Raw genomic sequence first — 50,768 nt, forward strand, 5'->3', positions numbered from 1 at the left:
CTACTCAGAAAGCATTAGGTAATCCACTCAAGGTCTTTTGGAATCTCTTGGGTTGTGGTCATGAACTGGTCTTGACTTGCCCAGAGAAAGATGTGGCTCATGGAAGTAGATTTTGTATACAGCCCTTTATGGGCAACCGAAACATAGGAATCCATTGAATGCTGGCACTCCCTCTCAGACTACCAGGGAGCATTTGCATGACTTCACATCACAGAAGGAAGTAAAATGACATTTTCATGCAAGCCTGCCTAGTGAAACCGGGCTATCTTCCTCCCCACAGATCATGCCCATCTTCCCACAACTCCTGTTGTACATAGGCTTAGGCCACGCCCATGCCATACATTTAAAGAACCCAACTTCTCCAGAAGAATCCTGGGAACTGTAGTTTGCTAAGGCTGCTGGGGATTGTAGCTCTGTGAGAGGCAAACTAAAGTTCCCAGGATTCTTTGCGGGGGACCCATGTACTTTAAAAGTACGGTGCAGATGTGAGCTTATTGCTGGAGCTGGGCGGTAGGCAGAGATAGAAAAGGAGAGATGGGTTCTGGGATCTGTGGATCTGTGGATGTGAACTTCCTTTCAAGGTGGGGTAGGTTTTGCTCAGCCAGGGAGGGTGGGTGCAGGAGGCATTGCTCTCCAGCTATGCCATGATTTTATTTCTTCAGAGACTGATTGTTCCCTCTGTACATTCTGTTGCTCATGTAATCAACACGGTGCTACGTTGAGCACAGTAAGGAGGTATTAGCAGGACAGGGCGAATGCCAAAGTTTGCAGAAGTACCAACAATCTTAAAGCTAAAACAGCGCATCAAGGAGTGAACCTGCCCAGCTGACTGGCCATGGGAGGAATGGACCAAAAGCAAGGAGAGGAAGGAGAGGGAATGGAATGGAGCGTCCGGAATCCTGAACAGCAGCATTCCACGCCACAACTTTTTGTTGCAGATCCCATCGGAGGCAACCTTATGCTGAGTCAGACTGTCGGCCCAAATAGCACAGTTGTATCTGTACTGATGGCGATGGCTCTCCAGAGTTTTCGCAAGGCCGTCTTCCCCCAGCCCTGCATGCAGATACCGGGGATTGAACCTGCGAACTTCACATTCGAAGCGGATGCTCTACCGCTGAGCCACGGCCCTTCTGCTGAGTTGTCTGATCTACAACTTAATGCAGTCTTGTGCTATGTGTACAGTTTTGGCAGGTCCAGTATCCTCCCCAGCGTGTCTCCCTGAGCATTCAGAGCATCAGGCAGAAAGAACCCTGGTATGAAGTTAGATCAGCCTCTCTGCCAGGGACAAGGCACCTCACCCGTGGAAAGCTCTCTCCCATAAAACATGCTGGGCCAGGTGCTTCACCTGGAAGGATGCCAAAAAGCCTTTATTTATTATTATTATTTTGATCGGCCTGGGCAGGGACCAGGTCAGTTCTCATGTTTATCTATGGTGTTCCCTTTGCTAGTTTAAACAGATTGGCTTTTCGTTGGCTTACATTTTCAACTTATTGTTGTTTTCCCTTTGGGAACGTCCCACATTGTTATATTGCTGCAAGGTGAAAGACCATTGGCTTGGGGAGGCGCTGTGTATATTTATGCAGTGCATGAACAAAGGACCCTTATGGTTAATGACTTCATTGCTTGCTTTTCGTTTCCTTCCGGCCCGGAGCCCACTAATTACGCGGATGAGTGACATGTAATTAAGCAAGGACAAGCAAGGAAGGGTGATCTTTCTGAACTTTTTCAAAGGACGGAACCTTTTCAAAAGGTTGAAAGCACCATTTCCTGTTCATCAGGCTGAGGGCCGCAAGAGTTTTAATTTATCTGTCCTCACCCGCACTCAGGGCACGGGGGCTATAATTAAAGTCTTGCCCAGACTGGTTCTCAACTAATCCAGTCCATTGTAAGGCACTTGAATACATCCTTCCTTTGCATTGGGTAGCATTTGGCTTTTGGCATGCCCCTGTAAACACTCAAAAGTGCTGAAAGCAACTTTGAAACCATGATGCCGAGTCCCTTAAAAAAAGCTTGGATGAGAAAAACCATTTTTAATGGGTGTTTCAATAGCGCTGAGTGAGATTTTACAGAAGGAAGTTCTCTCTTGAATTCTCCAATCTGCTAATTTCAGCAGATTTCAAGTAGAGCTGAAAATTATTTTCATTTGTATCAAAGGCAATCCTACACAACATGGTGCCTTCTATAGGCTGCTGATCGACTCCAGATCTCATCATCCCTGAGTACAATTGGCCATTCTGGCTGGAGCTGATGGGAGTTGGAGTCCTGCAACGTCTGGAGGGCCAAAGGTTTCTCACACACCCAGTGGCATACCATTGGAGGGGCCACAGGGGTGGTTGCCCCAGGTACAAAATTGTTAGGCGGCGCAAACATTCAACATCCAGTGCTGCCTCAATAGAGCTGCATGCTTCCGTTGCGCTGGGCTCCATGCAAACCAGGAAGTGACTTCTCCAGACAATGGAACGACTCTTCTTTTCTTACCTCTGTGGCTGTGATCTCCTGGGTGACACGGACACTGTTAGGCAGTTGAATGCGCGTGTGTACTTTGTCCATTTCCCTCCCTTCCACCCATCCCCTCTGCATGGCCTTGGGTGCTGGCAACCCACGCTAAGCCACTACACACACCTGATCTAGGACAATCTGCTAGTTTTCAGCAGCTACTTTGTATATAGTCCCCTTTTTATTGGCCATTGAGTTTGTTTGAAAACATTACTTTTGACAAGGCGCTTTCTTAGACAATTGCTAATAGCTGCTGGAGGACATCTTTCGTGCCCTGAAAAGCTGAGACACACTTTGCGCTGGAATGTTCCCTGCGTAAATTCAAAGATGTTCCTTTACTTGCGCAATAACTCTGTGCAAGTCCCACAATGTGGGACCAAGAAAATCTGCTACAGAATTTACATAGAAGAGCATTGTAGGAATGGCATGCCTATGACCCTCCAGATGTTTTTGGACTCCATCTCTCATCAGTTGTAGCATTGCCCAATGGTCAGAGATTATGGGAGTTGTAGTCGAACAACAGCTTGAGGGCTATAGCTTAACCCAGTGCTCCCCCCCTAAAAAAACCAAAAACATTTAGGGGTACTCTCATTTTCCTACTCATATTGAAATACCTCCCCTCAATGAGGCCGAGCTTAGATTCACAAAATGTTTAGGGGTATGTGTACCCCTGCGTCCCCCCAGAAAAAAAGCACTGGGTTAACCAGCCCTGTGCTAGTGTTTTGTGGGACAAAACTATTAGCTATTTTCCTCCTTGTGGTTCTTTGGATCCATCCCCTCATGGCTTTTAATGCAGATCCTATACTCCTGAATAGCTTGCATTGTGGTATTTCTCTAGACCAACCTGTTTAAAATACAGAATTGTGCAGCATTTAAGAACCTTTGGGATTTGAAAGCCTGTTCTCCAATTGGTTAAACCAACTGCTATGAACAAGAATAACTCCATGACATTTTAAATTTATTTGTATTCTTTAAAGAAGTAGGGGCCAAGAGAAGAGGACAAACTATTTGCATTCATATTAAATAAAATTAGAATTGGTTTGGGTGACAACATGTAAATGGCAAAAAGGGGGGAAATAGATTCAAGGCTCCCAAAGTATATCAGTGAATGAAGAACAGGGTTCTTTCTCTTAGAAAGCTGGACTTCTATGGGGTTTCTTTCCTACGTGTAAGTGCTTCTTTTCTTCAAAGTGCTGACCTCAAGCTTGCCGTTTGATTTCACCAGTATGTGTGGCAACCACTTGTCCATCCACACTCTCCTGAATGATTTTTGTTAGATGTTGGCTGGGAGATCCATATCCTGGAACAAATATGGGGATACATTATTATGCAAGAAGCGAGGCATGCTCTATTACATAGATAAAGATGTTTGGGACTGAGGGACTACCCAACTGAACTATCAGAATTGTTATAGTAAAGGTAAAGGGACCCCTGACCATTAGGTCCAGTCGTAGCCGACTCTGGGGTTGCGACGCTCATCTCGCTTTATTGGCCAAGGGAGCCGGCGTACAGCTTCCGGGTCATGTGGCCAGCAGGACTAAGCCGCTTCTGGTGAACCACAGCAGCGCACGGAAATGCTGTTTACCTTCCCACCGGACCGGTACCTATTTATCTACTTGCACTTTGACGTGCTTTTGAACTGCTAGGTTAGCAGCAGCAGGGAACGAGCAACGGGAGCTCACCCGTCATGGGGATTCAAACCGCCGACCTTCTGATCAGCAAGCCCTAGGCTCTGTGGTTTAACCCACAGCGCCACCTGCGTCCATTGCTGTAGCACCGTCCTATAAATTTGACCTTGGTGCACAGGCTCCTGAATGCTTTGCTTACTAGAAAAATATGAGAACAGGATGTAGAGTCATAGAATTGTAGAAATGGAGATATACGTAGGGTCATCTAATTCAACCTCCTGCAATACAGGAATCACAGCTCAAGAATCCCTGACAGATGGCCATCCACCCTCAAATGAAGGACAGCTCAACACCTTCTGAGGGAGTCTGTTCCATTCTCAAACAGCTCTTACAATAAGAAGCTGCCTTCTAATGTTTAGTCAGAATCTCCTTTCTCCATTGATTCAGGTCCTGGCTTGCTCTATCTTCCATGTGACAGCCCTTCTGATATAGAACGTAGGGGCGAGGAACCTCAAGCCCAGGGACAGAATGCGGCCCTCTGTGCCACTTTATCTGGCCCTCAGAAGTCTCCCCAGGTCATGCCTTTCAATGGCTTTGCTTATCTTCCCCCAGTGTTTTGGCCTGACTGGGAATGTGTCCTTGAACTCTGGCAATGTAGAGGCCCGAGAAGGGCCCATCAATGTGCTTAGAAACTAGCCTACCGTATGCAGGCAACATTTGGTTTGCCCACTTTTGCCTCTGTCATGTGGCCCCTGGAAGGATGTCCAGCAGGGAATGTGGCCCTTGTGATGGAAAAGTTTCCCTTAACTTGAGGTAAGCATGACGTTTACCTCATAAACATTTTGGCAATGACCAAGCCAAGACATACGCAGAGCAGAAGGCTGAATTTTGAGGAAATTATTCTTTCTTCACACTGTTGCTGTTGCAATCCCACTCTCTAGTTTTGTGAAAAACTTTCCTCCTCATGAAGGAGGTGTTTTTGTTTCTGCCTCTTTCGTGGAGTGTGGGCAAACTTTGTAAACCTCTTGAGGGGTGTGGGGTTCTGCTTATCTTATTAAATGTAAGAGATGGCCGGGGTGGGTGGTTGGCAATATATCTCCCTCCACTTCACTCCTTTTAAATCCCCACAGCGAAACATCTGTTGACAATGGACTTACATTTAATAATAATAATAATAATAATAATAATAATAATAATAATAATAGTTTTGTCTGCCCATCTGACTGGGTTGCCCCAGCCACTCTGGGCAGCTTCCAACAAAATATAAAAACACCAAACATTAAAAAAACTTCCCTATACAGGGCTGCCTTCAGATGTCTTCTAAAAGTCATAGAGTTGTTTATCTGTTTGACATCTGATGGACAGGTGCTCCACAGGGCTGGCGCCATTTTGAATCTTACTTCACATAGGGTATGGTGCTTAACAAGAAGCCTTTTGTGAATGCAACTCCTGTGAGCTGGAGCATCCACACACCTAGCTCATATTCACAGCCAGATGTTGCTCACCTCTGGATCCAGCAAGGATGTGGAACCCTTTTGACCCTCATAAGGAATCATTCAGTGGCTGCATGCCAGATGTAGGTGGAGCAATGGATGTGACCCTTACCTTTGTACAGGAGACAACTTCCCAGCCATGCACACCCCTCATCCACCACCCTTCATTTAGAGGACGAGGATGCTGCTCATGTTTTTGAGATAGAAATTCTCCACGGAAATTCACCCAGATGCAAACATAAACAAAACACATAAAGAATATTGGGAGCTTTCCAACAATTATCAAGACTTTTACCTCTAGAGCTTGAAGTAGAGCCCGTCATTCTGCGAAATGACCAAAAAAAGGCAGCATAAATTAATATGCACAATGCAAATTCTCATACATTTCTTAATTAGTATTAGGGGGTGGGCACTGTACACAGCCAGGTGTCCCCCCTCTTCTTACTGTGTCTGGGACTTTTAAGTTGTCATTTTGTTAGTCCTTCACAATAAAATCCCGTTTCTGGAAAAGTTCTGATTGTGTCTCTGTTGCTCCCCCAAGTTCCTTACAAGGGCACTCTGCTACCTGGAACAAGTGATTCAAAGTGACTCATGCTGTGCTTATTTGTCTTCAGAAAATATGCTAGTCCCTGAGCCATATAGACACCAGCCTGTCTTCCAGCAGAATAGGGCCAGGGGGGAAAGTTCCTCTTGCACATTTGGACTAAAATCTCCCATCATTTATGTTTCAGCTAGGCTTATCTTTTTGAATATGGAAATGTAGTCTGCAGGTGTGTATGGAGACAGGTGACCCAAGCAAATGTGGTCACATGTGCATTGGCTAGTGCAGTGGTTTTCAACCAGTGTGCCTGGGCACCCTGGGGTGCCTTGAATGATGGTTAGGGATGCCAGCGATAACATTGGCCTCTGTCCCTTTTTCCTTCCCTCTCTTCCTCTGATACCACCTCTTATTTTTGCTTCCCAAAGGCTTGCCCAGCTGTTTGTTGCAGCAGCCGTGGCTACAAGCTCCACAGGCGAATGGTGTCTCTGGGGCTGGCCATGAGGTGCTGGCTGCCAGGAGCTGAGGTGGCTCAGAGACCAGGGATGGCTGTGGCAGCTGCCCAGAGGACTCCCAAGGAGAGTCGTGGCCGACTCTAGGGTTGCGGCGCTCATCTCGCTTTATTGGCTGAGGGAGCCGACGTACAGCTTCCAGGTCATGTGGCCAGCATGTGGCGAACCAGAGCAGCACACAGAAATGCCGTTTACCTTCCCGCCGGAGCAGTACCTTTTTATCTACTTGCACTTTGACGTGCTTTCGAACTGCTAGGTGGGCAGGAACTGGGACCGAGCAACGGGAGCTCACCCCGTCGCGGGGATTTGAACCGCCAACCTTCTGATCAGCAAGACCTAGGCTCTGTGGTTTAACCCACAGTACCACCTGCGTCCCTGCCATCTAAAAGCAGCCCTAAGTGCCACATAAATGCCACATAAAAAATGTATTTTTATGCACTTTGTCTGCATAAAAACATACCAATTCTATGTAGATACTAGCCATAGATTTCTTCTTTCCTTTGCCTGACTCAATATTAACTTTCCCTCACCCATCAATCTTTCCATCCAGAAGCTCGCGGTAAGTCGCAATCTCCTTCTCCAGGCGGGTTTTGATTCCAAGGAGGACCTTGTATTGGTTATTTTGAGACCTGAGGTCGTTGCGGATCTGGCTGAGCTCTTCTTCACATCTGGAGATGACGTGTTGGATGCTCTGAAGCTGGAAGGCGTAGCGAGACTTGGTTTCATCCAAGGTGTTTTCGATGGCGAATTTCTGAAAAAGAGAGAAGGGTGGGGGATCCAATGATATCATCTTCTGTAAAATATTTGTGGTGATTTAAAGAGAAACCCCAGAAATTACAGTTATTTATTTGAGAATTTGTAAATGACAGGCTCAGCCTAGCAGCAGTTTCGGGATTCACATCTTTAACATGCCTATAGTCATATTAGATGGCTGTGAGGTTGAGCAATAACTACATTATCCATCATATGTTGTCTTCTTTCTGCCCCCACTTCCCTACTGCCTAACTACATTAATAATGTACCATATTTTTTGCTCTATAAGACTCACTTTTTCCCTCCTAAAAAGTAAGGGGAAATGTGTGTGTGTGTTATGGAGCGAATGCAGGCTGCACAGCTATCCCAGAAGCCAGAACAGCAAGAGGGATTGCTGCTTTCACTGCACAGCGATCCCTCTTGCTGTTCTGGCTTCTGAGATTCAGAATATTTTTTTTCTTGTTTCCCTCTTCCAAAAACTAGGTGCGTCTTGTGGTCTGGTGCGACTTATAGAGCGAAAAATACAGCAATTTAAGGCAGGAGTCTGTCCTTTACATACTTTCATGTACATCAGTAGTGCCATGGCTTAATTACGCTCCATTTGTACCAAATGTTTTTCCTTGTGTGGGGAATATTTGTTTGTTTATTGCGTTTTTAGCCTACCTTTCCCCATCCCAGAAACTCAACTGTGATATACATGGTTTTCCTCCTTCTCATTTCATCTTCACAACAACGTTGGCCCTCTAACTAGAACTTTGTTCTTGAGGGCTGCTGGAATGTAGAACCCAGGAAGCTGCCTTAAACTGACCCTCCTACCTCAGTATTTCCTAAACTGACAGGCAGCAGCTCTCCAGCATTCCAGGCGAGGGTCTCTTCTAGCCCGACATAGAGATGTCAGGAACTGAACCCGGGACCTTCTGCCGGCAAATCAGTCATTCTGCCACTGAGCTATGGACCGCTCACTGTGACGACCATCGGCTCTGAGGCTGCACGTCCTTGTGAGCCATGTCTGTTACATCCTCCTCTATCTTTGGCTACGTTACCTTGTTCAGCTGCGTCTGCAGGTCGATTTCCAGGTTTTGCAGAGTGCGGTTCAGGTCAGAGATCTCCTTCCGGTTCTTCTGTAGTTCTTCCTGGCTGGGTGCATCTTCCATAGACTCACTGGTGACCTGTGGAACAAAAAAAGTAGCAACACATTTTGTTTGTGCTGTTGGAGACTCCACTACTCTTGCACAGAAAGGGCCTGTCTACAACATGTATGTTTATGGATTGTCCGATGCTGACAAATTGTGGGAGGAAAGTATTAAGATCTATACAGTGGTACCTCGGGTTAAGTAATTAATTCGTTCCGGAGGTCCGTTCTTAACCTGAAACTGTTCTTAACCTGAAGCACCACTTTAGCTAATGGGGCCTCCTGCTGCCGCCGTGCCACCGGAGCACGATTTCTGTTCTCATCCTGAAGCAAAGTTCTTAACCCGAGGTACTATTTCTGGGTTAGCAGAGTCTGTAACCTGAAGCGTATGTAAGCTGAAGCGTATGTAACCTGAGGTACCACTGTAAATACTACTTTGGGGATTGGGGTTGGAATTAAAATTGTCAGACGATAATATTATCCTAAACCACATACCAATGTTATGTAGTTTGACGGGTCAGTGCAAATAGATTCTTTGTGTCCTTACTTCTCCTAAAAGTCTGATACTTTGTAAAGATAATACCATGGCTCCCTTTGAATGATGGATAGAAAGAAGATATGACTACTCTTGCAACATACAAACTGATTGCTTTTATAGGTAGATCGTGCATGGGAAAATATAATGATATTTGGAATGCATTTAGAAAAAAAAGCATAATGACTTGTTAATAAGTTTATGCCTGCGAGGATAACCGCACTGTTTATATACCTATATATTGTGTTGTATCACAGTTTCAAGTAGTTTTCTCTATTTTTGTTTTGTTTTGTGTTCACTTTTCCTCACTTCATCTCTCTACTGAAAATGTTCAATAAAATATAAATATTTTTAAAAGTCTTTTGTTTGTGCTGTTGCCATGAACAGACTCGCCTGAGCCTGCTTGGAGCAGCACACCCTTCCTACAGGTTCCTGTGAGCTCTCACTGAGAATCCTTCCTCTGATCTGCCTACATAAGGGGTGGGGAACCTCAGCCCTGGGGGCCAAATGCAGCCCTGTTTCCGGCCCTCAGGACCTTCCCTTGAGGGGTCAGCTCTCACTGTCCCTGCTTCGCAGCCTACTTTGCAGGGCAAAGTGTTTTGCCCTGGCTGGAATGTGTCCTTCAACTCTAACAATGCTTCTTGTTTGCTGGGATGGAAGGGTTTGTGAGTGGGTGTAGAAACTCACCTCATGCACAAAGGTAGAATGGAGATTTGTTGCCCCGCCCACTTCTGCCTCTGGCCCCGCCCACCATTTGCATGTGCCCCCCAGAAGGGATCAGGTCCTACTCTAGGGTTTCACCATCCTTCCCCTGGAAGATTGCTTTGTGACCTCCCTCATCCCAGGAAATGCTCTGTTTCCCCCCCAGAATAACTCTTCTGGAGATGGCATCAATTAGGCGCAGAGGCTGGCATGTCCTCACTTGCCAGGATGTGCCCAGGTAGGGAGGAAATCAGCTTTGTGGCTGGTCCTTCGAGGTTTGGGTGCTAGCAAAGCCGTCCATGCAGCAGTGAACGGCATTACCTCATATTGGGAGGTGGTGTTTCTTAACTATTCACACCTAAGCAGGCACTTTGCCTGCCTGGAAGTCAGCTTATTTGATAATCGCAGGGACAATGGGTATGGAAGAACTCCCTGGGGCACTGTCGATTCATGGAATAGGATTAAGCCAGCATGCCCTCATAGCACTCTGAAGCCAGTTCCTAATTTGTGGGTGGCCAAGGTATCAAATTGTAGCCCTAGTATCCCCAAAGGTGTGCCACCCCATCAGGCCGTGCCATGACATCCACCGGGCTCTTGCCACTTATGTAACTCTGTGGTGCGATGCCTCTATTGACTTGCATATAGAGAGGGAGCTGTCCCACTCCAAGAATGGCTGGTGGTGAGAAGTTCACCCTTTCCAAGGGCTCTGTTGTTTAAACAGCTTCCCCAGCCATTTTTACAGGTGCAGGTACTTCTGCCATTCAAGTCAATGCAGAAATTGTTCCACCACTGAGTTGGGGAGTTGTGTGTTGTCTCTCTTTGTGCTTCTCTCTCTCTCTCTCTCTCTCTCTCTCTCTCTCTCTCTCTCTCTCTCTCTCTATTGTTTTCATGTTCTCTCTGTACATTTTCCCTTGGTGTGAAGAAAACATGCACACACAAAATATACATATGTGTACAGAAAGGGACATTACATGCCCCCCACCAAATGGCAACCATTTTGTGGTCATGCCCAGCTCACACCACTTAAAAATACACATATGGGTCCAGGGTAGCCCAACAGGGCTTTCTCCATCTCCCTCATGTTAAAGATTACCTGCTGCTGGAACCAGGCATCAAGGCTTTGGCGGTTCTTTTCAATAATGGCTTCATAATCTGCTCTTATCCCTGCTAGGATCCTGGCCAGATCTTCTTGTGGAGCAGAATTCACCTTCACATTCACCTTGAAGTCCTTGGAAGCGCCGTGTGCTTGCATGTCCTGCACATGAAGGGTTAAAGATGGAGGTTAACGTAAAGGACATCATCAGAAGCGAGAGGAGCCCATGGGATGGCCACATTCCAATCTGTCCTCCCTCTTCTCTTTGGGTGAGAGGCGAAAATTATTTTAAGGATGATGTCCTTCCCTCTTGCTGTTTGCAAATCTCATATCTGAACTTTGTCTCTCTTACAATCAGTTTCACCTTCCCTGAAAGTCTCTAAAGAATGTGATTGCCGAATAAAATAGGGCATCTAACTCCTGTTAGATGAGACCAAAGCCTAATCAGATTCAGCATCCTATTTCTTACAGTGGCCAACCTGATGCCTTGAGGAAGCCCACCAGCTGTGCGTGAAGGCAACAGCCCTTTCTTGCTGCTCTCCCTTTGGAGACAGCAGCTGCTACAGGTGTGCCTCCAGTTCACTGAAATGAATACATGTCAGCCCTGAGCAGGCCTACCTGCAGCAAACTTGGAAAATTACAAGGTGATGAAATGAGATGCTGCCAGTTGCAAATCAGGTTCTTGGGGCAAAAATGCAAAACATACAAGGGAAGCCCCTTGGATTAGCAGAAGTTGTCAAAACAACTGGCAAGGAGGAAACACTGTATGTGGTCTGCTGGAGCTGGAAAGAGCAAAAGAAGGGGACATGGACAGAATCTAAGGCCAACAATAAATGGAATTGGCCCAAGCATGCCTTTCAAAGAGTCTGCACCCAAGCCCAGAGAATCATAAAATTGTAGAGCTGGATGGGACCACTACCATCATCTTGTCCAACTCCCTGCCCAATGATAGGGCTGGAACCCACAACCCTGAGATGAGCCTCATGCTCACTGGGGCCTCCCTGGGTCTCTTAGAGGGTTTTAGAGGAAGAGAGAGGGATGGGTCTTTATGGATCTATCAGGCATTTATGGGTTTTTCCATGTGCATCCAACCCAACATTATGAGGGAGGGCTTTGTAAACTCTAAAAGATATTCCAGTGGTCCACTGAGCAGAGTTGCTGCTCCAGCCCCTCTGCTTTCCATGATTTTGTACAATCTTCTACTTGTATCCACACTGAACATATTGGGGTGCAGTTCAAGGGAAGGAGGAAATAGTAACAAAGGCGAGCTCTCAAAATTGGAGTGATGGGCCTGTATTCTTCCTGGTGGTCCCATTGCCAACAATGCACTGTCCCCTGTACGTGGCCTAAGAGAGGTGCAGCAGCTTCCAGGATGGATGATCATGTACAGTTAATTGAGACTAAGTTTAGAGGAGTTGCCATTGTTGGTTGGCAAATAAACAGCTGAGATGACAAAGGAGAAGCAGGTGAGGTGGAGCTCAGGTGCTTCAGCACAGCTTACACCTGTATCTCTGGCTCCAATGCCCATCCATTAAAAAGTAATTAAGAAAACCCAGAATCTTAGCCTGGGGAGAGATCTCAGCAATTGTCTCTAGCCCAGGGAGACCAGTGCTGGTAGAACAGGATCCCTAAACCTTATTAGAAGCAGATGAGATTTCCCCATATTTGTCTTTTCAACAGGAGCTGACTTAGCTGTGCTCCAAGGGAAGAGAAAATTGGGTCAGGGCCTGAGTGTGAGAAAGCTCCCTTGTTATCTTGATTCTCCCCTCCTAGCTATCATTAAAAAAACAACACATCTCATTCCCACTTATTCCAGGGATGGTGAACTGGTGGTTCATCAGAGGTTCCTGAACTCCAATTCCCATCAGTCCCAGACAGCATGGCCAGTGCTCAGGAGAGCTGGGAATTGTAGTTCTAAAACATTTGGAGAGCCACAGCTTCCCTAGGCTTGCTTTATTTCTTCTGCATAAAATTTACACTGATGTAATTTAATTTGTTATAGGTGCGTGCATGTGCTTGTTCCTGGAGAATCTGTACAATTGGTGATTTTAGGTGTCTGCTTGCTGGTTATTGTTTCTTTTCAGAACTGACATCCCGCCCTTTAACAGAGGTCTCCCGGCAACTTCAGATCAAAATATCAAAACAATGGAAACACATGCCAACTTGTTGACTGTTTCTTTCTCTTAAAGCTAGCTCATCACAGACAATTGTTTCCCTGTCGGTCTTAATATTTAACCAGCAAAGAAGTGCAGAAGGAAGGCACAGAGGTTGTCCCGCAGATCAAAATTCCTGTGACTCGGCAGCCCACTTTTTTGCATAAGAACAAATTAAGCAATGTGGAGGACAGACTGCAGGACTTGGTTCCCAAGAGAGAGAAGTTAAATATTTTTGGCTAAGTATTGAAGGGAGGGGATGACATGGAGGTTTTGGGCTCAGCTGATGTCTGGACTGGGCAAGTCCCGGAGATCCTAGCTAAGTTTATGGTCAAGCACTAAGACCCTTTGTGTACATAAGGGAATCAACTATAGTGAAGTCTTTCATTAAGTATAGTTTCCTGTTTCACCCCAAACTGGAAACTGTGATTCACAACTTCAGAACCAGCCAAGATAATAAGACATCTTTCAACTCTGGCTTAATATCCAAAGCTACTGGTTGCTCCTATCTCGCCTTATTAATCCGATATATGACAATCGAATTTGCCTAGTAACTGGAGATGCCTGAGATGGTCCAAGGGTCTTGTATCAATCGTGTGCTCTGCAACTGGGAAAGTTTTTGTGCAAGAAAATCTAGAGGGCTTCTTTAAATAGGAGATAGAATATAGATAGCAAGTATATGAATATAGACAGCAAGTGTATGATCTTCTGATAGGTGGACTTCTGTTTTTAAAAGAAATCCAGGGCTGGGGCGTACTGTAGAAAAACTGAGTCCTGAAGAACAGTTAAATTGTCCTTTAAAAATCTTGGATCTTTACTTAAACTTACTGTACTTTTCCATGTATAAGACAAGGTTTTTTTCCTGATAAAATAATATCAAAAGGGGGGTAGCTTATACAGGGTTGTGCTGAGGTGTGACATGGGACTGGTTGCTGCCACGAGCAGGGCAATCTCGCCCCCCCCCCATTTTCTTAAATTTTAGTCCCCAAAAATAAGGGGCGTCTTATAAACGGGGATGTGTTATATACGGAAAAATACGGTAACTTGATTTTTTTGGGGGGAGGGGGATAGAATTCTTCTTCAAAACCTAAAACTGTTCTTTTTATCTAATATCAATAGTTTTACACACACAAAAATGTATCTGTACTTTGCCAAGTCTTGCTGCAAAAGCTATAAAGGTTCTGTGTAATTACCGCAGGAGCAGCTGAATGAAAACACATAATTACTCTGTAAACAACCTAATTATTAAACAAGCCAAACTGGTATGGTAAAGTTCCCTTCGTTGCAATATCGTTCTGTGGTTTACATAGTGACAGTGCCCTTGGGAAGCTAAGGGGAGGATGCTAAAACCAGCCAGTGTTCAGAGCACATGAAAACTGTGATGCTTTGTGCTGATTGCTTGGTTGCAGGGGACAACTGCAATACATTTTTGAAAAGGGGTTTCTGAACTAATGACACCAGCCAATGGAACACTAATGCATGTTGGTTAATCATGTTCTGCATTTATAGAACTGTATCCCCTTTGATAGTTAGCACTACAGAACTCTACCACTAGAAACGCTTTAAGGTTGCAATAGCTGTATTTTACCTATTGTAGCAAAAATTAGATATTACTACCTACAAGGAAATACAAATCTATTTTAGTTTCTCATCCCCCCACTGCCAATCTTTAGTTCAGTTTGTCCCGCTTTTGCAAACATTTTTATTTCAAAAATTCACATGAAAACATGTATGCATTTCTGTATTCTGTTCTCTTAGACCTTTTCACAAGCAATATCCCAGCATTCAAGGGACATTGAAGCTGGCTGGCAGGGATGGAACTATCTGTCGATTTTTTATCTCTTGTTTTCCTCATTTTTTTTTCAACCTTAAATTCAGTTCTCCATGTTTCTGCAGTAATTTGAAATTTATTTATTTATTTATTTAAAAAATACTAATGAAGATTCATCAGCATTTTATTTCAATTTTCTCCAAATAAAAACTTTTTTGGTCTGCAGCTTTGACTGAGGTACTTTTGTGGGGGAGGGGGGAAGCAATTTCTCTTAATGCATTTTTCTATGTTCACTTTCATCATTCATTTTTGCAAATGCTCATTTGGTTGGAGAACTACATTGCAAAATTCACGAAGGCTGCATTTCAGTTCTTAAGCTGTTCCAGAAAGTGTGACTGCAACAAATTCAGCTTTAAATGTAAACTGAAGTGAATTTCTCTCTGATCTGTACTGGTTAAGGGAATCTTTCTGAAATATGCAACATCCTTTGTGCTGTTGTAATCTCAGCAATGGACCATGGGATAGCTGTGCCAATCTATATATGTGTTCTACTGAAGAGAGTTAAGGTAGGTTAAAGTAGTTTGAGAGGGCTTCTGGACTTGGCCAAAGATGCTTTCGCCCAGTGTAGGCTGTTGTGCCCATGAAAGGACAGATCTGGCTGTGGTAAAATGTAGCTTGGTCACATAATGTCTGCACTACTGAAATGCGCTTTATGTGGGGCTGCCTTTGAAAGAGTGCTCGGAAACTTCAGCTTCTTCAAAGTACAGCGGCTAGGCTATAATCTGGAACTGGACATTGGAGTATGTTGCACTATTGCTGAAACAGCCTCCCTGGTTCTCAGTTGGCTTCCAGGCCCAATTGAAAGTATTGGTTATCGCCTTTAAACCTGTATACCGTTTTGGGACAGTTGACTGAGAGAACATATTTCTAATGGCTGCAGTCAAAGATTGGATTCCCTGCCCAGAGAAGACCGCCTCACTTCTTCCCTAATTATATTTTTGGAAGGAATTTGGTTGTTAGCGATGTTAGTGAATTTGGGTGGACAGGTATATTTCCTGTTGTTCTAGCCTTTTTATGGTGGAATGGCCCTTTGCTGTATTTTTACTGTATTTGGTGTGGAATATCAATATTTTAAAGAGAGAAATGCATGCTCGAAATTTAAAATGGAAATAAAGTATGTGAGTTTTGTGCAAAACAAGCTCCACTCACACTACCCAACAGATAGTGCTAATGTAGTCCACAATCTCCTGTTTGAATTCAATATGATTATGATATGGCTTATCAAAAACTCAGCTTTCAAGGGGAGAATGTGTCAAAGAAGATTCGATTCAGGGATTAGTTTTCTTCAAAAGCAATAAGAGTGCAATGCAATCCATGAAAGTCATCTTATGGCCTTATTTTAGCAGATCTGGAAATTTCCCCTACCTCCTCGTGTTCCTTCTTCTTGAGGATGTGATCTTCACGGAGAGCTTCGATCTCCATTTCCAGGTCTGTTATGATGATTGTCATGTTGTCAAGTTCCTTGCGAATGTTCTCAACGTCATCCTGCACACTTTGCCGCAGGGCCTTTTCTGCCTCATATCTTAGCCAAGGAGAGCAAAGGAAAGCAGTTGAGGGGACTGGAGACACATGAGGACTGAGCATACAGCTTTGAGGACTCCAGCTAGCCTACCTATTGGATGCCCTTTTCCGACTTCCATACTCGTACAATAAAAGTATTGATTTGGAAAGCCACAATGGACCTTTCCATCTAGTCTTCCACATTCACAAAGTTCAGTGAAGCTGGATGCCCCCATTACATAGATAACAGAGCAGCTCTTGAGTTTTCTATTGGTATTTGACAAAGATGGGCTCAAAGACTTGGTTCCTAAAACCAATTTTCGCTATGGGCCAAGTTATACGTGATGTTATTCAAGCCATGTGCCCTGAGGGCAGGGTTTATTATGCAGAAACAGTCTGCGCAGGAGCTCCAATTTGGCCTGGAACACTGGAACACATGGAAGTTGGACTAAATGACTATTTGGGCCCCTTCCAACTCTGCAGTTCTGTGATTCAGCCCTTTGCTGCCCATTACAGTTATGATCTAGACACACACACGTCACCAGGTCTGCACGGGAGGTGGGGAGGAAGCTTCCACTGGAGCAAATGGGATCTCCCCTCCCCCCACCGTACAAATTGCAGAATGGGACGGAGGGCATCTAGACCAGAACTGCAACAAAAGGTGAAGCCTACAGCTTCCTGTGTCTCATTCCAAACTGAGTGCACATGCTTTCTGGCACTGGCTATTTCTGCAAGAGAAAAAATTGCCATTGCCCTTCAGTTTCTCAAATTTGTTTTCCCCCACAGTCCCACTCAGATACTAGAAATGAGTGATTCTGGAAGGGTGGGGGAAACAGCTTAAAGGAGCAGAGGAAGGGGAAGTTGAAATAGGCAGCTTCCACTTCCCTTCCATGCACACTCACCAACCTTATCTTTTTAGGTAAATCAGCAAATACATACAAATACATACATGTCAGGTTTGATGCTGAATATACCCTCTTAAGAACATAAGATGAGCCTGCTGGATCAGGCCAAGGGTCCATACAGCCATAGGATCCCCTGAGGGATAGCTCAGTTGGTAGAGCACGAGACTCTTAATCTCGGGGTTGCTGGTTCCAGCCCCACGTTGGGCAAAATACGGCTGCACTGCAGGGAGTTGGACTAGATGATTCTCATGGTCCTTTCCAACTCTACCATTATATGATTCAATAATAATAATAATAATAATAATAATAAATTATTTATACCTCGCCCATCTGGCTGGGCTTCCCCAGCCACTCTGGGCGGCTTCCAACAAAATATTAAAATACATTCATCTGTTAAACATTAAAAGCTTCCCTAAACAGGGCTGCCTTCAGATGTCTTCTAAAAGTCTGGTAGTTGTTGTTCTTTTTGACAAATGGTAGGAGTGCGTTCCACAGGGCGGGCGCCACTACGGAGAAAATCAGGCCTGTTTTCACAGTGGCCAACCAGTTGCCCATAGGACGCCCACATGAAGGACCTGAGAGGAGGAGCAGCAGCATCTCCCCACCTTTGAATCCTAGCGACTGCCTCTGATAGTGGAGGCTGAAGATAGCCTTTGGAGTTAGTAGCCATTGATAGCACCAATCTTGTTTCAGGAGGCAGAGGAAATGGAAAGGAAACAAGCTGTGGTGCCTACATAATTCCTGAGGTTTCCTCTACTATCCAGAAAAGACAACACACCTGCCTTGAGCTTTCAGCCTCAGCCAGGTATGTTATGTGGTGGCAGCCACAAATGAGTAAGAAGCAGTGGGGGAAGATAAGACCCTTTTCAACCCTACGCTCCATTCGAGATTGGCCTGCTAGCCAGCCTAGTTGCTGGCCAAGGACCTAGTAAGTAAAGGTAAAGGTACCCCTGCCCGTACGGGCCAGTCTTGCCAGACTCTAGGGTTGTGCGCTCATCTCACTCTAGAGGCCGGGAGCCAGCGCTGTCCACAGACACTTCCGGGTCACGTGGCCAGCGTGACAAGCTGCATCTGGCGAGTCAGCGCAGCACACGGAATGCCGTTTACCTTCCCGCTGGTAAGCGGTCCCTATTTATCTACTTGCACCCGGGGGTGCTTTCAAACTGTTAGGTTGGCAGGCGCTGGGACCGAATGACGGGAGTGCACCCCGCCGCGGGGATCTTAATCGCTGACCATGCGATCGGCAAGTCCTAGGCGCTGAGGTTTTACCCACAGCGCCACCCGCATCCGTGACCTAGTAAGTAGGGCACCATAAATGGCATGACTCCAATGGTGATGATTTCAACCAGTCTTAACCTGCGATGCATCTAACATTACTGTTGTTATTTATTTTATTTATTACATTTATTAAATTACTTGGGGAACAGGTCAGCTTTATTGCACCCAAACGACCAGGTTGTGAAGAATCAAGGCCAAATTCTATGTCCTTTGCCCATCTCTGTTTCCATGAATAGGCGAGGAGTTGAAGGAATAACTTACTTGAGCCTGAAGTCCTCAGTGGCCATTTTAGCATTGTCAATCTGCAGCACGATGCTTGCATTGGCAACCCGTTTAGTCTCAATCTGTAAATGAGAAAGAAAGAATTCATCTCATGGCAAATGTGGAATGAAAAGCTCAATATCGGGGGGGGGGGGGTTGGCAGTTGTTGTGATTTGTTGGTAGGGATGAACAGATGGATGGATTTCTCAATTTGGGTTTCTCTCTCTGTCTCATTTTTCCAACCTAAAGTGCAGTTCATGACATTTATGCATCCGTTTCCTTTTTTAAAAAATGTCCTCACAAAAACTGGTCAGTATTTCAGTATATTTATTTAGTGTATAATGTGCAAATATTTTTTTTGCAAGCAATGTTCTCTAACGTAATGCCTTTTAATGAGCTGCACCTATCACTTGTAAACATCTGAAATGTTCTAACTTTGTTAAGCTTCATATTTTAAATGCAACTTTTCCAAAGCAAATTCACGTTCACATTGTTATTCTGAAATGTTTAAATCAAATGTCAAAAAGGGAAACATTTGCACCTGCCAGTATCTCTTGATCATTTTGGTTTTGGCCATCTTCAGTTCTGAATTCCCAGCTCCCAAATACTAATGGTTGTTACTTACCTACCAGATGCTATTGGACACTATATCTAATGCATGTGAGTTACCCAACGCAACCTGATGTTAACGACGATTGTTTGCCGACCATTAAATGCCATCAAATTGTCAGGTACAAGCTACTTTCAAAGAGTTTCCGGAGGATCCCAGAAGTCTTTGGTAGCTTATCAGATGCTCAACAACAACAGCAGCAGCAGCAGCAGCAGCTGAAAGGCAGTTTGCAAACCACAACTGATCTTCCTCTGTGATGCTCAAGCACTGATGAATGCTTTAGGCATGTTAAAGGACGCACACCACCTGTTCACAGGAGATGAGGAGGAGGGCCAACAGTGCCTTCTGTGAACTGAGTGTGTGCCCTGCAACAGGGTTCAGAGTCTTCTGTACAGCTGAGGGATTCTATGATAGTGTCAGGCATTAGAGGATCCAACCCCCATGATAGGTTGCCAGGAACGGATAAGACAAGGAAAGTTCTTACCTATGGCTTTTCATTCAATAGTCACAGAGAGAGAGGCTTAGAAAGGAAGCCTCTTGGAATAATGGCGTTGCCCCAAGTAAATCTCCCTTCCCCTTCTCTCCCACTTCCTCATTCACCATTCCTTCTATGGGTGGCTCTGATGGTCCCTTATTTCTGAGCCCTTTGCTCTCTTACTTTTAAGGCTCACCAGGTTCTGGGAGATGGTGGGTCTGGAATTTTTTTCTAGTGACAATGTGTCAGCCAGCTGCTCCAGCTCTGCCGCCTCCTCCTCTCCCATAATTTCCCAACTCTCCCCCTCGTCTTCCTCTGAGCTGTGATCTCCCTCAAACCCCTGTTGTAATTCTGAACTGTCTGCTTCTTCTCTGGAAGGGTCAGGCTGCGGAGGCGGTCTCCACCATTCCTCCTCTGCCCAGTCCCTGACAGATAGACTCGTGATACCTGGGTGTCATGACCTGTAACCCAGGTGGCTGTCATGGACCAGGAAGCATGTCAGAACCCACAGCACACAAACCTATGCTCGCCCCGTCTGCCACAGAACATGTTTCTGATGCACAATTGACTTCAGCCTGATAAGTGCTGAGTCTGCATAAACACGTTCTCAGACAATCCCAGCCACAACGTATCTGTGCCATTGTGCTGTACTGGAAATATAGGCATCTCTCTCTTTTTAATGCAATTGTTTTGCACACTTAATGCAATTGCATTTGTTCATTTAATCCCAGATTGAAGATTTCAGAAATAACTTTCCATTTTCTCACCTCCAAAGGGAAAATGATGTGAAGCAGTTTAAAAACTATTTTTCTTTTCTCTCTGCAGCCTCCCCTCCCTCACCCGTGAATAGAAGATTCATTTCTGTCTTTTTGCTAGCAAGCAGGGCCTCTCATTTTCTTATCAGCTCAGCAAAACATGCCAAGAGCTCACTGACCTTTGCAGGCTAGGAGCTTCAAAGCCCCAGAACAGTAACTCACACTAATTTGGACAACTTCATGTAAACAGATAGCAGAAAAGCAACATTTTGTATGAGAGAAAAGAATAGCAAATTTCTAAACTTTGCTCACTGTTGCCATGGTATCACTAGTGGACAGGAGTGTGCTTTTTGTAAACGAATTAGAAGTGAGCATGAGGGGTCCACAAGCGGTCCATGCGTTCTGGTATCCAATCATATTGCTGAAAGGGACCGTTCATGACCTAATCATGGTAAAGAGAATGTTATAAAAGTGTCTTGAATTTTGTGTCCTGAGCCCAGAATTTGGAGAATTCCTCTGGATCGTTTTATTCTTACTGCAGTCTGCAAGAAAATCTGAACTCTTTCCACAAATGCTGCTGCTATTTGGCTAAAAAGGACTGGCATATTTCTAGGACTGCCCCCCTTTGTAAGGTAACACTCTTATGGATCAAGGTTTAATGACCTGACTTGCCCCCCCCCCTCCATTGAGAGCGAGGAGCTCTAGCAAGTGACCACATGAACCTGAGGCTCCCTTGAAGCCTAGAGTTGAAGAGCAGAGGAAATGAACCCCCATTCCAGTGGAAGCCTTGGGTCCATTTAGGCTCTGTGCTTTCAGGACACATAAAACCCCTCCACCACTGCGTTGGCACTGAGAATATTCAGTGCTTTTCTTCTGTCCAACTCTTTAAACTAGGAGTGTCCTTCAGGCACAGAGACAGAGCAAGCCGTTGTGCTTCTGGATCTCCCAGCTCAGAGCCGGAAGAGGGAGGCCCCATCACTTTGTCTTGGAACCAAACTGGTACTCTAAGTTTCAGCTGCACTCGTAAGCCAGCAGCCTCTGTCTCCTCTTCATTTTTGAACTGTGAGCACCAGCAATTGTTTTCGGCCCCTGCACTTCATAGCTTCAAGCTCAGAGCTGGAGTGAGGAGCAAGATATTTCCCCATTACATCATGCTCTGTGTTTCAGAGTTGTAGCATAAAGTCAGAGAAAAGACCTCCATGCCTTCAGCCAGCAAGGCAAGCCAGGAATTGTTGACTGCTGTAACAGATATGACACAACACCCATCAGTGCTCAAAGTGTGTCAGGAAGTTTGGAAACCACTGAATATTCCTGTACATAAGGAATATCCTTACTCCCGGTTCATGTATTGTTTTGGGAAGTGCAAATTACATCAGTTCACATTGAAATGTGAACCAGACCAAATTTCTTCTGTGTCCCTAGCTGCTGTGTCATTCTCTGCAAAACACACCTTTTGGGGGGTGTAGTTTTACTGTTGGAACCTGAGATACCCTTAATCTGTCTCTAAAGCATCACTAAGACAACCTCTCTAGTCTTTTCTTGAAAGACCTGAGTTGTATCACAGAGCCAGGGGGATCCATGCCATGAATGTATTTGTTAAGCGATGACAGGGAACATTCCTGGGCAAATAGTCTACTCCTCTGGGGTTGCCAGAAGAAGGAATGCAGAAGGCCATAAAGTTAGTTCACAAATGCAATTAACACTTTTTCACTCCAAGTTCTGACGCTTGTTGTTGTTGAACTGTAGAACAGGAAAAAGGCGGTTGCGGAAATCTTGGAATCAATGACCTATATTTTCAGCATTCCTTGTTCTTCCTCTCCTTCCCAAAGTACATGCAAGAAAGAATGAATGCCGTAAGCACAGAGCCTACGCAGCAAACACCTCCAGATGATTTCAGCAAGAGGGCAAAGCCACATATTACAGGAGAACACACACATACATACAGGGATTTTAGCCAATCAGTTTGTACCTTGAGTGTAAACAAAACTCGTGCAGAGCCACACAAAAAGAAAACTTAGATGGTGGTGTGATAAGGTGCTGTTGAGACTACATCTTTCAAAACATCCCGGCTTTAGCTGAACTTATTCATGGTGCTTCAGAGAGAGCAGAGGGCATCCCTAAGAGCATATTGGGAGGAAAAGTCCTTAACAGCAGAGCAAAATGTATTGACAACATGGAAACCATCATCCTAGAACTGCGTCCTGAACCAGTGAGGTTCCTTGCTCCCCCATGTGCCTATGTTTTCAGAATGAACTGTTTCCCCTCTGCTTGCCCATTAATCCTAACACAGGAAGGATATGGAGCAAAGTGTAGAAGGGAGGCAGACTAATGCCAACCTTCTAGTTGGCTCACAGTTCTCTTGACTATGGAAGCAGACCCCAACACACTAGCAAAATCCACATTTACTGTATATGTGTGGGCGCCAAGATCTAATATGAACCTTTATCTTGGGCCAAGAAAATTATTTCTCCACTGGGTAGCAATCCCAGTTCAAGCAAATAGAAGCTAGGGGAGAGTTTACTGGCAGAGCAAGGTAGTTTGAATCTGAAGTGAGGAAAAACGAGGAGGGAGATTGCATTAGGAAGGCCCTAATTTGTTGGCTGTAGTCTTTGTTCTGCCCTCAGCATGCTTCGGTAACCTTCTAAACCAAGTCTGAGGAAAGCCATTCGGGGGCTGAGAAGATCGGTGGCTGAAGAGTGGTTGGTCAAGTTCAGGTTGGCTTCTTGCTTTAGATGGGGAAGTCAACTTTGCAGCCCTCCAGATAATACTGGGCCACAACTCCTATCAGCCTCAGCCAGCATGGCCAATAACAGTCAAGGATGATGGGAGTTGTAGTTCAACAACCTCTGAAGGCCACCACATTGGCTACCTCTAGCTATAAATCATGCCAGCTCTAATCCCACATGAGCCAGCACAGAGGCTGTCACCATGCAGGAAGCGTTACTTAGCATACAGCAGTACAGTTAGGCAGTTTTATTTTTAATTGTTATTTTTGTTTTATGAATAGTGATTCCCATGAACCATCTGGGCTATGATCCTATGAGGGTCTGTCTTTTAGTTGCTCGTGTGTTTTACTTCAAAATGTGGTAAAATAGGCCTTGCTGCTCATTCTGCTGAGAGGGGCCCTGCTGGGTGCCATTTTGCAGAGCTCTCTGTGGCAGCCTCTCCCAAAGATTATGGGAGGTACAAATTACCCTCATTCAGAACCGGAACGCTCTTCAAGAGCTAGAGCACACCGTTGTGAAAAGCCTGCCTTCTTGCCTTATATAGCAACATGGAGTTAAAAGTCATTAATAGGATTAGTCACAGGGATTATTGCCTAGTTAAATGGGTATTATTATGAGCCCCAATTAACATCCCACTTAGGCACGAAGACATGTGAGCACGAAGGCAGCTTCAGTTGACGCTTAATGTGGAAATCTTGGTGAGAACCAGAAATTCTCTTTAATTATCTGGAAATTACATATTTGCTGAGAGGGTGGGCTGTTTGTAAGATTAGAGTGCAAGTGTGTATTTTCCTGCACAGCTGGCCTCATGTGTACTCAGAGACACTATAGCAGCTCCGTCCTCTTAAGATTGACCCAAAACAATTTGCTGCCTTAGGTAAGGGGCAAAATGTTGGGCTCGCCTATTCCATGTATGGAACTGGACCAGACTGGCTGTTGCATCTTACTTCTGCGCAGGTGATGGGCCAGCATCTTTCACTAAAATTAAGGCTGGGAAAGGGGGTGCAGGGCAGTCCCTATGGCACACAGAACTGTGACCTCCAATACCCCATCCCCACTACCCAGTCTCCATATCTGCCACCTGAGGCAGCTGCCTTACTTTGCTTACTGGTAGGGCTGGCCCAGCATCCTCCTACATTACAGGAAGTCAGGGCAGTCAGACCTGCTGAAAGAACCTTCCAAAATGAGGTTGTTTATGGGGATGGGTATATCTCTTGCTACCCAGTTCGCTATGAGCTGCAAAGTACTTGCACCACTGTGTCTCTGTAAATGCGCTGAAAACAATGTGGCGGGCAATATAGAGCACCCAAAATCCCTGCCTGCCAAGTTTACAGTATATAGGTCAAACCAAAAGGGCCAGTAATGGTTTTACTTATTTTTAATAACATTTCAACTACAATAGTTGCAGAGCAGTGTACATAGGTACAATGTAAAATGACCAGTTAAAACTATAAAATCAAACTTCTGTTATAATGCCTACTGGAACAACAACAACAACTTCAACAGGCACCAGAAGTTCAGTAAGGAAGGGGCCTGCCTGACTTACACCGGATGGGAGCTCCCCCAAAAGCCTCCAGGATTGGGCAGGGATGTAAGGGATTAGGCAGTCCTTGAAGTATCCTGGACCAAAATAGTTAAGGAACTTGTAGCTTAATGCAAGAACCTTGAACGCAGCCTGGTAGCATATGGGAAACCAGGTCAAACTTCTGAGCACCAGAGTTGCATGAGAGACTGTCCCCATCAGCAATCTGGCTGCAGCATTTTGCATGAGCTGGAGGATCCCTACCAGGCTCAAAGGTAACCCCAAGGTGAGCACACTGCAGTAACTGGGACTTGAGCTTATTGCGGCTGATGATACGTTGCCCAACTGGCAGTATGAAATGGCACAGTCGGGATAGGGCTATAACCTTAACCCTGGAAAGGTCAGGTATACTATGGGAGACAACATATGCCTTGCAACCTTTCTGAGCTTTCGGCAGCAATTCACCCAGTTCACGCCTCCAGCTGTTTACTACTGACTTTTTCCTCCATACTTATCTTCAAAAGTCCAAGCAGTGAAACGAGAAGTGGCTCTGAAACAAATATAGGTGGCGAGAGGAGACACAGACAAAAAAGTTCTGCAGAGTTGCTATATCCCAGGTGCATTCCCTTTGTGTAATGACCTTCAGGCTGCAGATGGGAGCTCCACTGAGAGAATGTCACCCCCAGGCCACACCCACACCATATATTTAAAACACTCTGATACCACTTTAATTAGTCATGGCTTCCCCCCAAAGAATTCTGGGAGCTGTAGTTCACTAACGGTGCTGAGGGTTGCTATGAAGCCCCTATTCCCCTCACTGAGCTACAACGGCCAGAATGGTTTTGACGATCTACCCCTTTTCCCAGGGAACTCTGGGAATTCTTACTCTGTGAGGTGAATAGGGGGTCTCCGCACAACTCTGAGCACCCTTAACAAGCAACAGCTCCCAGAATTCTTTGGGGGAAGCCAAGACTATGGTGCTTTAAATGTATGGGGTCGCCCAAGATGCCTATGCAAAGAAAGCTTGCATGTCAAGGAGAGTTGGGTGGAAGTTCTCACTCGCACACCACCTCATTTGTTATGTTTCTTTTTATAAATGAAATTCAGTTTATGAGACCCCCTGCCTCCGGTTTGAAGCGGGATAGTCCAGACTCAGGGCTATCTCCAGCTACTGTTTCTGAGAGTTAGGCCAAGGTTACTGCAAGGGGATGAATGAGTAGAGAACTGTAAAGCAGCAAACATCTTTACAAACGGGAATAATGAGCAAATTAATTTTCTTCAGCAGTGCTCTTTACTTTGGCTTTTGACACTTGAGGGGTATATTTCTAGGGCCCACCTCATTTATGTGAATCTAAGTTGTTTTAAACTGTTTTTTAATACAGTGGTACCTCGGGTTACATATGCTTCAGATTACACACGCTTCAGGTTACAGACTCGGCTAACCCAGAAATAGTGCTTCAGGATGAAAACAGAAATCGTGCTCCGGCGGTGCGGCGGCAGCAGGAGGCCCCATTAGCTAAAGTGGTGCTCCAGGTTAAGAACAGTTTCAGGTTAAGTACGGACCTCCAGAACGACTTAAGTACTTCACCTGAGGTACCACTGTATTGTGTTTTAATGTTGTAACCTACCCTGGAATCTTAGGGTGAAGAATGGTTAACTAATCAATGACAACAACAACAACAACAACAACAACAACAACAACAACAACAACAACAACAACAACAACATTGCTTGCTAACAGTGGGGAATAGGCTGTAACTCTGCAGCAGAGCATCTGCTTTGCATGCAAAAGATCGCGGTTCTATCCCTGGTACAGCTGGAAAAGATTCCTTGTCTGAAAGACTGGAGGGTTGCTACCAGTCAGTGTAGACAACACTAAGCTATAGGGACCAATGGTCCAAGTCGGTATAACACAGATTGCTATGTAAAGAAATGCTGCCCAGTCTCAGCTGCTCGCTGCTCAAGAGATCCCTCTAAGTCATACTCAGAACAGGCACATTCATCCGAATGGGTCTACTTGTGATGTCAGTGAGATGTCATCCGATGCCTTGCACTCACTGGGTGACTCGTCCTTGGATTCCCATCCATATCTTATTGGAGCATGTCATCCTTTTCAGCTTGTTCAAGGGCTAACCCACTATTTAGAAAGGTGTCTAGGCTTCACTCCTGAAGCTAGCATCCCGGCATATTCTGACAGGGACACTGCGCTCTTGCAGGAGATGTAGGTGAACTAAAAATTATGCTTGATAATATATACATGAGATGCATGTATATAGAAATAGCTGGCATCATTTCAGTCGCGGTGTATCTGAGAAGCAAGAGCGAAGTGCAACATTCTGTCTAGAATTCAATCGTGTTCTGTGCACATTGGAAATGCAGTGAGTAGTTTGAGTCTTAACCTCCCCACTCCACCCCAAATCAAATTTACCTTCTTTAATATAATAAAAACTTATAGGGTAACACAATTCTTAACTTAAAATCCAAAGATTAGTATTAAGCATTAACACACCAAATTCAACAAATTGTGCTGCCAAGCCCATAAATTCCACATCATCCACAACTGCAATGTGATAAAAAATATAGAAATATGAACATTTCCCCCCTGAGCAAAACGGTAGTTAGGAGAATTTGCTTGAGAATGTGTGTGCTTGAAAATATATATATTTCAGGGTTGCCTCCCCTCCCTCTTCACCTTTTCCTACCCTTGGAATCCACACCTTTCCTTGAGGACAGCTCTTAAGCAAACACCCAACAGAAGCAACCATTTCAGATATTTATATTGCTGAGCTGAGCGAGTACTTGAATTCCCCCATGGAGGAATGTAAGCCAGTCTGCGGCTCCTCAGACTTACCTTCTCGTGCATGTCTGAGATGTTTTCTTCGTAATCCTTGAAGTCGTGCTTGGTGCCCTGAGACTTCTTCTTGTGCCAGTCCCGGATGCAGCCCTCCAGCTGAGTGTTGGCCTCTTCCAAAGAACGCACCTTCTCCAGGTAGGAGGCCAAGCGGTCGTTCAGGTCCTGCATCATCTGCTTCTCGTTCCTTCCCATGAAGATGTCCCCGTGGCTCCCGCCGAAGCCCCCCCAGCCTGCCCCGGCATCAGAGGCCAGCCAGGTGGGTGCTCCAAAGGACATGGGGACAGGTAGACAGCCATTTCCTCCGTGCAGAGTGCCAGCTCTGTAGGGATCTCCGATGTGTGAGAAGCTGCATCCTGAAGCACCCCTGAGAGATCCAGAAGAGAAGTGGTAGAAGCCCTGGCCGGAGTTCATTCTGACATCTACTAGGAACCGAAATCAACACGCAAACACTCCCTCTCTTTCCTGGCAGTCTCTGAGAAGTGCCTCAGCCCTTGCTAAGTGCTTTTAAGCCTTTCCTTGTGGGAGTTCCCTCATGTTAAACAACTATGCCAACAAGGATTGTGTCATCATCACAAAACATGCGTTTCCTCTTGGTCAATTCCAAAACCCTGATTAACCGGCAAATGTGATTGTCATTCTCTGGAACGCCGGTGACATACCAAAGGTGCTTCTCTTTTCTTCCCCTGTCGCTTCCCTCCTCCTCCTCCTCTCTTCCCTTTTATTTTGCTTTTTGCATGATATCAGTGAGGTGTGGCCACCCAAGGGAGGGGTGGAGCCGAACTGAGAGAGCCCCGGCCTCTGCTTCAGGTTTCTTTCAATCACATGGCTCGGTTTGTTTTGTTCAGCTGTTTGCAGCAGCAAGAAAAACTGCCTGAATTACACATGCAAAAACACCGAAGGCCAGAAAAGGGGTTAGGCTCCGGGGCTCTCTGCGTGCCATTTCTGAACCAACTTTTATCGTGGTTTTGGGGGGCTTTTTAAAATCAACTTTAAAAATCAAATTTAAAAATCAAATTTAAAAATCAACTTGCGACTCCCCTGAGCACATGGACTGTTTTATAAAACCTCTTAAAAAATGGAAGGTTCAACAAATCTCTTAGGAACTTAAGAAAAAGTTATTGAGACCCTATTCAGGGACTCTAGGTCAACCACAGCCTCTCTAGGGATGGACAGTTCCACGCATTTTGGCCTATTTTGATGTTTCTCATTTTCCAATCTTAAGGTCAGTCTTCTGCATTTCCCTATTACAATCTATTCTTTTTAAATAAATTGTTGCTATGTAGGTGCACATTTCCCTAATATACCCAATCTTATGCTTTCCCCCGCTTTTTATATGCATTTCCCCCAATATGCATTTTTTTGTAGATTGCCTCGGTTCCGCTGCTGAGTCTGTTCTCCTAACGTTTTGCCAAAATCAGGAGCATTCACTGCACAGTGGAGCTGGCCTCAGCACCAGCATTGCTGCTGCTTGCCTCAATGGTGTGGCTGTGGGGACACATCATCAGGAGTGCTAGATTGTTTCAGCTGGTGCCCCCATGTGGTCCTGACCTCACTGCTGCCCTGCCTCATCCCTGCAGCATCCAGGTGAGCAGCAGAGAGATGGGTGTCAGAAGAGCAGTTCCACAGATCCACCATACCACACCAGCTGCTGCTGGCCAATATCTGTTTCCTTGCAGTCTCCACCAACTGGCTCATGTGAGGAGCAGAGAAGAAGTCTGCACCATCTTGGACTTGGATGGTTCCCTTTGCCTATATATATATATATCCTGCACAAATGAGAGAAGCCCCCATCTCCCCCTTTCCCCCTCTCTCACATGCCCTCTGTGCATGCCTGAGCTTACTGGTAGCTGTGGCAGGAGCTTTCTCTTTCTCATTTTTCTTGTCTTCTATTCAGTTCCCTACATTCCTGCAGCTGTTTGATTTTTTTTTTAAAAAAAACATTATCATGAAAATTCATCATCATTTCAGTGTGAATTTCTCCGAATAAATGCATCTTTGTATGCAATTTCGAGTAATTTACACATTTTTGCAAGCCATTCTTGCTAAGATAGGCATTTGCAATGTCATATTCACTAATATGGCACGCTTCCTCTTCCACCCGTTTTTGTAAACATTATTTAATCAGAGAACTACATCATAGCATTCAGAAAAATTCAACTTTTGAAGGATGGTGGTGTTTTGATTCTCATTATTCTGAAAAGTGCAAATTTGATAGATTCACTTTTAAATGTAAGCTGAATCAAGTTTCTCTGCCACCCCTTGTTGCAGGGGAAGTGATGACCACAAATGATGGATGGCTAGCGAGCCAACCTGTTGTTGAAAGTCAGTGTATTTTTGCATACTCACAACATAGCACCCAGGGCCGAATTAAGACCTTTAGAGGACCTAAATGTTGAAAAGATTATGGTGTCCCCCATATGTAATTCAAAATGTATGTGTAATGAAAAGAACAGAAAAATGGAGTGTTCCGTGGAGTGTCAGGAAGTCAAACAAAGTCCTGGTCCCCCATGAGGACTACTTTGATGTGTGTTGGGTTTTTTGGTTGTTTGTTAGTTCGTTTTTAAAAATAATCAAATGTGAAATTACTTTCAAAGAAATTCTCTCTTTGTTATGTACTGAAGTTCGCACCCTGGGCCAGCAGGGGGATACTGTAGATAGTTTTCACTCAGGTCCACATATGCAAATAAGGGATTGAAAGTGACGTTCAGTGATTGGATAGTTACAGAAAGTGGTTACTGTTGCGTTGTAGTGGAGCTCTATTTAAGCAGGCTGACTGAACCCTTCAGTTCAGTTCAGTTCTGTCCTGGCCTGTGAATAAACAAGAGCTGTTTGAAGAATCGCTGTGTGGTCTGATATGTTCACCCACAACTTAACACTTGACATCCCTGCTTTGTCAGATCAATTCATTGGACAGCTCATTTATTCCTGAAGCTCAGGCTTATCCTTTTGTGAGTCGATGAACCGAACCCGTGTGGTGGTAAATAAGAGACAAGGACGCAAGAATTTAGGTTAAGAATGAGGTGCTGAGGCTGCTGTGGCCGCTTGAATACAGCTAAGCCCCTCCCCCAGACCAGCCCTGTTGGCTGGCCAGCCAAGAGGGCGGCGCGGCAACAGAGAGATGACACAGGGGGCTGAACACGCCCCCCTGCTGCCGTGGGAACTGTTCCCGCTCACAATACCTCCCCTCTGTGAGGAGGAGAGGCTTTCCTGGAACCTTTAAAAAGCATCCTTTGAAACACAAAACAACATAAGATGAGTTCTGCAGGACCTAATCAGAGGCCTATTGGGAAGTTCCCACGAGCAGGACAATGGGGGGGGGGCAGCACTCTTCCACTCATTTTCCCCAGCACTGGGGAGACCACTAAACAGTTGCACTAGTGCAATGATTTTTAGCTGTGCATCCTCTTCTCTCCCTGCGTACCCTCTAAATGTGCTCTGGGGTTTTCCCCAACCCTCTGGAGCAGATTTAGGCAGGTAGTAGGAAAAAAGAGAGGTCAGGGAATCTACACTGTGCAGTTACAAGTCGTTGTGTTAATGTAAATATTTAGCTGAATACTGCCCATTACATATAGCCATCGTGATAAGTAATCACTAATAGTTTTATGAATATGTTGAATCCTCTTCGTAAAGCCCCCAACTTGGTGGCCATCAGCATTAATTTAATTGATGTTTGATTCTAGAGTATTGTATCTTTTTAAGCCACATAGAGACTATTGTAGTTAAGCAGTTTGTAAATTGTATAAATAAATCTCATGTGGTTAGGGTTGCCATATTTCAAAATGGGGAAATCTGGACAGAAAAGTTATTGAGTTTTTTTAAAGTTTTTTTTTTTGCAAAATCACAAATAAATTGACTAAAACAACTCTGCCGACATCAGTTGCCATATGTCTGGATTTAGCCAATTTCTGCCCAGACACTGCCTTCAGATATAGTATTCCAGATATGTCAAAGAAATTCTGGATGTATGGCACTACATGTGGTACTGGATTCCAGAGTTTATGCGCAGTGTCTGTCTGTCCTAAATTTTCCAACATTCACCTTATTTAGCTCTAGCATTATGAGAAAAATTGTCTCCTTCTACTTTGCTCACACCATACACAATTTTATATCATGTCATACCTTACTTACAATTCTTTTCTAAACTGAAAAACCCGAAGGTATCTTTTTTTTTTCTCATACAGGAGTTGCAATAGCCCCTGATTTTGCAGAGCTTTAACTGAGTTGTGATGAGTTACCATGGCCAGGATGAAATATTGATTACATTTTGAGTATTTGATTTTTATATGGCAGTGTCCTAAGCTGGAACCTACCTTATGAGCTGGGATAGAATTATAAAACCAGATGAGCTCCCTGGCCCCTGCACGTTTGGGGAGAAAGCTCATAAATACTGAATTCATTCTAAGACGAGTTTGGGGGAGTTTGTCTATCACAGGGATTGGGGCAGGGGCTTCGGTTGTGAACCTATCTAATTCACACTTCAATGGCAGACTTTGGCCAGTGCAGCTGAACTGGTCATGTTACCCTAAAACCGCCTCTGCACATTTTCTGAAACAAGACCCTAAATGAAAAGTTTTCAAAATTTACACTTTCTTGAATTTTGAGTTATCCAGTCAAATGATGTGCACAAAAATGCATATATTCATGAAAACAATGTGCAGCAATGCATTGTATTAGAGGAAATCACTTGGCAAAAGCAGACACACTTGCACATACAAATGTGTATATTAGAAGAAATTCACACTAAAATGCTGAAGAATTTCCATGAGGGTTGAATGGAAGGGGAATGGCAAACTGATGTTGAAATGTGGAGAACTAGAAAAATGGGAAACCAAGAGAAACTAAAATCTACGTATTAGCCCATTATTACTTTTAAAAAACAAGGACTGTGTTTTCACATGGATAGTATTAGGAATCATGATCGCAAATGCTCTGATATGAGGTCAATCAGTGGGAATGCAAAGGGCAGCTGTAGCACCTGCAGATATTTTTCTTTGATGCCGAATTATCTAAGATGGTTCTTCCTCCTGTGCTTTCAGACACAAGACCCCTGTAATTTCACCTTCCCTCGCCCCCAGTTCCTACACAGTCAAGGTGCTAATGACATGATGGAGTTGCTAAGAACAGTTAGGAAGAAAATCCCAGTGTGGTTTCTAATTATAAAGCGGCAGAGAGAATGGCAAAGCTCTGCAAAGCCTTGTCCAAACAAATTCTGACTTGTCCTCTGCCTACAACTGTATTCTGTTATGGTTAAAAGATTGCAAAAGCTGCCAAGAGACACCTTCCTTTCAGTGTCAGCGGATCCCATGTTTTTCTCATGCTCCCTCTAAGCAGGCAGCCCTGTTGCTTTTAAGAAATCTGTCTCCTGCTCAGTTTCTTCATACTGTGGTAGGATTTCCTAGGCGGTGAGTGATTTTCAATGGACGAATTGCAGCACAAATCCGTTGTTGGCTTCAGCAGAGCTGTGCAACTTGCCTTTAACACCTGTGTTCTGGCAGTGCGGATGTGGGCAGGACCTACAGGAGAGAGTGCGGAGACTGACATAAACCATTCACCCACTGCTGATGCAAGGCATCACGTCGCTGGTTGCCCCCTTTTGTTGCCTAGATGTCAGGAACTGGCTAGACGAAGAGGAGTGGTGAGAGGCATCTATTAAGGAAGCCTCACAGGAGGAATGTTCAAAACACAGGGGATGGGGATGGGACACTGAGGACAAGTCAGAGGATGAAGCAGAGGACGAATGGTTGGTCACCGAAAAAGCAACAGGCCTTTGTGAGAGGGAAGAGCCAAGGGCAGAAAGCAGTCTAGACTCAGCACATGAAGCTTCCCAGGAGCTCACCTGTCCTATTGTTAGGCTCCCCCACACCCCGCCTTAGCTCCAAGGACACGAAGAGCTATGCATGTGGCTGAACAATGAGCAACAGTTCCCTCCTGCCATAGTTTACATCTATGTAGGCAGTCTCCAGAGGAGGAGAGGTCTTATGGGGAAGTCCTGGCAACTGTGCTATGGAAGCTGGTCCTGCCTCGAGACTTCTCTGTGTTGTTTGCTGTTTTCTTGAATAAAGAATTAAACGTCCGGCTCGTCCCTGCATTTGAGTGCTGAACTGCATCTGAGCCAGCCCTGGCACTAAAGAATGCCAGAAAAAGAACTCAAACACCTAGCTCAGTTTATGCCCAAGACGTTGATGCTTAAATGAGAGCGGCACACCAGCGAGGCACAGTTGCAAGGTACATCAGGCTTCCCGCACCTTCCTTAGGTCAGCAAATGGCCAGAGTCCCAAGACTGGGCAAGCAACAGGCACTGCTCTGGGTGGGTTGAGCTTGCGAGGTTTGTTTGTGCCTGCACTGGCTTCTCTGTGTCCTAGGAGATGGAGGCAGAGTTGATGGCAGCTCAGCATCCAGTTTACTCTCAGTAGCCCTGTTCTCTGAAGCAGGCTCATCACTGACAGGGAAGGAGACGCTGGGAATGGTTCTATGACAGGCAGGGTCTGGTTAGGGGTGTCTGGTGTCCCCGGAGCAGAGCACTCCTCTGCTAGCCTGCTCAGATCCTCCCTGGGTTCCAGCTCACCATTCTCCGTGCCATCAGCCCGTTCTGAGGCTTCTCCTACCCCTCTAGGACCCTCTCCCAAGGTCGTCCTGCTCCAGTTCTCTGAGCTCCTCCTATTCTTCCTTGGGGACAGGCCACCCAGTCCATGACATCTCCATGGGACTCATGACAGGAAAGCAGGAGATATTATACCTGCTCAAGGACACATTCTTCAGAGGCCAAGGCACTAAGGGGGGTGCAGAGCAAGGCTATTGCAGAGCAGGACTTGAGAAGGAGTTGTGTCCTGGGGAGTGCCCCGTGGGCCAGATGGAGCAGCATTTGACCCCTGGGTTATGAGGTTCCCCACCCCAGACCTACCTGATTAGCCTTCAGGTGTCAGGCAACCTTCTTCTTATTCTTCCAAGCCTTTTTAGGGAGTTCTCTGTCTGCTGTCTTAATTCACGTTTTGTTCAGCTTGTTGTTCTGCTATTGTGTTTCTCGCTTTTTATTGAAATGGTTAAGTAAACCACCCAGGAACCTTTTGTGAAGAAGGGCGGGCTATACATTCCATAAGTCAATAATATACCCTGCTTTTGAAACTCAGAGAGTGCCTGCCCATCCACTATCAGGGATTTCGTAAAGGATTTGATAACAGAGACATGGTAGCTAGTTGACTGATCTCTATCATTGCCCTTCTCTATCATTTGCAGACAACTCTATGGATGGCTTTTCTGTCCCCCCCCCCCGCTACTGTATTAATTGCATAGAAACTCCATTTGTGTAGCAATTAGGAGTGGAAGAAACTAAAAGGAAGACTGCTTTACCCCACTGAGATAGGAAGGTTGGAGTGAGATTGCCTGTGGCACTTAGGGTACCACAGAGCAAGGGCTCAGCCAAACTCAGCTTCATTCTTTGGCACCGTTTTCTGGGTGTTTCTTCCAAGGTCTCCAAGGGCTGGTTTGCCTGCAGTAAAACTTCTCGCATGCTAGAATGGCAGAGACCAGCAGTACTGCAATTCCCGCAGCACCGAAATAATAGCTGCTTGTTGGCAGCTAGTGATAAGGCAGAGGATTTAAACCGGGTGAGCAGGATTGTGGGATGCTTACGTGTCCTTGGTTCCATGAACAGACCCTTTGTTTGAAAATGCTGGCAGCTCAGAAGGAACCCAACTATCTTCTGTTTTCCAAGCACGATTCATTTAATGCCAACTCAAAATAGGAAAAGGGGGTGGGGTAGTGAATCCAGACACAGACACAGGGCAACCCAGCTTATGCAGGCATTTGCCTGAAGTTGATTCAGACCAAGGGCACCATGGTTTGAGTTTTAGTGGTCAAGGCAGAAAAGGGTTGCTCACTACGCTTTCTCCTACCACAGGGTGAGTCCAGTTTCGCAGCTGAAATGATAGACATGCAAGCCAGCTATCTGAACACAGGCTCAGCCACCAGCCCTGCTTCTTTGTTCTTCCTCTACGCAACCTGTTTGCCCTTTTTAATTTTTAAAAGTGCCACGTGAAGTTACTTGTGTTTACAAATGTATCAGTTGCATAAATTTGTGTGTTTTTATGGCTTTTTTTTAATAAAGAAAAGTTAAAAGCTGTCCCAGCATTGTGGGAAGGAAGGGTTTATTGGTGACATTACAGAGACAGCCAATCAGCACTGTGCACAGCCAGCTGTGGCTTCTATAGCCTTGGGAAATTGCCTTTTCTGGAGCTGAAACACGAAGAGGAATAGGTGTGTATGGATCTGGGGTGAGGGTCCTTTGGCCACAAGGCCAAATGCCTCCCACCAACTCTCCCTATGTGACCCTCAGGACTATTCCCCAGTCATACCCCCTCAACTGATCTTGCTTTGTACCTCCATGAGAGTTTTTGTCGGGTTGGAAAGTGTTCTTGAGCTTGGGTAATGTCTCTTCCTTGCCTGGATAGAGGATAGATAAGTGAGAGTACGTGTAGAAACTCCACCTGCTTTTGCATCTGGCTCTGTCTGCCACCAGCATGCTGTCCTTGGAATGTTGTCCAGAAGGGAATGCAAACCTTGGGTGGAAAAAGCTTTCGATTGACTGGAGTGAGACCTCTTCTGAATCTGCCCCTTCCTCTTTGGTCTCTTGTGTTGGTCCAGGAAACTGGCGCTGGAATCCATAGACTGTGGTTGCTGCAGAGGCATTGCACATCAAGCTGCAAAGCAGTGATGTTGTGATCCACATAGCATCCACTCTAGTTCTAGAATTGTGGGGTAAGCAGAGCAGACCCCAGGGACATCACTGAAAAGACTTGTGTGCCACAAATAAGTTGTGCATGCAGAGCAGTGCAGGTTTAAGTTACTACAAAATGCAACAGTGTTGAGCAGAGCCAGTCACATGACTGCAACAACTTCAGAGAGCAGATTCACCTGACCCTTGCAGATAATGTGAAATGTTTTGAGTATAGAGCGGCAATCAGCAGCCTGGGATGCAATCCTTCTCATTCAGATGCAAAGCCAGGCTTGTCAGAACAGTGAGTATTGCTTCTAAGCTGTGGAAGTGAATAGAAGAGTTGATGATTGGGGCCCTAGGCTTATCTCCATCCAAGCATAAAATAAGTGCTTTGACAGGGGAACAGCAGATCTCCTTTTAACTGCAAAAAGGGTGACAGTGGAGTGTGGGGGAAGGAAGAGGAAAAGATGTCTCCATCATGAGTTTGGCTGAACTGCGGAAAGGAATTTTTCAGTACTGCTCACAGAATTTTCTTTTCATGCATGCTCTGAACCACTTGAGAATTTCAGCCCATGCATGGAAGAATTTTTGCAGAAATGGCTCATTTTAATACTATTTTAGTATGATTTTCTTCTTGCAGGAGGGAGCAACAGGCTTGGCCTCTGATCTTTTCAGTCTTCTCTTAGCTCATTGCATCCGTCATCTGCCACCAGTATGAACCAACACTGTAGATTCATTCAGTATGAACAAATCTGAAATTCTCAAAAGGGAATTTTCTGAAATAATTGGTGAGATATAATTTGCCCCTTCCCTATCCACCCTCCAAAAACTACTGGAAAATTCTTTCCCCAAGAATATTTGGCAACCTCTTCCACCATTTTTCCATTTGCAAATAGGGAGGCTATTTCTACCCAATCCTGTCTCCAGCAGCTCTTTCTAGGTTGAGTAGCATTAGGGCTTGGACAAACAAAGACAAAAACCCCAACAACATCCTTGTCTTCAATGCATTGTTTTCTGGTCAGATTACAAATATTTAATTTCTATGGGGAGAGAATAAAAAATGCTTGTGTTTTATACATAGTTTTATGGGCAAAACAACAACAGCCACCTACAACCACACTAGCAAAATTCAGAAATAGTCTCTCTCTCTCTCTCTCTCTCTCTCTCTCTCTCTCTCTCTCTCACACACACACACACACACACACACACACGGTTCTAGCCAGCCAAGGTTCTAGCCAGCCATGCTGAGCTCCATGATACTCAGTTTCATTCCTCCTGTTTTTCTATTCCCCCTCCTCCCACCAACAGTCATTAATCATTCTGTGCTCACTGAGCGTGCTCTGTCCTTATTGGAGTGCTTTGGGTCCCTCTCCCTTTAGGCTTTCATTCTCCTTAAATATTGTTTTGTCTTCTGCAAGCCCTGGAGTCCCCCCAAGCCTGCTGCTACCTCCCGCTTTTGAGTGGCTGGGTGATACTATTTTGCCTACATAAGAATCCCTCCTCAGAGAATGGGTTGGCTGCTAGTACAGTGTTTGTGAACGTGGCTCCAGAGAACTGCAGGAAACAAACAGGTTTTTCTTGGTGCCTTGGGGCCACTTGACATATTACTGATCCGGAGTGATTGAGACATGCAGAGAGAGATAACAGGTTGAGGGTGGAACAGCACATTATGATAATTTCGGGACAGATGCCAAAATCTAGCAGCCTTGAGTCAAGTTCTGTATCTTCATTACTTGTAATAAAATGTACCTGGTCTTCCTGACATCATGATCTCTCATGTCATTGACTGTTTGTGATAACATGTGGTTCCACGCTTATTTTGGGACTGCGTGCCTTCTAGCACTTGGCCTGCAGAAGCATTCTGCTTCCAATGGTGGAGGGAGAACCAAGCCACCGTAACCAGGAGCCATGTTCCCATCAGACAGATAAATTGGCCTAAATTGGAGGATCATATGGGGCAAAATTTGCTTGTGTACTAAGAACCTTTTCCAAGGAAATAGGATCCTCCTTACAGAGGGTCCTGGTTGCACACGGGCCCCGGGAATGATCCCGTAGGATTAAATTGTTAGGGGCGTAGCTAGCCCTGGCCCCCTCAGTCCAGGGATCACGCCAGGCTGTTTTGGCCAATTGCACGAGGTGGCGTGATCCCTGGGCTCAATATAGGCAGCAGTGTGATGCAATTGGGGGCACTTGTTTCACACTGCCAGACACCCGCCCTCCCATCCCTCCCTTTTATGTTAGGCTGTGTCGGGTTGGCCTTGCTTTGGATTGAGTTGTCTGTTTTGGAACAGGGGCTGGGTAGGAATTTTTCCATTTGGCAGATTGGCTTTGGCCACTTGGTTTTTGCCTACCCCCTCAGCAATCATCACAACTTGTAATGATTTGGTGTTAGGCATTGGCTTTTGGAATGCGGGGGAGGGGAGGTGCAGCCATCACATGCCCCTCCAGGAATAGGGTATTCCGGTAAAGGAATCTGGGTGACCTGGTTCTTGTCTGAAGTCCGCTTGAGGGGCTAGGGCCATGTAAGGACCACAGGAACCCCGGGGTCGGTCTTCTTTGATGTTGCTCCCTCGTTTGGTGTTTACCCTTTCAGACAACCACCCAGAGAGGCATAGTCAGTTATAGTCTATTGCTAATGCCTAAGCCAATACTGCCCATCCTTTTGTAATTAATAAAGTTGTGGTCAAAATTTGCCCAATAACTTAAACTAAAATATGTGTCTGTGTGAAGTTCTTTCGGGGGGAGGTCTTGGGGCCTCGAAGCACAATTATTATACTGCATCAGAAGGAGTTTATATGGTGACATTCGCTCTGTTTCCATTTTGCTGAAACTAATGTCATTAATTACAAGCAATGACCGTTTTAGGCGTCCAATTATCATGTGTCTGTGCACATGCGCACTGCGTTAGCCCCAGAAGTGGCCGGAGAAAGGGGCATAATGGGGGTGGGATGAGGGTGGAGACGGCTTATGTGCACTCTCCTGACATGTTGGGAACTCACCCCCAGCACAAAGTGGTCATTGCCTGTACGTAATTAATTTCAGTGCATTTCAGTGGGAGGGAAATGCCAAAAACAATGCATAAAATGACGTAATTGTTTATACAGTGTATCATTTGCAGGCTAAAACAACAATAGCAAATATTGCTCATAGTCTACCAATCGTACTTGCTTGTGTGGTTCTTGTTCTTGGCCTCGAGCAAACACGCAGATTGTGGCAACTTCTGCTCCCATTACCGTTTCCAAAGAATTCTGCAGCATCCCTACTCATCGCCCTCACCCTTAGTGTTGGAACAGCCGAGTAGGAAATGTTTCTTAAGAGGCCTTCTTGACCTTTCCAATCACAACGCCTGCGACAATTGACACTTAATAAGGTACTTGCCTTTCGGAAGCCTCCCTTCCTGTTTATAGTCTCACGCTATCCCTTGGGCAGTTGTAGCAATTGCTTTCATGGGTGGTTATCAAAAAGGAAGAAACAAACAAAAGAATTTTAATGGGTTGCTTTTCCAGTTTCTTTTAATGAACTTGAGAGCAAAGTGAGTCAGTGTGGTGAAGTGGTTAAAGGACTGGGCTTAGGACAGACAGACCCAGGTTCCAAACCTTGTTTAGCCACAAGGCAATTCTTGGTGACTTTGGTCATGCCACTAACTCCTATCCTAACCAACCTCACAGGATTGTTGTGAAGATAAAGCATTTGTCACTCTGAGCTCGCTTGGGAAAGATGATTTACAACAACACATTTCTGGACCACATGTGAAATGCAGTTTTCATCTCCAGTCATACATAATCATTTACTGACCTTGGCAACTTATATGAGTTTTATAAAGCTAGAGGCAGGTACAGTGTTTGTGGAATGCATACTACTTGTAAAAGTTTACATCATTAGCCAAGGAACTTTTCAATTTAGGGTTGGTGGCAGGGGCCACAATTCATATCTAATTTGTAACATTTGGCAAAAATTTGTAAGGTTCAGAACAGATTCTTTTTTTTTTTTTTTTTTTTGTTTATTGTGAATTTATTCCTTTAATCACTAACGTCTATAGTATCTGCATTTTTGTACTTTTTATCATTCTGCATATAAATATTCAACATTCAAGAAATAACTGTTATTTTTTTTTAAAAAATCCAGTTTTCTTCACTTTCTTCCTAAAATGAAGCTGTTCATTGCTTCAGTTCTGCCCTGCTGCAAAAATAGGGACATCCCGTTTCCATTAGAGCTTTCAGAAATGTCATGATGAGTTTATTTGACAAGAAGTGCGTTAAGATTTCCAAAATGGGAACTTGATTTCCCCCTTCCCTTTTTTAAAAAAATAATAATCCAATATGGTTAAGAATAAAGCATTTTTACTCATTCTATAAAGGTAGGGAGACAGAAGCTGATGGTATTAATCTGAATCAGTTGCCCTTCGTACCCCAAGAGAACAACTTGATAACTCTTGAAGAGGGAAGAGGCATGTGTTTCATGATAAGGTGTTGTCTCTGTACAAGATAAACACAGATAAGCTTAAGGGAGGCTTTGAATCCTTCCCAGCAAGTCCAAACAACCTGCACAGTATATGAATGGAGATAATTCCATAATTACCTTAGAAAAAGAATGAAGTCATGAGAACATCTTATGGGCAGGTGACAGCCAAGGGGGGTGGGGTGGGGGAGAGGCTGTTATGTGCTTGCCAGTAGGCACGGATATGAAGCAATTAGTAAAACAAAAAAACAAAAAAAACAAAAAAACCACAAAAAAACGAAGGGGGGGGAACCCTACAGATCGACTTATTAGGGCCTGGTTTGCACTAACACAGATCCGTGGCTTAGATCAGGGACTTATTTAGGGAGTGAGAAGAGCCTAACCGGATCAAGCCAAAGGTCCGTTCAATCTAGAATCCTGTCCTCATAAGTGGCCAAACAGATACCCATGGGAAGCTCACAAACAGCAGCTGAGCACAGCACCCACCCGAGCTTCTGTTTACCTTGATAGTAGGTGGGAAATGGCCTTCTTTGTGGTGGCCCCTTTGATTGCGGAACGTGCTGAGAACTGTATAGGATGAAGACCCTTTTATTGTTCAGTCTTTCAATTTGATCTGTTTTGCCCTTTTAATGTGTTTTTTTTATTATTATGCTGTTCATTTAGATTTTGCTGCTTTTAGTATATTTTAGTGTACATTCATCTCGGTTTATTGTGCGTTTGATGTTTCCTAACCTGCCCTGGGAAGTTTTTGATCAAAGGGAAAGGTATAAAAATCAGGGATTGAGAAACCTGCTGTGCCTCCCCCCCCCCCAGATGTTGTGGGAATCCAACTCCCATAAGCCCCAGCCAGCAGGGCCCATAATCTGGGATGGTGAAAAGTAGAGTCCAGCAACATTTTGGGTTGGGGTGGGGGGCAGTACAGATTCCCTGTCCCTTGTAGAAATCCTCACAATAAATAAAATAACTGTTAAGTTGTGGGTGAAAATATCAGACAACACAGCAATTCTTCAAGCAGCTCTTGCTTATTCACAGGCCAGGACAGAACTGAATGGAATGGTTCAGTCAGCCTGCTTATATAGAGCTCCAGTACAATGTAACTGTAACAATTTTCTAAAACTAACCAATCACTGAACGTCACTTTCGATCCCTTATTTGCATAACTATCTACAGTATCCCCCTGCTGGCCCAGGATGAGAACTTCAGTACATAACAATAACAACCATATAATAAATAGGATAGCCAGAAGAGGATGTTCTGTATCAAAATTAGAAAATCATCAACACAAATTCTCTTTCACTTCAGCACACCAGGTGTTTCCACACTTATTTGCAATAAAGGAAAAGGCTTACCAGGAATTATTCTCTGCCTTTGACTCCAATACAGTTCGATGCATTTCCAGCCTCTCTCAATGTTATCCACACACCGCACCCTGCATAGTTCCTGTAACTGCTTTGCTTGTACCTCTGCCTTGGAATTTGAGAGAGTTTACGATATTTAGCTTGCACAATCCTGTCAGACACAATTAAATGACAGGGAGCCTTAGACTTCTTTTCCATTCAGGTTTAATGATTAATTAGTAGAAACAATGCAGCAAATGCTAGGTTACAGGGTTGTTGTTTTTTTCAGACGGAACTCACCGGAACCAAGTTCTGGCACCTCTCAGGTGGATGCCATTGCCATTATAAGAGAACAAAGGAGGCGTTCATGGTGAGTACTGGCACCTCTTTTTCTAGATAAATAGCACTGCTAGGGTAGCCTTAAAAACTTCTTCCCCTGGTACAGACTAAGCCAATCTTTGAGGTCTTCTGAGGGGATCCTTGTAGTCATTTCATGACCTGAAGATTGCCACTTGGTGACCGTGTGGAAAAAGGTCCTCTCAGCAATAGAGTAGTACCCACCTTTTGGGATGCTCTCCTTCAGGTAATTCATGAGGTGGCAGCACCAATGTCCTTAAAACACCTGTTTAAGACTTCTGTGTTTACCTAAGAGTTCCTGGACCATGAACCTCAATTTTTATGTCTGTACAGTGGTACCTTGGGTTACAGATGCTTCAGGTTGCATACGCTTCAGGTTACAGACTCCGCTAACCCAGAAATAGTACCTCAGGTTAAGAACTTTGCTTCAGGATGAGAACAGAAATCATGCGGCGGCAATGGGAGGCCCCATTAGCTAAAGTGGTACCTCAGGTTAAGAACAGTTTCAGGTTAAGAATGGACCTCCAGAATGAATTAAGTTCTTAACCTGAGGTACCACTGTATACTGCTAATTTTGAACTGTGATACACACCTGTGTTTTGCTTTTATCTTGTATTTAGGAGATTTTATTCAGTGGTATATAAAAACTGTATAACTAAACCAACCAACAAACCAGTAAATAAACTCCAACTGCCAGCTCAGCACACGTCACCACAGCACTTTATTTGTCATGAGGGCATTCGCCCAGCTTTCCATTTTGACACACAAACGCTGAGCCAAAGCTCTGGTTCTTGCCATCAAAGGGTCCATCAGTTGCCTCTGGGACTGTAGATCTGACAGCCCGATACACTTCTCAGCCAAAATAGACTGGACTCTGCACTGCGGCGCCCTACCAAATATGACACTGTGGTCAGAGCAGTAAATAATGGCAGTCTAAAAAAATTGTCATCCTGACACCCTGCTACTCATTATGACTTGCATCCAAGAAAGTCAATACACAAGTAGAGTGGCTTCCACTCATGCAACAAAACTTTGATTCCATCTGCACCCCACACCAGTGGCATGCGGTCAGTAGACTTGGGGGGCTAGGCTAGTTCCCTGAGGCAGAGGCATAGCAAGGTCAGGTGGTACCCGGTGCGGAATTTTTTTTGTCACCCCCCCCCCCATTGAAATTATTAAAAGAGGTTAAAATTAGATACAGTTGCAAGTGTTATTTTCTGGTTTATTTACTTAACATTGTGAGCATAAGCACTTAAAACTCCCTCCCCAACTTTGTTCTCACACCCTACCTTTCCTCCTCTGCGTTCCAAGGTTTGGGTCTTCTCGGGCCTTCTAGGTAGTGGCACCCGCCCTGTGGAACGCCCTTCCACCAGATGTAAAAGAGAAAAACAACTACCAGACTTTTAGAAGACATCTGAAGGCAGCCCTGTTCAGGGAAGTTTAATAGACTATTGTATTTTAATATTCTGTTGGAAGCTGCCCAGAGTAGCTGGGGAAACCCAGCCAGATGGGCGGGGTATAAATAAATAAATAAATAAATAAATAAAATTGGTCATGAGTTGAGGGAGCTTTTGCTTCTCTCCTTCCCTCCCCCCTCCGCTTGTTTGCTCGCCTGCCTCCTTCCCGTCCTCTCCCTGCCTGTCAGCCTGCCTCCTCCAGCAGCCCAGGAGCATGGGGCAATGGCATGCCACATGCCAACAACTCCCAAGCCTTACCCGAGCTGTCAAAATGAAGGGGGAAGGGGGGAAGGCCGCTGGCAAAGCGGCGCAACTCCCCCTTCCCCCAACGGCTCGGGGTAGGCTTGGGAGTCGCGGACGGGCAGCGTGCCGAATGTCACCCCCCTCAGCGATAACACCCAGGGCGGCCTGCCCCCACCGTACCCCCTTCCTACACCTCTGCCCTCCCAAATTTGCTCCAGAGGGTTGAGAGAAACCCCAGAGAAGTTTTTTGGGGGGTGGCTGGGATTATGCAGTGGAGGAGAAGGGGAGGAGCAATTTTATTGTGTGAGTGAAAGTCATCCTACTTGTGCAATGACTTCGTGAGATACAACCCTCTGCCTTCTTTTTTTCAAAAATGTATTCTTTGGAACTTTTAGAGACTTTTATTTTATTGCTCAAGACCTTTTGTGTAACATTCATGTACGTATTTGCAGCCTCTGACCCCTCTCCCATGACTACTCTCCTCCACTCTCTGGCCGCCATTCCTCTACAGCTGCTAGCAGTGTTGGCCTGCTCTGCCTCTATGGTCGGAGGCAGCTATGCTTCTGAATACCACTTGCTGGAAACTATAGCGAGGGGAGAGTGCTGGAGACCTGCTTTGGGGCTTCTCATGGGCATGTGATTGGCCTCCGTGAGAACAGGATGCTGGACTAGTTGGGCCATTGGCCTGATCCTGCAGGCTCCACTTATGTTCTTATGTTAAGGGAATGTGACCCACCCCTCCATTCCAGTAGCTGAAGGCTTACGGTGAAAAGAGGTGAAACCACACATTGTGTGTCAAATGAAAACAAACCACCCTGAAAGTTGTCTGCACAAAACAACCACCACCAACAACCACCATTGTGTAAGAAGGTTGGTTGCTTCTCCTGGCTGCTGGTGTTACACAAATGGGCCATGCCGTTGTGCAATTTCTATTCATGCGGCTAAAGGTAAGCATCGCTCCTAACGTTTCCAGCTCTCGTCCAAATATGTAAAGGGCTTAACTGTATACAGAGTTGTTCAGGAGCACCGGAGAGCCAGTGAGTGATGCCATTGTCCTACCTGCCACAGGTTTGAAAAGCACCCAGCGAACTGTGGAACTGTTTTGTCTTAATGGTTTCTCCTCCACCTCCGCCCTTCAGCCAGCTAAACACAAACAGTTTGAAAGGTGGCTGTCAACATCTCAGGTCCGCCTTGGCCATCAGACAAATGCATGTTGCTGATAAAGGCAGTGGCACCTCATGGAGGCGGTGTCTATGAATGGTTATCAGCCACAAAGGCTATGTTCTCACTTCTACCAACCTTACTGTACGCTTGTGAAACATGGACCACTTATAAACTCCACCTCCAACTCCTTGAAAGATTCCATTAACAGTGCCTCTGAAAAATTTTACACATCACCTGGGAAGACCAGCGAACTAATGGTAGTGTACTGGAAGAAGCAAAGATCACCCGTGTCAAAGCAATGATTCTTCAACATCAACTTCGTAAGACTGGTCATGTGGATGCCTGATTATCATCTTCCAAAGCAACTACTCTATTCCGAACTTAAAAATGGAAAGCGTAATGCTGGTGGTCAACAAAATAGGCTCAAAGACTCTCTCAATGTAAATCTTAAAAAAGTAGTATAAACACTGACAACTGGGAAACAGTGGCCTGCAAGTGCTCCAATTGGAGAACAGCCTTTACCAAAGGTGCCATCTCGAACTCAGGACGAAAGGGAGAAATGTGCTAAGAGGAAGGCACGCTTGGCAAATCCACACCGTGATCAACTCCCGCCCGGAAACCCATGTCCCCCATTGTGGAAGGACGTGTGGATCCAGAATTGACCTCCACAGTCACTTACGGACTCACTTTTAAAACCATGTTTATGGAAGACAATCTTACTCGGCTATGAGTGATCGCCAAAGAATTCGCCACAAAGGCTATGTTCTCACTTCTCAGCTGAAGAGGTGTATGAATGATTTGAATACTGGTTGTTTGGAATCACAAGTAGGCTGTTGTACTTAGGTCTTGCTTGTTGGTTTCCCACAGGCATCTGGTTGGCCAACATGAGAAAAGGATTTTGGACTAGACGGGCCACCAGGCTGATCCAGCAGAGCTCTTTGTTATGTTCTCATCCAGCAGCAATTCCACACAAGAGAGACCTCTTAGCACAAAGTGTGGCCCACTCCCTGGCATTGAAGACAAAAGGGCACCCTATTGATGCCAAGCTCTGGATTAGATTGCAAGCCATGCTGGTCATTGACTGTAATAAAGTGATTGATTGATTGATTGCAGCCCCATGGTTAATTTTCACCATGTCTGCACTGGTGCAAATCCAGGAATTCTAGCTAGAGATATATATTTTCATTTCATTTTCATTTATTATATTTCTATGCTGTTTTTCACTTGCATGAGTCACATACAATGAATAACAACCTAGTAGAACATTGCAATTACAGCACAAACCATATAAAATAATTAACAAATCATCCGTAAAAACAACCACCTCTATAAAACACTGTTAACAAAGCAACTTTAAAAACAGGCTAAACAGTATACAACCACAAGAAAAGTCATATTCTAAAAATTCACAAAGCATTACAGCACTCCTGATCCCCCAAATATATTAACATCATTAACAAACAACCAAAAGCGAAGTAAGCACTCATAGTCTCCCACTCAGTTCATTAAAATACACATAAACGTCTCTCTGTGTGTGCTTATTAGAATGTCTGGTGAATTTCCTGGGTTGCCAATTACACATTGCCAAAAAAAGAGGCACATTTTCCCCCAACTGCAATGAAATTAAGGGGAAAAGGCTTAAGGGAACATTGTCTGCAATGCAGCAATTTGGTTTCTTTCATCACTAGGCACGGCTTTTACTTCTGTTTCAGGATGTGGCCTCATTCAGGTTTGCTCTACTTCCTGCTAGAGACCTGTTCCTTTCCAGATTCTTCTCAGCTTTGTGGAACCAGTCATCCTTGCTGGTGTGGTCCAGTTTCTCAATTTCCTGGAATGTCTCAGAATCCAAATCAGACACCTACTCTATCCTGTTTATCTACACCAGCTGGAAGCTGTTCTGACGCTTTGTAGGTGCTGGTCCAGCAAAGCTTTTCCCTGTGTGCATGAAACATCCAGGGGTTCTCTGAACTGGCTTTTGAGAGATATTTAAGTCGTTCAGGCTTCCTTCGCTTGTTCTGTTAGTCCCTAGTTACCACTGGTATCTGCTAGAATTGTTGCTGTTCTGTCCAGCTTGACTCAGACACTTAAACATGAACTTTCCTCCCACGAGAATAACTTTGTCCCTCTGCCCTTTAGGCAGCTTTGGGAAGTTCAGAGCAAATGGATAACATTTCACAATGCTTATATCCCACAGGATTGCATTTAAAACCCCTAAGCAATTTACAAGAAATTTTAAGAAGATCAGTACACAGTTAAGAACAATTGGAACATCTGGAAATAATTAAAATTAACAGTATAAAGGAGATTTTAGCACTTCAACATCTATGTGCCTGGATAGGTTTGCCTAAACAAAAATGTTTTAAGCAGGTGCTGGAAAAGATTGCAGCGAAGGTGCCTGACTGATGTCAATAGTTCCCAGGTTTAGGTGCCACCACACTAAAATATTGATTTGTTATGATGACATGGTTTGTGTGGCACCTGTGCAGTGCTGGTTCTGCAGATGGAGAGGCTGAGGTTCCCTCTGAGTTTTCTGTGCCGACTTTCCTCCATGCTGCTGTCATGAGCAACTGATGCTGCTCTCCCTTGGATCATGTGCAGACTTCTTGTTTATTTATAATTCATTCTGTTTCGTTTGCACAAAGCTTGGGACTGAAGTTAGGCGACATTGGCTGGGTATTGAGAACATCCGTTCTGATTCGTTGGGGAGACATTGCGTAATGTTCTGCCCATCCAGAGTTACTCTGCCTATTCCCAGGAATTTCCCTGCCACTTTCCTAACAGCAAAAAGGCAAATTCTGGGGTGGTTCTTGTCATGTAAGAACGCCAAATCAACGATAGCAATGGCAAGCTGAATTTGCCTGCAGCAGATAGAACCCCCCACAAAAAGGATAACAGTCCAAAGACTGGCTTTCATCACATGACACATTGCAAGTGCGACTGCTGAATATTTATAGGCACTCAGTTTACCTTGGACATGAAAAAACCTAGAGAAATCCTTTGTGAATTCTTAGAGGATGACTTTTCTTTTGGTTGTACTGTTTAGCCTATTTTTTCAAGTAGTGTTCTTCTAGAAGGTGGTTGTTTTTACTCATGTACACCCTTTTGCATGCAATTTCCCCAAACACAATATGGTTTGTATGCTGTGTTCCCTATTATTTCATTTTTTTCTGCAGATTTCCCCCTAATAAATGCATTCTTAAAAATTCTGTTTACTTAGCAAACTGCATTGCAAAATTCAGAGAAGTGCAAATTTTGAAGGACGTCTGTCTTCTGGTTCTCATCCTGTTCTGGAAAGTGCAGAGTTGATAGATTCACCTATAAATAGGAGCCAAATCAAATTCCCCCCCACCCCTAGTGACCAGATGGAAAAGGGGGGGGGGAAGCCTGTGGCGGTTTCATCAAAGAACCCATGACCACTTGTTAAATTAAAGCTGCTTTAAAAACCTTGAATTCCAGCCTTGGGCAAGAGAATCCCTAGGTTGGATTTCCCATTCAGTTGTCACAATTAGCAGTGGGGTATCCTGTCCCCCCCCCCAGCTACCCATTCATGGACCTGACAGCCGTGTCTTCCAGGTGATGGAACAAACTACATGGTTCTCCTACCAATTTGCACAAGCTGAATAGCACTTTTGCTCCACCTTGTGGTTACATGTCAGTACTGGACGCTGGCTCAGGGAATTTATTGTGGAATCCTTATTTTCCTTTGCTACCCCCCTCATGCCAAGATATATTGGATTGATTGGATTGGATTGATCTTTATTACGGCCATTGGCCCGTCACACGACAGTTTCCCATACCACCATAATGTACTTGAACCTCCAAATTTAAAACCGCCAAAACTTAGAAAAAAAACAGACAAGAACCAAAGCAAAACAAAAACAAAAGACCAACATCATACATTTCAATAAATTTGTAACATAAACATCGCCCTCTGCTCATAAATTAATAGAAGACATCAATGGTGATATCACCTAATTACATCCTAAAACATAGATCATGGTTTAAAGGGATTATCCGAGCCACACAAGAGTCTGTTTCTCTTCTTTACATGCCAAGATATAGTTTCTTTCTGTGGCCATGTGCATCGGATTACAAAGCAACCTACAAATCAAACGTGGGTGGGAGGCGATTTTTGCCCAACATGGGACTCGAACCCATGGTCCTGAGCCTTGTGTTCTACTGACTGAGCTCCCTCCCTCCCTCCCTCCCTCCCTCCGTGTGTGTGTGTGAAACAGCATGAGAAATAATGAGAGAGAGAGAGAGAGAGAGAGAGAGAGGAAAGTCAGGTTAGGAAGAAAGATTATACAGTGGTGCCTCGGGTTACATACGCTTCAGGTTACAGACTCCGCTAACCCAGAAATAGTACCTCGGGTTAAGAACTTTGCTTCAGGATGAGAACAGAAATGAGGACAGAAACAGGATGAGTGCAACGGCAGCGGGAGGCCCCATTAGCTAAAGTGGTGCTTTAGGTTAAGAACAGTTTCAGGTTAAGAACGGACCTCCAGAACGAATTAAGTTCTTAACCCGAGGTACCCCTGTATATCATATTTATTTATAATAAAATTTATATCCCAGCAAAACAGACAGAAAGTATAAGTGATGTATAGCAGGGATGGGGAATTTGTGGTCCTTCAGGTGTTGCTGATCTTCAGCACTCCTCATCCCCGACCATTGGTCATGCGAGCCAGGGCTGCTGGGCATTGAGAATCCTGCAATTTCTACAGGGCCACAAGTTCCACAACCCTGATTTTCAGGTATAGATGGAGAGGTTTTCCAACATAATCCCATGCATGCCTACTCAGAAATCAGCTGCCTGTATTCAGCGAGGCTCACTCCATACTTCCCTTGGAGCAAATGCATTGAAGGCATGCATAGGCTTACTGCAGAGCAAATGGGAATTGGATTGCACGGTTAGTTGTATGTTTCAACATTTTGGTTTTATGCCAACCTACTCGGTATATTTAAAGTCATAGATTAGCCATAACATTGTGAAAACCACAGTGCGCTGATGAGATATGAATTAAAGTAAACACCACTGAGGTTTTTAGGTTATAGGACATACGAAGTCTCGTGAGGCACATTTAAGATTTCTAAGAATGATCTTGCCTGGTTGTATCAATGATCCATCTATTCCAAGGCACTCGGTTATATATTATTATTTTGCATGTTCCAGGCAGTGGTCTTGGTTCAAGTTCAAGCATTGAATCAGACTCTCCTGAAGTTGTAAGTGTACCTATTATCCTGTAGCCAAAAGTAGTATAACTTTTAATGAGACTTCAGGACACTG

The 50,768-nt window shown here is 44.8% G+C and overlaps 1 protein-coding gene across 1 annotated transcript; it reads right to left on the reverse strand.

Moving 5' to 3' along the window:
• Nucleotides 1–2,673: 2,673 nt before the first annotated feature.
• Nucleotides 2,674–28,448, reverse strand: KRT23 (keratin 23). The gene is made up of 8 exons (XM_083708832.1): nucleotides 27,750–28,448; nucleotides 18,811–18,893; nucleotides 16,232–16,388; nucleotides 10,883–11,044; nucleotides 8,464–8,589; nucleotides 7,198–7,418; nucleotides 5,913–5,941; nucleotides 2,674–3,796 (listed from the first exon to the last, which is right to left on the reverse strand). Exons 1-8 carry the CDS (start codon nucleotides 28,161–28,163, stop codon nucleotides 3,696–3,698), a joined length of 1,293 nt encoding a protein of 430 aa, XP_083564958.1. The 5' UTR covers nucleotides 28,164–28,448; the 3' UTR covers nucleotides 2,674–3,695.
• Nucleotides 28,449–50,768: the final 22,320 nt, after the last annotated feature.

Source organism: Podarcis gaigeae (genome assembly GCF_964106915.1).
Source record: "Podarcis gaigeae genome assembly, chromosome: 13".
Taxonomy (NCBI): Eukaryota; Metazoa; Chordata; class Lepidosauria; order Squamata; family Lacertidae; genus Podarcis; species Podarcis gaigeae.

What these genes read in the sequence shown, in the direction of transcription:
- KRT23 (XM_083708832.1), bottom strand. Translation starts at nt 28,163, where the DNA reads ATGAACTCCGGCCAGGGCTTCTACCACTTCTCTTCTGGATCTCTCAGG. An exon ending in AGAAGAAGGAACACGAGGAG is followed by an intron (nt 11,045 to 16,231) that starts GTAGGGGAAATT and finishes CTTCATGTGCAG; the next exon opens with GACATGCAAGCACACGGCGC. An exon ending in ATGCCTGGTTCCAGCAGCAG is followed by an intron (nt 8,590 to 10,882) that starts GTAATCTTTAAC and finishes TTTGTTCCACAG; the next exon opens with GTCACCAGTGAGTCTATGGA.